Raw genomic sequence first — 72089 nt, 5'->3', positions numbered from 1 at the left:
GCAACTATGATCCTGGCAGGAAATCATGATAAAGTTCAATTAATCTGGTGAATTTATCAGCACTTTCCAGTATGGCATTCCAGCATTATTTATTGACTTACGCCCCAGTTCAGTATTGATAACTAAAGCTGCCTTTCTTTGAGTTACAAAAGAAATCTTCTTGTCACTTGCACAGTGAGGTGTCTGGCCATCCAAGGTGTCTCTATATACGATCCACTCTCTGCAAGCCTTTTGTATACTACTAAGTAGTGCATGAATTATTAATCTTATTTTATTGTTAAAGTTTTGTACAATGCTCCAATTTCCTGTTCATTCTATTTGACTAGTAAAACTTATTAGGAGACTGCAGGAAAGTAATTAAAAGGTAATTAAAAGGATGTATTGTACATTATTAATAGCATGCTGGGTGCCAATTCCAAGACGGAATTTAGAGCAAAAAAAAAAAATTAATTTAATTAACCCTTTTACAAAAAAGGGCTTTTCAAGCGTGTATACACTGTATATATATATATATATATATATAGAGAGAGAGAGAGGGTTTTTTTGTTTTTTTTAAAATTTCACATCACTGTTCCTGGCGTCGCTCCCATTTCCACCTCCCAATCACTTATTGCATCGGTGGCCAGTGATTGGCTCAGAAGACATTTCCTTCTCAGTCAGGACTAGGAATTATACACCAATGGGTGAGGCAATTTCTGAGGACTGGGGCATAAACCAAATGGAATCCAATGTGGAATAATTTAAGATTACATCACTTATTTAAAGGGATCCTATCATTCACACTCATTTTTTTATGGCTAACACTTCGGAATAGCCTTAAGAAAGGGTATTCTTCTCCTACCTTTCGTTGTCTTCTCTGCTCTGCTGTTCGCCCGAAATCCTGGTTTTTGTTGGTATGCAAATGAGTTATCTCGCAGCATTGGGGGCGGGTTCCAGCGCGCAAACAGCACTGGGGGCATCCCCAATGCTGCGAGAGAACTCTCTCCAGCACCGCCTCCATCTTCATCAGCAACGGCCTCTTCATATTCGTCTTCCGGCGCGTGGTGGTTCAAAAGTCAAAGCATGAGCAAGTCGCCTCTGCCCGCGGGCCGTGGGCAGAGCCGACTTCACATGCGGGCGGTTATTTTTTTGTGGCCGCTTAAGCGTGCAGGCGCAGTATGCTCCTGTAGCTCTATATATTTTTCATTGTCTTATGGGTCCCAACTAATATCCCAACAGGTTTCTGAATGGTCCACCAGTGGATGATCTTTGATCCTCACCTTCCACTATTTTTAAATGTTAACTTTTCAATATTTCTATTTTGAATAATAAAACCTATAAATGATCATAAAAAAATTAGAAAAAAGTATAAGCGATTACCATGGTTACTTATCAACATGGGGCAAAAGGATACAAGTTGGGACTGCTAGCCGTATCCTGATTACATGGCGGCATGGGGCAATATTGATAAGTCGGGACTAACTGTTAGCTGTACCCTGATTACATGGTTGCATATGACAAAGGGGACAATCATTGCTCTTACCTGAGAGTGAGAATAAGCCATTCCTCTATAGAAATGCACCGTTTCATTTTGGAGTCCTGAAAGGTGAGTCCAAGTTGCAGGTCTAGCAGTCTGCCCTCAATGAGGGTTCTTGGGTTTTCCTCTTTGAAAAACCAATAACAGGGTTTCAGATAGAGAAGAAGTCATGGCATTTCTATATTATGAAAATACCAACTAAGGGCTTGTTCACATCTGCGCCCGGGACTCCGTTCTGCAGGTTTCCATTTCTTGCCCAAAACTGGGCAGGAGACGGAAACCTGCCGGCATCTTTACAAACCCATTCATTTGAATGGGATTGAAAAGTGTCTGGCCATGAGTGAAACGGTGAAACCGTTTTTTTAAACCGAACACAGAGTCGGACATGCAGAAGACGGAAACCTGAGAACGGAGTGCCGAACGCTGGTGTGAACCCAGCGCAAGTTATTTCTTACCACTGACTTATAGCTGAAGATTTCCCTATAGTCCTACAGCCAGAAGAGACAGATCAGCAGATTGTTAGTGTGACCTCCAACTAATAAGAATGCTGGCGCAAGTCATGGTACAGGGTGTGAAAATGTCCTCCCAAGGGACATTAGGGTAAGACAATAGGGTGATCTCAATATCCCAATAACCCAAAAGGCGGCCAGCACTTCAAGCAATCCTTGTAAATAAGTAACAGTGATTAAACTGATTTCCCATTAAAGCGCTTTCTTTTCTTCATTTCTCCTTTCACATGGCGCAGTGAGGGATAGGAAACCGACATCTCGGTCTACCTGTATATATATATATATATATATATATATATATATATATATATACATATATATATATTTTTTTTTTTTCTTCATTTCAGATGTGTGCATGAGCCATTAACATCAACGAAGTGCACAGACTGAGTAGTAAACTGGGCCTCTCCCTCTCTCTCTGCTGCCTAAACAGCAATGAAGATATTTTTTTGACAAGAGGCTAAACTTGATAGAATTGTATGTAAAGTTACTATAGAAATATTCAAGTCTGTCTCTTGCTGTAATTGTAAATAGGGAAGGCTCCTAGCTTAACAGTTAAAACTGAATGTGAATATATGAAATTGGCTTTGTGTGAGATTGGAGGAGCGCCCCCGGCCGGCCCGCGGCCCTGCTAGAGCTAATTAGTGAGATATTGATGACAGCAGTTGTTCTCGTGGCTGGACATGCTGAATTGATGCCCTACTTCCCAACACAAGACGCACTCAGGTAACCAGCCTATCAATATCAACCACTTGTACTAACATTCTCTTTAAATAAATCATTATGGCTTTAAGAAAACTGCTATATTCTTAAATATATATATATATATATATATATATATATATATATATATATATATATATATATATATATTTATTTATTTATTTATTTTTTTTGCTAAAGGTGCTGCCTGACCATAAGCTTTAATAACTAATAAGGCTTCATATGCTGTATAACAATACATAGGTAACATTGCTGCAGACAGTTCTCAGGAAGTCATGGGGAAATTTTGTCTATAACCACAGTGATATGTTGCAAAACATATTTTTAAAAAAAACTAAATACATATTTGTAAATATAGTACTGTGCAAAAGTTTCAGGCATCTATGAAAAAAATGATGCAAAGTAAGAATGCTTTCAAAAATAGAAGTGTTAATAGTGTATTTTTTTTTGTCAATTAACATATTAAGAGAATAAAGAAGAGAGAAAAGTATATCATATTAATATTTGGTGTGTCCACCCTTTGCCTTGAAAACAGCATCAATTCTTCTAGATACACTTGGAGACAGTTGTTGAGGGAATTCAACAGCAAGCTTGTTCCAAACAACATGGGGACCTAACCACAGATCTTTTGTGTCTCTTCATGTAATTCCAGGCAGATTTGATGATGTTGAGGGCTCTATGGGAGCCATATCATTACTTCTGTTTTTTCTTTAACCAGACTACAGTTTTTAATAAGATTAGCTGTATGTTTGGGGTCTTTGACCTGCTGCAGAATAAATTTGGAGTGAATCAGAAGCCTCCCTGATGGTACAAACAGTCTTCTGTTACACTCAGATTTGAAGAGTTACCATGAAACGGGCAAAGTTGAGCACCATAGATGCATTGGTCAACCACAGAAACTTAGTGCAGCAGATGAAAAACACATCATGCTTACTTTTCTTTAAAACTGGAAGACCACCAGCAGTGCCTTCAGCTCAGAATTGAAAGAAACCAGTGGGACACCCATCTACTGTTTTACTGGAGAAATTCTTCATGGAAGTATTGCAGCCAAAAAGCCAAGCCTTCAACAAGACCAAGTTCCTTAACTTATTTTGAAAACATAGGAACAGGGGTGCAGAAAAATAGCAAATGCTTTGGATAAAAGAGTCAAAATTTGAAATATCTGGCTGTAATACAAGGCAGCTTATTCACTGAAGGGCTGGACACAATAATGAGTGTCTGCATGCAGCGCCGCTCCTCTAATGAGGCGAGGTGAGGCACCCGCCTCAAGAGGTGGACCAGAGGGGGGCGGCAGCCCGGTCGATTTTTCTTTTTTTTTTTTTTACTTTTCTTTTCTCTGAACCAGCGCGGCGTCATCACGCCCCCCTACGCTGCGACACAGCGTACTGCCGGGTGAAGAGGATGCGACGGCAGCGGGAGCAGCGCTGATGTCGGTAAGTATAATAACTTTTTTTTTGTTTTATAATAGGCCACTACCTGCTGGAGTATACCCCAGCAGGTCGCGGTCTATTTACCAACCTCCCCGGACCTGCTCACTGCCGCGCCCCGCTTCCCCTTGTACTATAGGCCGCAGCGGGCGGTAGTGAATAGGCATACCTCCCAACTTTTGAAGAACTGAAAGAGGGACAAAATGTGCGGCGCGCATAATTTAACCCCGCCCACTTTTGTGTTGACCCCGCCAACTCATTAATTTTTCATGTGCCCGCACACAGTATAATCCTCCTACAGTCACCCGTAAATTATATGTCCCCCCTCTATCTCTCCCCCAGTTTCATGTCCCTCTTCCATCTCTGCCCCCAGATTCATGTCCTCTCCATCTCTGCCCCCAGATTCATGTCCCCACATCTCTGCCCCCAGATTCATGTCCCTCCATCTCTGCCCCCAGATTCATGTCCCTCCATCTCTGCCCCCAGATTCATGTCCTCTCCATCTCTGCCCCCAGATTCATGTCCTCTCCATCTCTGCCCCCAGATTCATGTCTCCCATCTCTGCCCCCAGATTCATGTCCCCCATCTCTGCCCTCAGATTCATGTCCGCTCCATCTCTGCCCCCAGTTTCATGTCCACTCCATCTCTTCCCCCAGATTCATGTCCCTCCATATCTGCCCCCAGATTCATGTCCCACATCTCTGCCCCCAGATTCATGTCCCACATCTCTGCCCCCAGATTCCTGTCCCCCATCTCTGCCCCCAGATTCATGTCCCCACATCTCTTCCCCCAGTGTCATGCCGTCCTCTCCTTCATCTGCCCCCAGATTCACGTTCCACCTCCACATTAAACTTACCTTCTCCTCCGCTCCCTCGCCGCTCTCTGCCCGCCTCTCTCGCTGACACATGCGGCTGAAGCAAGGAGCTGACACAGGTCAGCTCCTCGCTTCGCTGCTGCCCGCCTCTCTCCTTGACACACGCGGCTGAAGCTGCTCACGTGCTCGCTTCGCCGCTGCGTCTCTCTCTCTCTTGCTGACACATGCGGCTGAAGCGAGGAGCTGACCTGTGTCAGAGGACGCAGATCTGAGTTGAAATCGGGACATACCTCCCTCCAACCGGGACCGCGGGACATGTCACCCAAATCGTGACTGTCCCGCGGAAATCGGGACGGTTGGGAGGTATGGAATAGGCCCGGGCCCAGGCCGCGATCCCAATTATTATTATTATACTTAGGGGTCTTTTCAGACCCCAGAGTATAATAATCGGAGCCCCATGGGAGGTGAGAGAACATAATAAACAATGTTACTTACCTCTCCGGGATCCGATGTTACTCCTAGGAGGCTTCGGGCCTATATGGTAATGTCCCAGACATCACGTAGTCTGGGATATTACCATATAGGCCCAAAGCCTGTGCTAACAGTACCATATAGGCCCGAAGCCTGTGCTAGTAGTAATAGACTGTTACTGCTAGCACAAGCTTTGGGCCTGTATGGCAACAAGCTATTATTGCTAGCACAGGCTTTGGGCCTGTATGGCAACAAGCTATTATTGCTAGCACAGGCTTTGGGCCTATATGGTAATATCTCAGAGCACGTTATGTCTGACACATTACCATATAGGCCCGAAGCCTGCTAGGATTAACATTGGATCCCGTAGAGGTGAGTAACAGTGTTTATTATGTTCCCTAATCTACCCTGGGGCTCCAATTATTATATTCGGGGGTCTGAAAAGTATAATAATAGTTCATGGTTGTGCAACTGTGGGGCATAATAGAGCTTGAAGGGTCCACTGTGGCCCCTGTAACCTCTATTATGCCCCACAGTCTATTGTGCCACTGTGGGGCATAATATAGGCTGCAGGGGCCGCTGTGTATATATATATATATATATATATATATATATATATATATATATACAGGGTGCGTGGAGAAGTGAGGAGTCAAAGATGTCTGTGTTTCAAACTTTACAGAGTCAAGTCACAGCTGGAAGAAGTGGTCATGGCGGTCCAAAGGGAAGAGATGGGAAATGTGGGAAGAAGTCTCCTGTGAGTATTACTGCACAAAATATTACTGCATTGTATTTATTGTAATGTTACCGCTAGCACCCCCAACAATCTCCCTCCCCCTCCGCTGTCTGAGGCGGACGATCAAAAGATGAACATCAACCCCTATCCCCCGGATTCAATATGAGGGGGGAGTGTCTTTTGATTGTCCGCCTCAGGCAGCAGAGAGGCTAGGTTCACCACTGTCTGCATACAACCATGAAGTATGGTGGAGGTTCCTTGAAAGTTTGGGGCTGCATTTCAGAAAATGTAGTAGATGATTTGGTAAGGTGTCCTCAAGGTTAAGAATTATAAGTAGATACTTTTCCACCATTCATTACCATCAGGGAGGCATGTGTTTAGCTCCATATTTATTCTGCAGCAGGACAACAATGACCAGGGCCGGGTGAGCCGGGCAACCGCCCGGGGCCCCACGCTTAGCGGGGCCCCGCGGCCCGGCCCTAACAAAATGGTCCCGGTCAGCTCGGCAGTCGGGCAAGTGCCGGGGCCCACAGATCCTCAGGGGGCCCCCCGGCACTTGCCTGTCACGATTTCAGCTCATCGGCGTCCGTTCGCCGATGAGCTGGAATGCATACGTGATTAAAGCAGGAGCTGTGACCTCAGCTCCTGCTTTAAAGCTCCGGCCTGGCTTGCGTGTGTAGGCGCGATGACGTCATCACATCGCGCCTACACACGCAAGCCGGGCCGTAGCTAAGCAGGAGCTGAGGTCACAGCTCCGGCTGCTTTAATCGCGTATATGACTGGAGTAGGAGAGAGGAGCGTCGGGGGAACGATGGAAGGTGAGTGATAGAAGGTGAGTGTGTTTGTTTTGTATTAAATATTAAGGTGGAACATAATGAAGGGGGCCCATGAAACTGGGGGGCAAATGAAGGGGAGGGGGGGGGGGACGGCATGACAATGGGGAAGATGAAGGGGGTGGGGAGAGAATGGCATGACAATGGGGAAGATGAAGGGGGGGGACGGCATGAAACTGGGGACAGAGATGGAGGGGGCCCAATGAAACTGGGGGGCAAATGAAGGGGAGGGGGGAACGGCATGACACTGGGGCAGAGACGGGGGACATTAAACTGTGGGCAGATGAAGGGGGAGAACGTGATGAAACTGGGGACAGAGATGGAGGGGGGGACATGAAACTGGGGACAGAGGAAGGGTGTATATGAAACTGGGGGAGAGATGGAGGGGTGGCTTATAATTTACGGCTGACTGTAGGAGGATTATACTGTGTGGGAGCACATGATAAATGAATGAGAATGGGTGGAATAAACATAAAAGTGGGTGGAGCCAATTTTGCCGCGGCACGCAGAGCGCGCCGCACATTTTACCCCTCTTTCTACTCATTAAAAATTAGGAGGTATGGCGTTGGTGACGCCACACTCCTGCATGACGTCACTCGCTTCATCTGCGACGCACAGTGTCTCAACTCCCCCGCCTCCTTTACAAGGGGGCCCACTGAGGCTCTGTCGCCCAAGGGCCCATAAAAACCTGGAGCCGGCCCTGGGTCAGCATGTCCCGATTTCAACTCATCGGCGTCCTACGGCTGAATACATAGGCGTTTAAAGCAGGAGCTGTCACAGCTCAGCTCCTGTTTTAACGCTGAGCTCCGGCATTTGTAGTCGCGATGTGATGATGTCACATCGCGCCTACAATATGTGTATGAGGGAGAGAGCTGCGGGGGAACGAGGGAAGGTGAGTGTGTGTGAGAACAGTATGACGCTGGGGCAGATGAACGGAGGGAGAACGGCATGACACTGGGGCAGATAGAGGGGGGGAGAACAGCATGACACTGGGGCAGATGAAGGGGGGAGAACGGCATGACACTGGGGCAGATGAAGGGGGGAGAACGGCATGACACTGGGGCAGAGACGGGGGGGCATGAAACTGTGGGCAGATAAAGGGGGAGAATGGCATGAAACTGGGGACAGAGATAGAGGGGGGGGACATGAAACTAGGGGTAGATGAAGGGTGTATATGAAAATGGGGAGAGATGGAGGGGGGGGACATATAATTTACGGGTGACTGTAGGAGGGTTATACTGTGGAATCACATGAAAAATGAATGAGAATGGGCGGAGTCAACATAAAAGTCAATTGCCCAGGGCCCCGCAAACCCTGGATCCGCCACTGACAATGACATTGTCATTAACAACTATCTTCAGTGTAAAGACAGAGCTCTGATCACAGCACAATTGAGTCTGTCTGGGATTACATGAAGAGTGATGAATTGTAAACTGCTGCGGAATATGTTGGCACTATATAAATAAAATTATTATTACTACTACTATCTGTTGTTAGTTCTCTAAGGCTGTGGTGGAATAGGGTGTGGCAGAATTTGGTCCGGAACAAAAAAAAACGCTTCCGGAATTAGGAAGCGGTTTTTGGATACTGAGGCATTTTTTGGAGCGTTTTTTGGTAGAAACCACCTCAAAAAACGCCAGGCGTTTTTTCCCTCCTGCACAGTGAATGGACCTTTAAAAACCGTGTCGCGGTTTTTTGGCACGGTTTTTACCAAAAACCGCCTCCCATTCACTTGTATTGATTTCCTGAGGCGGGATCCGACTCGAGAGGTCATGTTGCTTCTTTTTTCCGCTAGCGGCAAAAAGCCACTAGCGGAAAAACGAACGCTAGCGGTCTACATAGACCACTATTGTATGGAGGCGCATTTGGAGGCGGACTCCGCGTCCAAATTCCGACCCACTGGCCCTGTGTGAACAAGCCCTGAGATGTTTAGAACTACCTCCATGCTGAATATAATATAAGAGTCCAGAGATACTCCAGAATAGAGAATCCAGAATATAATACAGCTAAACAGATCCCTGACCCAGAAAAAGAAAAATAAGGAAAGCTGCACTGTGTGCTGTCTATGACTAACATTCCATTAGTAATAACACAAGCAGCTAGTCAGAAATAAATATACTCACTTTGACCTGTTAGAATCTTCTGTGCAATGTAGAAGCTTAGCACGCTGTATGTAATGATATCTATAGACAGACATTCGCTAATAACAGCAAATTAGCTAGATGGGAGACACCTAGTGGCAGAAAATTTTGAGATTTTTTTCAGGCAGAAAACAGCAACATTTTTAACCCCTTCCCGCCGATGGCACCTTTTGACTTCCTGACCAAGCTCAATTTTTCAAAACTGACATGTGTCACTTTATGTGGCAATAACTTTGGAATGCTTTAACTTACCAAAGTGATTTTGAGATTTTTTTTGTAACACATTGTACTTCATGCTAGTAGTAAATTTTGGTTGATATGTTTTGTGTTTAATTATGAAAAAATAGGAAATTTGGTGGAAATTTTGAAAACTATGCATTTTATAAAGTTTGAAATGATGTGCATTGCATACAGATAGTCAGACCGCCAAAATTATATCATAAATCTCATGTCACAGATCTCTGCTTTATATTGGCATCAAACTTTAGTCACCCTTTAATTTTTTACGGACATTATAAGGTTTACAAGTGAAACAACAATATTCAAAATTTTCAAGAAATTTCCAAAACCCATTTTTGGCCATATGAGGGCTTGGTGTTTGCGGTATTAGATGTCCTTTTCAATGCCACCATTTTTGGGTGCCTGTAACTTATTTGACTACATATTAACTCTTTCTGGGTGGGATGTAAAAGGAAACATCAATTCTGGCATTGCTTTTTAGCATTTTTTTTTTTTCCGTGCAGCGTACAGCATAAGTAACATGTTACCTTTATTCTGCGGGTCGGTACGGTTACGGCGATACCACATTTATATTATTTTTGAATGCGTTGCTATTTGTGCAGAATAGAATTCAATTCAGGGGAAAAAAATCAATTATTTTTGCCTCGCCATCTTCTGAAAGGCGTAAAATTTTTATTTTTCTGTTGACAGAGCTGGTTAAGGGATTATTTTTTTGCAGGATGACCTCTGCTTTTTATTGGTACCATTTTAGTTTTCATCTGATCATTTGATTACTTTTTATTAAACATTTTGTAAGGGAAAAGTGGTGAATAATCATTATTATGTGCGGTTTTCTACATTTTTTTTATGTCATTTGCCATTTGGGATCAATAATATTTTAATTTTATTGTTCATGTTTTTACGGATGCGGTGATACCAAATATGTAATTTTTTTCTATTTTTCTTTATTTTACATAGTAAAACATTTTATATGGGAAAAAGGGATTTTTGGGGCTTTATTTATTTTTAATTTATTTTAAACTTATTTCAACTTTTTTATCTTTACTTTTTTATAACTTTTTTTTTCTGTCCCCATGGGGATTGAAGCAGTGATCTGCTGATCACTGCTTAATTACATGTATACTGCAATACACGTGTATTGCAGTGTACAGAAAGCTATCAGCCCCGTGCAGACGCACGAGCTGACAGCCTCCATTTTGGCAGGATCAACCAGGTACGTGGAGGGGACGGCATGGGGCAGACCCGGGGTCACTGACCAGAGCCTGGGTTGCCCATTAGCAACACCGGCACCCCCAGAACCGCCGCGGGTACAAAGCATACCAAAACCCCTGAGATGCCGGCGGTCCTGTTTGTCTGCCGGCATCTCAGGTTTTAACACCTGCGATCGGACCCGGTTCCGACAGCGGGTGCTACAGGGCATTGTCAGCCGTATGTTACGGCTGACACCCGCAGGGCATGGTGTGCACACAGTTTCACATGCTGGGATTTTCAAAAAGTGTTTTTCCACCGCAGAATTTTTTTCTGCAATGTGTGGATGGGATTAGTCAGAATCTCATTTACTTTGCAGGTACTGTAAATGCAGCCTTAGGCTAAGGCCCCATGGTGCGGAAACGCAGCTTTTTTGTTGCAGATTTTGCTGTGTTTTTTTGAGCCAAAGCCAAGAATGGCTACAGAGGGAATGGGAAATATATAGGAAGTTCTTATACTTCTCCCTTCTGTTTAATCCGCTCCTGACTGCAACAAAATCTACAACAAAAGAAGCTGCGTTTCTGCCCCATGTTGCGGAAACGCAGCTTTTTTCTGTCGCAGATTTTGTTGCTTTTTTTTGAGCCAAAGCCAGGAGTGGATTGAGTAGAAGGCAGAAGTATAAGAACTTCCTATAAATTCCCCATTCCTTTTGTAGCCATTCTTGGCTTTGGCTCAAAAAAAAAGGAACAAAATCTGCAACAAAAAACTCTGCATTTCCGCAACGTGGGGCCGTAGCCTAAGGCTACGACCCCAACATTGCGGATAAGCTGCTTTTTTATCATTCAGATTTTGCTGTGGTTTTTGAGCCAAAGTCAAGAGAGCCTTGAAAAGAAATGGGAAATATAAAAGAAACACTTTTACTTTTCCCTTCTGTTAAATCCATTCTTGGCTTTGGCTCAAAAAAACGCAGCAAAATCTGCAACGATAAAAAAAGCAGCTTATCCGCAACGTTGGGGCCTTAACCTAAGCACAAGACCAATATAAAGCCTTTTCCTTCATTCTAAACACAATCCTCAATTTTTCAATTATCATACCAAAAATATAATGCAAAAAGATCTAAATAATATAAAATATATAACAATATAACTGCACATACATTGTAAACTGGTCATCCGCTGCATAAGACCAGCGTGTTTCCTTTGGGGGTCCAATTAACCCTTTCTTCCAAATTGAAATTCACTTTTGCTTTAATGAATGAGTACTTTAGTTTGTATGTGTGCTAATCCTGATCCAAAAATAGAAGCACTTACACAAAAGAACATTTATGCTGTGGATTTCTCCTTTTGCAGTTTGTAATTTACCTATACTGAAAGATTATCCGGAGATCCTAATTCACATCACAATGCTGCATCTCCGTCACACTGTGCCCACGACACCAAAATTAGATTGTGCGTTTTATTACGGGGAGAATTCTATGAAACATAAGACAAGTCATGCTGCTTATCTCAGGTAGTATTCAAGGGCAATGCATTTACTTCCATGTAAGGCCTGAGAACACCAGTAAATGTCCTTGACCATGAACCACAGTGATCCATATTTGCTGTGTATGTCTTATCTTAATATCTATTTTGCTTCAGCTGCAACGTTATTGGATTACTGCTCTTCCCCTATTCCTGCCTGTGTACTGGTAAATCTATTCCGTACAGGTCTGAATATATTAAACTCACTTTCCTTCCCCTAGGCCTGTGAGTGTCAAAACCAGAGCTTTATTTAGGGGGTGGAGAAGCAGCAAGCAGCTATTTTTAGATTGCTGAGCACAGGTTGGAGGCCCCAGTGTTTGTGTTCTCGTATAGTGTCTACACAGCACGGACATGTTTTCACACACCTGAATACACATTCACATGTGTCTGACACAAGCGTCAACGTGCTTCCACTGGTTCACATGGATGCACCCCAGTCTCTGATTCTGGCAAATGGGTCTGGCAAGCTGCCAGGCAGTCTGTGCTTTTATACTGATAATAACATGCTAAGGAATCAGTGATTATATACAGACAAATCACATAACTATACCCTGTGCATGTGTCTTCTCTCTAATCCAGCGCTTCTTAACCTTTTTCAGCCTGGATTATGTCTAGGGGTGAGCATCAGTAAACGGGGCTCAATTGTACATTAATAATGCATATAATATAATTATAAGACTGCCCAATGGCATGTAGCTACAGTATAAGTATTATATCAGCTGGGTAGAACACCACGTATGCCCACAATTTATTCTATATCTCGATAACTGCAATATATCTCATGGACAACATGAAGACCTTAGCCTTGTTGCACAGAGTTCTATGTATGAATTGTCCAAAAGATAAGATTCTACCCTCCAATATTTACTCTTGGGGAACAAAGTGCGTAAAGAAAAAGGAGACAAAATATGGGTAAATGATTTTTAATTTTAGGGTTACTGTATTGCTTTGAGAACACAAAGGGTATGGGATTGTGTAGAGGTCACGTAATCTATAAGGTATAAGCCCCATCCTACTATGTGCCATTTATAATAAAGGTGTTTTCTTAACCTTTGGCCTTTGGGTCTAAATGTGATTTATAATACTGCACTGCGACCTGAATATAACAGTCTCTATACAGAAGAGTCCTGCCAAGAGGCACTCATGCAGATTGCTTTTTGGAAGTTGAGTAAGGGTTTGTTCACACAGCCCCCTCACATTCTTCTTCAGCTTTTGGTAGACCTTCAGCTTCCCACTGTGACTTTCACCCACTGATAAGGCTCAGATGAATGACCCTAATAATTGGAGTGGCTTGTGCTGCGGGTTCTGTCACGGAATCTATCTCAAGATGAAACAGGACGCTTATTTTTTTTAGAGCCCTGCTCTTGAATACAATGGGAGGCAGAATCCAAGTGGAATTTACCACTGATTTTGAGGCAGAATCCACCTGAAAATCAACAACAATTTCCACTGTGTGAACACGGCCTAAGTGTCCAGGACTCCCCTCCATAGAGTAGTTGCATGGTTAAGCAATTAATGGAATGGCCCAAAGGGCATGTGGTGGGGACGATGATGACAGACCTTTCTGTTTTCTACAGGGTCCTTCTCTTCTATGCACGCAACTGCTATATAGTACACCCTATTATTTCTATATACCTTATGTTTACTATAACTAGTTATGGTTTATTTGGTTCAGCAGGAATGCCTATGTATTGTGTATTGATAAAGAAATACATCAATCTTAAGCCCCTACCGGTCAGGTCTTATCATCTGCCATACTCCTTAGCAGTTTGACTGGGGGGGGCAATAATATGAAATTGGGTTGTTTAAAGCAAACATCTTCTATAAATCTTTAATAACCATGTATTCATAGTGTGTAAGATATTAGAGACACTTACCATGAACATTCATACTAAAACCTATTCTTTAAGGAACTCACATTCTTTCCATTATTGCGTTTTCTTGAGATTCCCTGTATACTGTGTCATGTCACTACAGTTCTTTCTGCTTCTCATTGTTGCTACTTTCTATTTGATATAATCTTCACATCCTTCTTGTGCTCTTCCCTGTTTTATTCCTGCATAATTTCATTGTATTTCTGCTGTCACTCCGTGGAAATCTCCGGAGTTATTTTCTGTGGCAGTTTATATTCATAATCACAAGCTGGCAGAAAGTGCAAAGGTTTCTAAGTAATGTGAGCCGGCATCAAGTAGCTCAGAAGTGTCTCATATCTGCATGGTGTTGATAGATGAAAGCATACAGATGTAACATCTGTGCTATACTCATTATTCTCTCTATTTGTTACAGATAATCTTTGTGGCCCAGATAGTCCTGAACATGGGTCAACTTGAAATAAACTAGATTACTAATTTATTGCAATATACACATTAGCCCAGATTTATTGTGTTTGTGATTAGTTGCTGACATGGTAAATGTGGCTCATCTTTGATGCAATAAGGAAAATTTTTGTCAAATCTTAGTGCATTGAATTTGGGATAAAATTGTATTACTTGCTAGACATGCGAGTGTGGATTCTCATAAAACGGTTGAATGGCTTAAAAGAGCCATTGTTGAATTGTAATGTCCTGGCTCAAAGAAAGGTAACAAGAAGGTAGTATACAGTATATTTAGATTAGACAGTATAAATATACACCAGATTTATCATCCAGCATCAGCCAGTCACAAATCAGGTGCATTTTTTGACTGCCTAAGTTTACACCATCTAATTTTCAGTAAATCTAGGGTTTTAACCAAAACCCAGCGGTGTACTTGCAGCATTAGCAGTGGGGGCCCCTTACAGCCAATGTTCCCTAGAAGATCCCCTGCTTAATTCATACTAAAATCCAAATACTGCATGCACCATGTCAGTTTAATGCAGCTGCTCAATTCAATGTCCTTACACCAGGAAAGCAACCTCTATAGGTGTTCACCATTTGTATCATGTCCTACCACACAAATCCCGGTCTGTGTTTGCAGTAAAACAGAGAGGGATCGCCATGAGTAAGATGCAGTTGCATCGAAACGCGTAGGCTCCTCTTCTTCCAACTGGTACTTTACACAATCGCATACTATGAAAATCAAGTGAGTTTTGTTTTTTTCCTTGGCGGAATCTTTATTATTGCATCTGGTGAATTTTTTCTCTTTTTAATGGACATGAATTAAAAGCTATATTTTATTTAATCGGAGAGCTCCATTGTCCTGAAAATCTTTTGTGTTCTAGTCATAAGTTTGTATTGTATTCTATAATGAATAGGCCAATGTAGTGACTGGCACAGACCTGAGGCATCGCTGTAGCGTCTAGACTGATAGATAACCCTGGCCGCTGCATTCAGAATAGATTGTAGAGGGGAGAGTTTAGTAAGTGGAAGACCAATTAGAAGGAAATTGCAATAGTCAAGGTGAGAGCAACAATGAGTGTCTTTAATGTATCTCTGGTAAGGAAAGGGCGTATTCTGGAGATGTTTTTGAGGTGGAGGTGACATGACTGTATGAGTGATTGGGTATGGGGGTGAAAGAAACGTCTGAGTCAAACATGACCCTTAGGCAGCGGGCATGCTGTCTAGGAGTTATAGTAAGGCCTGAGACTACAATGGATATATCAGGGACAGATCTATTAGATGGTGGAAACAGTAGTAGTTCAGTCTTGGAGAGATTTAGTTTCAGATAGAGTGAGGACATGATATTAGAGACAGCAGAGAGACAGTCACTGGTGTTCTGTATGAGTGCAGGGGTGATGTCCCGGGAAGATGTGTATAATTGGGTGTCATCAGCATACAGATGGTACCAGAAGCCAAATCTGGCGATGGTTTGTCCAATGGGGGCTGTGTAGAGAGAAAAGAGCAGGGGGCCTAGGACCGAGCCCTGAGGAACCCCAACAGCAAGGGAAAGAGGGGAGGAAACAGAGCCCGCAAATGATACACTGAAAGTGCGGTCTGAGAGATGAGAGGAGAACCAGGAGAGCACAGTGTCCTTGAGGCCGACTGAGTGGAGGAGTGAGGAGGAGTTGATGGTCAATAGTGTCAAACGCTACTAAGAGATCTAGCAGATTAATAACAGAGAAGTCACCATTGGATTTAGCCATCAGGAGATCATTGGAGACTTTTGTGAGGACCGTTTCAGTAGAGTGTAGAGTGTGGAAACCAAACAGTCTTCCAAGATGCTTGACTGTGTGAGGAAGACAATTGAAGGGTTAATTGATCCAAAAACAGTAAGAGGGGCTCAGACACATAGGAAGAGTGCTACTATATTTAGTTTTATTTGCAGTAGAGTTATTCTCTACCCACACTTGTACAGGCATTGTTTCATGTTTACTATATAGATCTTACTGTATATATACAATAGTGTGCAATGCAAGAGTGTATATATATATATATACATATATATATATATATATATATATATATACACACACACAGTGAACCTATTGACCTCTCGATTTATATACTGGGGGAAATAGCTGTGGCTATGTTCACACAACCATTATTGGGGTCCGCTGCTGTCATCCGTCATAGGATGAGACAAATGGACCTACAGTCCTATGAAAAAGTTTGGGCACCCCTATTAATCTTAATCATTTTTAGTTCTAAATATTTTGGTGTTTGCAACAGCCATTTCAGTTTGATATATCTAATAACTGATGGACACAGTAATATTTCAGGATTGAAATGAGGTTTATTGTACTAACAGAAAATGCGCAATATGCATTAAACCAAAATTTGACCGGTGCAAAAATATGGGCACCTCAACAGAAAAGTGACATTAATATTTAGTACATCCTCCTTTTGCAAAGATAACAGCCTCTAGTCGCTTCCTGTAGCTTTTAATCAGTTCCTGGATCCTGGATGAAGGTATTTTGGACCATTTCTTTCTACAAAACAATTCAAGTTCAGTTAAGTTTGATGGTCGCCGAACATGGACAGCCCGCTCTCAAATGATCTGAAAACAAAGATTGTTCAACATAGTTGTTCAGGGGAAGGATACAAAATGTTGTCTCAGAGATTTAACCTGTCAGTTTCCACTGTGAGGAACATAGTAAGGAAATGGAAGACCACAGGGACAGTTCTTGTTAAGCCCAGAAGTGGCAGGCCAAGAAAAATATCAGAAAGGCAGAGAAGAAGAATGGTGAGAACAGTCAAGGACAATCCACAGACCACCTCCAAAGAGCTGCAGCATCATCTTGCTGCAGATGGTGTCACTGTGCATTGGTCAACTATACAGCGCACTTTGCACAAATAGAAGCTGTATGGGAGAGTGATGAGAAAGAAGCCGTTTCTGCACGTACGCCACAAATAGAGTTGCCTGAGGTATGAAAAAGCACATTTGGACAAGCCAGCTTCATTTTGGAAACAAAAATTGAGTTGTTTGGTTATAAAAAAAGGCGTTATGCATGGCGTCCAAAAAGAAACAGCATTCCAAGAAAAACACATGCTACCCACTGTAAAATTTGGTGGAGGTTCCATCATGCTTTGGGGCTGTGTGGCCAATGCCGGCATCGGGAATCTTGTTAAAGTTGAGGGTCGCATGGATTCCACTCAGTATCAGCAGATTCTTGAGAATAATGTTCAAGAATCAGTGACGAAGTTGAAGTTACGCCGGGGATGGATATTTCAGCAAGACAATGATCCAAAACACCGCTCCAAATCCTCAGGCATTCATGCAGAGGAACAATTACAATGTTCTGGAATGGCCATCCCAGTCCCCAGACCTGAATATCATTGAACATCTGTGGGATGATTTGAAGCGGGCTGTCCATGCTCGGCGACCATCTAACTTAACTGAACTTGAATTGTTTGTCCAAAATACCTTTATCCAGGATCCAGGAACTGATTAAAAGCTACAGGAAGCGACTAGAGGCTGTTATCTTTGCAAAAGGAGGATGTACTAAATATTAATGTCACTTTTCTGTTGAGGTGCCCATACTTTTGCACCGGTCAAATTTTGGTTTAATGCATATTGCACATTTTCTGTTAGTACAATAAACCTCATTTCAATCCTGAAATATTACTGTGTCCATCAGTTATTAGATATATCAAACTGAAATGGCTGTTATAAACACCAAAATATTTAGAACTAAAAATGATTAAGATTAATAGGGGTGCCCAAACTTTTTTATAGGACTGTATGTCCATTCTTATTGATGATAATATAAAAAACATGATGGGTGGGGCTCATTCTGTATCTGTCATTTAATGTGACAGGTGAGAGCAAAATGGACATTAGATAATGGTAGTGTGAACGCACACTGAATGTGTTACATGTGATGTGTCATTTGGGGGACATTTTAGGGTGCCTTCACACAGCGTCGCCTGCCGCTCCTTTAGACATGTATACACGTGTCTGAGCGCGGCGCTTCAAAACAGAGCCCATTGATTTCAATGGGTGCCGATATACGCGTTCTACCCATTGAAATCAATAGGTAAAAAAGCCTCCGATTGATTTCAATGGGTAGTGCGCATATATCGGCACCCATTGAAATCAATGGGCTCTGTTTTGAAACGCCGCGCTCGGACACGTGTATACGTGTCTAAAGGAGCGGCGCGCTACGCCGCATGAAGGCACCCTTAATGTGTGATGGGCATTGAGGGAGCTTTATATTGTGTGGGGGCCACTATGGAGGTGTAATATTAAGGGGCATTATAATGTGTGGTGAAGGCATCATCACTGTATGCTGTAAATTGCAGGGCTATTACTAGAGCATAAAAGATGATAGGAATGGACAGAGTCAAAGGAGACTCTACTATATATGCCACCACACTAATCTGTCTTTATGTTCTCTGAAAGTTATGAGGTATGTGTAAGTGGGTGTGATGGGGGCCCCACTTATTAGATCATTGGACTGGGCCCACCATGTGTTAAAACAGCCCTGATCTAGGCCATTATATATAACAGAAACACTGGTGGAATGTGCATTAGGCTAAGGCCCCATGTAGCGACACACAGATAAAAATGCTGCAGGAAATAATACAGGTTAAAAAAAAGCTGCATTTCTCCACAGCATTTTATATTGAGTTTTTGTGGTAATTTTATTTGCATTTTTTCTACTCATATTAAATATATAAGGAAAATGTTTGCATTTCTGCAGCTTCCATTAACATGCTTTGTTTTTCAAAAATGCCTGTGTTTTGGAAAATGAAACTTTTCCGCAGCTTTTTTTTTACTTCAGTATCTAGTTGAGATTAAACAAAATGTCATTTTTTATGGTACTATAAAATGCAGCATTTTTTTATTTTTTTTTTGCAGTTGCCAATATGGTGATTTAGTCTTATGTTACTTCTTTGATAGCTATCAGTTGCAAGTAGAAACTTGACATTTTTCTGTGGTGTTTTAGATTGTTAAATAGTGCTATAGCTCTTTTTTGTTTTGCTGAATATGAATTTCTACATACAATCTGAGTAAGACTATGTTCACACCTGCACAGTTTATCTAACATTACAGATGAAAAAGTCTTGCATGCAGGACTTTATCTCCTGGCAAAAAGACAATCACCATAATGAATTTCCAATAGACCTCATTACAGGCAGTGGGTCCCTAGAGATCCGTTTTTATTGTTCTTTCCCTTTTTCCTATGATGAACCAGAAGAGTGGAAACAATGAACACATATATGAAAGAAGCGGGGTCAGAGATGGGAAAGATACAGGTATATGGTTTTGTGTATAGGGGAACAGCAACTGTCTGGTCTGCAGGTGATGGTAATGCTACTACGTGTTCTGTGTCCTAGTGACTTCAATGCAGTGGGTGCTGCAACCTTGTTAGTTTTCCCCATTTCTTTTGCCATGCATATTTTCTTTTTTTTTTCAACATATATCTCGCAAAAATCATTTAGCAATTATACAGCACTTTCTATGAGCAAAACTAGGTTGTGGACCCAAAAAGAAATAAAAGTGTCAAAGAATGACTGATACCTTTTTTATTTTCTATAACAATTGCATGTGTGATTCCAGTCTTAGACTACATGCATATGACCATGGTGGTTTTCACTGTCTACAAAAATGTATCCGTATTCTGTAAATAAACATTTTTTATTTGGAACGGTAAGTCATCCGTCATCACAGATCTACTTACATGATCCCATCCACTTTAATGCACAAATCTGTGCTGCAAATACAGACAGCAATAGGACCTGCTCTATATATTGTAGATGGTTTATACGTTCCAGACATTGATCTATAAAAACTACACACGTGTATGAAAACATAGAGATGAATGGAATCATATACTATCTGTAATTATGGATCTGTAAATGTAGAAAATATACAGAAAACATCAATGGTTGTGTGCATGGAGCCTCAGGCCTAAATAACATACAATAACCTGCGCAGACTTACAAATCCTTTACGGTTCTGCGGGGGGAGGACACACAATGAATGATACTTTAGCCTGAGGTCCCACGTTGCAAAAATATTTATTTGTTGCAGCTTTTGCTTGTATTTTTTAACCAAACCCAGGAGTGTCTAGCAAAGGAATGAGAAACATATAGGAAGCATTTACTTCTTCCTTCTGCTCTATCAACTTTTGGCTTGGCTCAAAAAAACGCAGCAAAATCTGCTTTTCCATAATGTGTGGCTTTGCATTTATATTGTAAGTGAAGTATGAAGACAAGAAGGTGCATACAGAACACTTGTTCAAGATTTCCCATATAGACTTAAACCAAAAATTAACCAAATATAGTAAGCATAAACATATGTGTGTGTGTGTGTGTGTGTGTGTGTGTGTGTGTGTCCATGTTAAGTAACCATGAAGTGTTACATACAACTAGGACTTCTGTTACTCTTTTATACCTGTTACATGATTGACACAAGTGAACCTGAAGCAACACATTGTATACAGGAAGAGCCTATGAAGAGCTGCTGTCATCATTCACAAGTATGTATGTAAGAGTTTCTTGGGGGGATGTTCTCCTAAATGGGGAGATGTTTAAGGGTCCAGCATGTTTTGACACTACTCTTAGCAAGCCTATTAATCATCTTCTGTGCAGGCTGAAGTGGCTGCTCCCAGAGAACACTAGCTGCACCTCCTATGTGATCTCGTGTAGCATTAGAGGCGAGTCCCCCTGTTGCCGGTGTTCTGTGGCCTGCCACTCTCCCTCCAGCTCTCTCCCACCTTTCCTCTCTGCTCCGCTCCTCCCTTCCACTCCAGCTCCCTCCTCCCTCTCACTCCGCTGTGTGCTGGAGCTGTCCCTGGCTTGTGGTGCTGAACAGACGTGCTCCATGTAACCTGTCTCCCGCTCGGCTCTCTCTGCACTGAGGACCCTATGGCATATATCGATCCCTCTCCAGCGACATGAACGAGTCCAGCAGCTCCCTGCTCAGTGCTGGCGAATCCAGGAGACCCCATCCCAGATACCAACTGCCCCATGAGCCTGATCCCAGCTTCAGGAGGCCTCTATGTCACCCCCGGGATATTGGACTTACTGGGGGAAGGAGGCGACAGTCCCCACGGACCACAGAGAGCCCCCCAATAATGAGGAGACTACCCCAACAAGAGGTAGAAAGGAGGAGGAACAGGCAGCCCGGTAGCCCACATTACCAACAGTACCATGCTAGTCACCATCGCTACCCTGCCATATATCCCCAGTACCCAGCCAGTAAGTACCAGTCCAGCAGCCCACCTCCTGACCACCACAGTCACATCCAGCACCATCCCAATTATCAAAATCATCATCAACACACCCCCACTCACCAGCCTCATGTCAGTCAGACCCCCAACACCCATCATGTCCATCAGCACATGTCTCCATATAACCACAGGCAATCTCCAAGCCCTAAGCAGCAATCCCCTAGTTCCAGGCACCATACCCAAATCCCAAGACACCATCACCCCAGTCCCAGGGACTATCCACCCAGTCCGAGGGAGCATACACCTAGCCCCAAGCAAAGCTCTCCTATTCCAAGGGAACAGCAAGAAGGTAGCCAAGAGCAGAGGGCAAAGAAGAAGGACTCTGGAAGAGGATCTGAAGGCACCTCCACTCAGACCTCTAAAACCAACGACCTTGTCCCGACCAAGAACAGCGACAGTGACCCTGAGCCTGACACTGAGCCTCTCTTTGTGGAGCTGCACCCCATCCTAAGCTCTGTCTTTGGCCAGGTGAGAGTTTACTATCTCTTTACTAAATCCTGTTTTTGATGCTCTCTTTCCTTGTGCAACACTTTATGGACAATATGACCTCTTCCTCTAAGAAGTTCTAGTGGCTACTATATATCTTTAACCTATCTCTGACTAATATGTAAGTTCTCAGCAGGTCTACAGCCATAACCACATGGGCAAAGTCCAGCTTTCTAGTGGTTAGATCCAGAGGGTATCATAATATTTATTTGCATGTATTTTTTATTATGGAGACATTTATTGCAATAGAGAGAAATTCAGGTGCCTTGTCCAGTATCTTATTATTTCCCTAAATTGTGATATATGGGACATTATCTTGAGTGATGTTCTATTCTGTATGGTATATGACCCCAGAACTGCACTGGCATAGCTGATGTAATGATATATTCATGGTGTATATAAGTGTAAATCTATTATATACATTCATTTGCAAAAGTACAGAATGGTCACAAATATTCTTACACTTGTGACAAGCCTCTGTATAACTGTTAGCTAGCTGTGATTCTTAGGTGTGATAACCCTATATTTGCCATATATTATTGAGAAATGTGATTGATTTATGCTTCTGTTATACTAAGCTTACTGACAGTGATGTAATGTGCATACATTTTCCATTAACATATTCACAGCCCAAATAATATGCTTGGACCATCAGGTTCAATTGACGTATATTGACGCTGTACTTTGTTTTTCATTGTGAAACATTTAATAACAGGCTACTGTGACATATGGGATCCTCTACCTCACTGGTTTCTAACCTCATTAACTTTAGAAGGCTTCACTGCAAATGTCATAATATTTTATCCTATCATCAGTGAATGGCAGCGCACATTTATAGCCTGCAGTCATACACTTTCATATATCTCTTCTTGGTGTAAATTCTAGTGTTATATTATATGCAAACTAAGTTTATTTTGTGTTATTCCTATAAATATCATACATAGCATTCAGAAGAGAGGTCTGACCCTGTCTAGAACTTTCTATTGTCCCATGCTAAAAATGTCCTTACAGCAGAGAATTAACCTTGATACAAAATAGCAAGCGTATAAAGGTCAGGACATACCAACGTCACTGAACAATCGTTTTCTCATGTCCTGGTGGTTTGAATCGATTTCTATAGTCTATTATATTCTTAAAAACCATTTTCCCTATAGTCAGGCAATAGTAAGTATAAGACCTTAAATTGTTCAACAGTCAATTGATCTATTACACATTTTAATCTGGTTTTGGCAAATGGGTATGATCAATATTTATTTATTAATTTCTGTTGCTTATATAACGCTGACATATTCTGTGGTGCTGTACATACATTGGCACCACTGGAGCTTATAGTCTAATTTCCATATTACAGACATACACGTAAGGTCAATTTAATAGGAAATCAATGAACCTTTCATAAGAAGTCAATTAACCTTGTTCTCTGGAGTGTGGGAGGAAACCTAAACTACAGTTGTAACTCTTACAGGGATTGCCACCCACCTTTTCCAGATTCCTGAAAAACATACTTGCCTAGTGATGCAGCAATGCAGTAGAGGGACATGTTTCAGTGCAGATTTGCCATTCAGGTATCTGGGAAAGCTGAGTGAAAGCAGTAATGGCAGCCATACATCTTATTAACATTATGTGCCATCACCTCTGTCTGTACCAGCACCTCATCCCATACATCACCATATAGATCCTCTGTTATTAAATATCAGTACTAGTATGTTTTAGATCATCAAATAAATGACAGAATTCGTGTTAGCAATTGCAATTTTATTTATTATTATTATTACTGAAACTAAAAGGTTTTGCGTACCAAGTCCTTATTCACACAAATGTCAAAAACGCTCAGCGCTCAGATGACGTCCATTTGTGTCATTACACAGCCAATTTTAGAACATTGATTACAATGGAGCTATTCTCATATCCTTTTATTGCTGGTCTATTTTAACAAACTGCCAAAAAATAGGACACAGTGCTATTTTTGTCCGTTTTCACAGATCCATCAATGGACTCATGGTTACGAAAAATCTGTGAAAATCGGCTCCACACAGATGAAAAATGAATGTGAAAATATGGGTGTTTTGATCCACAGTAGTATGGATATAGCTTAAGAGAAATGTACTAATCTTAGCGGATTGTCATTAAACTCTATGTAGAAATAAAGTGCATTCACTTAATAAGAAGGTCAGATACATTTTTTGGAACTTATTTTGGATTATTTTGTGAACTTTCATTTAATGTAATGTAATGATTATTACTAATATGAGAGATCAGTATGGTAGAGTATGCCAGTGCTTTATAAACAATACAGGCAATGGAAAAGAAATCCATTAGTATGACTGTACATTATATAACCAATTTCTTCTTAAACAATGTACTATGCCTACATACTATCAGTGTATCCACACATTGGTAACTTTGGTTGCAAGGTTATAAGAGCAAGTTCTAAGATGGGAAATTGGACACTAAAGAGTAACTTTCACTATCTCCAAAACATTCATCTCTTTACAATATTTAATAGCTGCTGCTCCACTGATTCTGGTTGAATTTTTTTCTCTAGCCCCCACTGATCCTGAGCAATCTATGATGTTAGTTTTGGTGCCTGATATGCTATTTACAATGTAATGTTAGGAGGGCAGTGTCAGGCAGGAGCAGACAAGGGGTGTGATTGTGAGCTCTGACACTGGCTGCCTCTGATTGGAGCTCTGAAACACACCCCCTGACTGACACTGCACTTCTGATGTTACAGAGCTGAAATACCACATCAGGCACCAGAACTGACTGCGTTTGTTGCTTGGAAATAGTGGGGGCTATAGAAAAAAATTCCAAGTGTGCTGGAATCAATGAAGCAGCACCTATGCACAGATGCTAAGGGCTAGTTCACACGTGGGCAAAGGGGTGGATTTTGACAGCGGATTTTGCTTCAAAATCCGCCCCTTTACAATGGTGGTCTATGTAGCGGAGAAAAGAAGCGACCTGCCCTATCTTCAGGCGGAAGCCGCACAGGCTCAGCCGCGCGGCTTCCGCCCCCGGCAGCTCCCTCCTATGTCAGCTCATTCATTTGAGCCGACAGCGGAGGGGAAAGCCGCGACCGCGATGGTCACGACAGGCGGGTTTTGACAAGAGAGAGACGCGGCTCGCCGCGTCTCTCTCGGTGTCAAAACCCACGCGGGCAGTTCACGTGTTAACTGACCCTAAGAACTTGTATTGGTGGTTTTTGTTACAGTGTTCATTTTTATTGTATACCAATGCTGTTAAATATTATTAAAAAATTAGAAAAGAAACTCACATTCCCCATTTTATAATTTTCACCAGTTAACACTTAAAGTTATTGTTGATCCATTATTAATGTAGCAGTTCAGTCCAAATTTTTAATTAGAGAGGCTACCATCATGCTCAGTGGTATATAGAGAAAAGCTGAAAGACATTGTGACTCTAAGGCAGTGATGTATATAGTATATATATATATATATATATATATATATATATATATATATATATATATTAGTTATCAGTGTATGGTAATACATTTAGAGTTGTGTCATTAACATATTTTGAATGTCCATGAAAAACCTTTTTTTTTTTTTCTTTATTTTCTTTGTACTTTTTTTTATTAGACAGACTAAGGGCTGGTTCACATCTGCTTTTGTATTCCATCTGGTTAGAGTCTGCATGGAGACCCCCCGAACGGAATACAAATGCAATTGCAAGCGCTGTGCTGTAAAAGCACACAGACCCCATCGACTATAATGGGGTTTGTGTGCGTGCTGCGCACTGCCTGCATGAATGATTTGTGCGGGCAGTGCACGGCAAGCACACGGACCCCATTATAGTCTATGGGGTCTGTGAGCTTTTATAGCACAGTGCTTGCAATTGCGTTTGTATTCCGTTCAGGGGGGTCTCCATGCGGACTCTAACCGGATGGAATACAAAAGCAGATGTGAACAGGACATTAGATTTTTTTAAGGATGTGGCTATTTATAGGTACCGTACCTACAGTATAAACAACTGGCTATTTATAGGTACCGTACCTATAAACAACTGGCTATTTATAGGTACCGTACCTATAAACAACTGGCTATTTATAGGTACCGTACCTAAAAATAGCCAGTAGTTCATAGGTACGGTACCTATAAATAGCCAGTTGTTTGTAGGTATGGTACCTATGGGTACCTATAAATAGTTTAAAGGTGCGGACGGTACTTAAAAATAGCCAGTTGTTTATAGGTATGGTACCTATGGGTACCTATACATAGTTTAAAGGTATGGACGGTACCTAAAAATAGCCAGTTGTTTATAGGTACGGTACCTATGGGTAGCTAAAAATAGCCAGTAGTTCATAGGTACAACCTAAAAATAGCCAGTAGTTCATAGGTACGGTACCTATAAATAGCCAGTTGTTTATAGGTACGGTACCTATAAATAGCCACATCCTTTTTTTAAAACAAACCATTTTTAAAATACATAGTCATAACCCCATGATAGTGTCCTCTTATAAATCTTTAGAACACTAGTCACGTTCTTCACTACCAGGAAGTGTTTGCTTTCTTGCTTAGTACTGCTTGAATGACAATGCAGCCAGGCCCACCATATAAGGGAGCCAATTCTGTAAGAATGTGTATATGTTTTTATACATAGTGATGTACTACTGCCCATGACAAGTTGATCACCCCATTACACTGAAATGTAAGCACAGAGACGGTTGTCACTTTGTTACCACATGAACTGTTGCTGTGTAATAGCCCCCCAAAATTACATGTGATATGGAGTGACCTGCAAAAAGAAAATATTTCACAAGATTTTTATTTAAATCAGAATAATTTTCTCCATAACAAATCCCAATTACTAAAATTATTTTGATCACAAAAAAATGTATTTATAGTTAAATGATGAGCATTCTAGTAAGGGAAAATCTGGGTGACTGTGGACAAGCCTTTATGCCTGTGGGCAGCTATATCCTTATTAAAGCATAAACATGAAACCGTAGACCTTTATATCTAAGTGGGGCCTTATTGGCATGTAATGGACACTTGGAGGACATATTTAGTTATAATGGTGTTCAATAAAACAAGATAGAAAAAGATGGGCAACAATAAAGAATGACAAGTGGCTCCATATAGAAAACAAATCCTACATGCAGGCTTCTATGAAAAATTACTTGAAAATATATAACACATCAGTGGAAGGAACATGTATGACAAAAGCCTAGCAAGAGGATTATTAAAAAAGGGGATTGAAAAGTGGAAAAAAAAAAACAATAGAAAAGAAAAAAAGGAAGGGCATTCTCTTCTTCCCCTCCCCTGCAATAAACTGGGACTTGGGGAGGGGGATTCATTGTACTAATATTATTTTGTGCTCAGTGGATTCTTAAAACACTAGCCAGCGATGATAAGCCTTCAGAAAAGATTCATGACAATGATGGTGAAGTCAGGTCTCCATATGCCGCACTTTTTTAAGCCAATGGAGAAAGGGTCAAGATGCCTCCATAAAGCTAGCATGTAAAGTTTGTCTGCAGATACCAGATGTATAAGATAAAGACACTTTATTACTTCATGCACTGCCCTCCAAAATGAGGCCAAGATCTGAAAGATTTGTAGGATATCCCTCTAAGTCGTGCCTGCTATTGTCAATACTGTTATCTATGAAAATATCTAGGAGGTTAGTGATCTTTACATATATTGTGTGCATCGGTCTTCTGCTCATCACTAGAGATAGCGGAACCTCTCAAGATTCATTTTGGGTTTGGGTGGCTTCCAGATTTATTTTGCGTTGAAAAAATTTGGTATAAACCACAACTTAAATTAGCTTATAACATAGTGCATAACACTGTCAGGGCTCCTAGTAACCTATCCTAACCTAATCTATCCAGCACTTCTGAAGCAGAAAAGAACCTGGATTATCCTCCTGGTTATCCCTGTATGAGGGCACATGCCACATCCACATCATGTTGGCAGAGTGACAATTTGCAGAATTTCAAGAAAATTTGAGGTACGCTATCAACGTGCCTGGCCTGCCAGCTGAAAGAGCTAGAATATCTTCTGAAATGGAAAGAATTCTATGACCTTGAGAACAGCAATAGGGAGATGAAAGAGAACCTGACATAGACCTAGTTCCTACGTGTATGCTTGCTAATTATTTGCTTGCAAATCCTGCATCTTCCCATCAATTTGGTTTTTGATAGTGTATAATAAAAATTCCCATATAGGAGATGACCTCACATAGATACTGCTGCCCAAACCAGCAGCAGTTGAAATGTATCTGCCAGCGCCACCACCACCGAGCTTGCCTTAGATGTACCCCAGGCAGGTTTTTTTGGATGTTGGAGCTGCACATTTGGTGGAATTCTTACTATTGCAGCTACCACCACACTCTTCTTCTGATGATACCCTAGAATCATCATTGGATCCAATAATGTTCAGTAATCTTCCCAGCTTTTTTGTGACCTATCATGGCAATGGGATTCCTCTTTGTCTAGATTTCTACATTCCTCCTAGTGCCCCTACCAGCAATACTACCAATGTGGTATCCACCTACCACTGTCTTTTAGCTGAGAGGCTGTCAGCTGATGTCTGGTGGTGCTAGAATGTCACACTTACTGAAAAGACATGTGTCTCTTTTGTATATTTCCTGCAGATTAGATGTCACGGCGGCCATTTTAGTTAATCTGGGATGAATCAGCAATTGTTCAGTTTCTTTACAAAATGAACAATTTGTAGTATTCAGTTTGAACCCAGTTCGTAACTAATCGGTTTCCTCATCTCTACTCATCACAATCCTGCACAAGGAAATAAAGCTTTACTACCACTTCCAGTAAGTGAGTGTCATTGGGTAACATGTGAGTGGCCATTATGGGACACACTATTATTATTATTTATTTATATAGCACCATTAATTCCATGGTGCTTTACAACCAAAGTCTGAAAAACTATTAAATCCGGTCCATTCACGAAGAATAAACAACCCAACAATGTTTTCTAATGAAGTTAATGTGAAAAAGTTTCCAGAGTAATAAATGAAACACCAATTCAGTAACTATGATTGAGAGGAAGACCAGAGAGACTTACAGTAATCAATGTGACAAGAAATAAGGGAGACAATATAGGTTTTTATTGTTTTTAGGTAAAGAAAGTGCGGATTCTGAAAATGTTGAGGTACAGGTGACATCAATGTGCAAGTGATTGAATAAGGGGGTGAAGGAAAGGACTGAATGAAACATAATGCCAATACATGCTAAGAGGTAAAGTATGACCAAAGAGTCAAATGGAAATGTCAGACCTAGGACTGAGCCCTGAGGACCCCCTACAGCAAGGGGAAGGGGAAAGAGGTAGAGCCTGCGAAGGATTCTTTGAATCTGCAGTCCGATAAACAGAAGAGAACTAAATAGGATGAAAGAAAGATACCAGATGACTGAGATGAAACTGGACTGGACTAGGACTGAGGGATTATGGTCAATAATGCAGGTAGTGGGGCAAGAAGAAGAAAGGTGTTGGGAGAAGTCTTCTGTAGATTAAAGGATGAGAAAGAACAAAAGAACGTGCGAGAGAGAATTGTTGCTGCTTAGTGACTATGTGATTATGTCCTGACATTGACCATTTTGTCTTTGATCTAAGTGGTCTGGCCCTCATTGCAGGGGTCTGTGATAGGTGCCTGCACAGTGACAAGGATCACAGACCAAGATTGTTTCTGTATGAGTGCCCCACTGCACAAACATGCTTCCCCCATACACTAGTACTACGTTTATCAAAGAATTTGAGCTATTTTACATTGTTAAACAGGAAAATGAGGAAAAACTATGTAGAGAGAGAAAAATGTTCCTGGCCTGCAAGTACCATAAATTTACTGAGGATCCAACCGCTGCTTAGTAAGATATAACTTTTAGCTAATAAAATATAAAAAACAAAAAAAACTTTGCAAGTCTTCAGTAGGTGATACCTTTTTTAATGGCTAACTCATAATGATGACAGAATATGACGTTTCGAAGCTTTCCTCTGAGCTTCTTCTTCAGATATAACTAAAAAACACTTTCTAGAGGCTGCATATTTATGTACAACAGGACACAGGGCTAGGATTACAGGAGGGAGGGGGGAAGAGGCTTATTACTATATACTTATAACAACAAACAATCAATTGCCAGATCCCCCAGTTCTTATCTTAATGGCTGTCTTAATGATGTGTATAAAAAGACATAAACCCACGTGAGATGTTCATCCCATTGTCCAACGTCTGGAATAGGGTCATGGCCTTGTACTCATAAATCAGTCGCTGTTTCCTTGATTTAAAGTTCCCTTTTAGCTGTAATTCACAATATTACAAATAAAACACATGAAATGACTAAAGGGTACCAATAATGGACAGTCATATCAAATCAGCCTGACTCACAGGGGAAGAAGAGATAAAAACCTGCAGAGATAAAAAACACAAGAATTAGGGTAAGTAGACATCTAGGTCTGAGGCTACAATAGGATCCTATGTTGTGAAATAGTTCTCCATGCAGGACTTATTTAAATATTGGACATTGGAATAGAACCCCAATAGACCCATGCTGCCCACTTGCATTAAGACTGAGTATTGGTACTGTAGCGCCGTCTTAGTATAGCTGATCTATGGGGCTCCTAGGTATTGGACCCTTGCAGATCTAATATTAATGGTCCATCCTGAGTACAATGCATATGTGAACATACTACAAGAATGTACAATTGGAAGGGCTGGTAGTAGTGTCAGGCTAGGATGCCTAGGGTCCACCAGTAAAACTCAATCTGATTGGCCACTGTACAGCTACATACAAAGTCTTACAACCATAATAATTATTAAACCTGCACCGACACACATATTCTTTCAGTAGCAGCTTGCTTTCTAGCCCTTGCCTTGGATGGTTTCTGTCCTAGGGGGACTTGTTAGTAGCATTGCCTTGAGCTAGGGCCTCTTAGCCATGTGAGCCATAGCAGAAGGTATCAGGCAACGGCAAAACACTGCAAGATGTTTGGTATTTGGTTCTTGCAACAACATTAAGAAGGGAGTTCCAGGGAGAAGGAATAATGGTTGTCCTGCCCCTGCATTGAGATGTCGTTTCAGCCACTCAATGCATTTATATGTATAATAATAACCTGGGACGTTGGGTTTTAAATCTCTCCATTTTATTATGTGGACACATAGACTAGTTGAGATGCTTCAGGCAGCCAATCTGAATGTAATATAGTAAGAGTGCTGTAGATCATTGTGCTGGTGGCCCACCCTGGCTCAGAGACCCTCCAGATAATTCATCCATTCTGGGCCTGAGTAGTAGCATCTTCACTTCTGAGCTCTGTGTTGAGTCACTTAAAGATGAATACTTTGAAATGTCTTCTATGACATCATTTCATAGCAATATCCAGGCACGACACAGAACACATCTTTAAAGAACTTGCTATTTCCAGCCGTCACTTTGCAGCAAGTTTGTGTTCTGGCCATAATTCAGAGCTTTATGTACTGAATAGTTCTAGCCACAGAAGTCAGTGTAATAAAGTTTGCATCATAAATAAAACAGAATTTCAGATATGTTGAAAGCTTTCCAATAGTAACACTTAAAAAACTTATGGAGCTGAAATGACAGAGAACAGAAACGTTCTATCATGCTCTTGGAATTTGACACGGTTATGTTCCTGAGATTCGGATTGCTTATTCTATTACGCTCAGCCCTTTCAGAAAGCAGTCTCTCATCATGGCTTTAATTCATTCTGTGCCCTGTGCGGAGATTACAGGTGACTTTGGTTTGAGTCTGTAGGAGCTGTCGAGCACTGTCTAAGTGATATATGAAATGTACTTTGATGTATCATCTCCAGAGAAATCCTGAGTGTCCTCATTTTTTTTTCTAGTGTACATTCAGTCTCTGCGCATTTTCATCTGTCAGCTTGGTAGAGCTTTGTAGTGTCACCCCTAAGACAAATAGAAAGTATGTGACATGTCCTAGACATGCCCTCTGCTGTTGTAATATGGAACAACACAGGAACCATTTACAGTTCAGTGCAGAATGGTCGTTCTGTTTGTCTTTATACTGGTATGTAAATGATTCCTTACAATATACGATATAGGAATATATCCAATATATGCATGTATTATCAGATCTTGGTGTTATCTGTCTTTACTGCACTGATCACAGAAATAAATGCAGGAAGGGAGACTGTAGTTGCTGTGAATGATTTGACCATGATAATCTGTTATATAATGATAATATTACTACGTACAAGTACCAAGTCTAATGAATCCCATAAATTATTCATCTTATAACCAAAATGCACCAGAGGAAGCCTGGCAATTCATCTTTAATGGGAGACGCTTAATGCTGGGGGTCTCATTGTGCCAGAGGGATCCAGGACATGGATATAGTAGTTGAATACCATGGTGCGGTCTCTTTCACACATTTCACTCTTGTAGGCTACTTCTAACCTATGGCACCTCGTAGGTGCAGGGTGGTGCCATGCAGTATTTGCGTAGTGCCACTGACAGCAAAGGCCACAGACAGCACAGGCCACTAGCCAGAGGAGGCCACTGACAGCACAGGCCACTAGCTAGAAGAGGCCTGTAGCTTACGCTGCACCATCCATTGACGGAACAGCCTTAGGCTATATTTACATCTGCTTCTGAGTCTCCATTCAGAGACTGTGTCGCAGTCATTGCAGGATGAAAAAGTCCTTCACAAGCCACTTTATAATGCAGCACTTTTACTCAATGTGGTCCATCTGTGTCCATATATGTCCACTATTTTAGTGTCTGTGGCCACTGTTGTTCTGGCCCCCCGACGCACCAGAACAACCAGCCCCCTGGGACAAATATGAACATAGCCTTAGGTGAGTATTCATTTTAAACACAAAGGTTCTCATGCATAAAAAATATTTTGATTTTAGTTAGATCCCATAATGCATCACTTCTAACAGGCTGTTATGTGTGTATCTGCCAATGCTAAATGATGCCTGTTTAGCGGAAGGCAAATGACATAAGAAATGGAGTATGATACTCATTTTTCCACTCATGGAAAATAAATATTTCTCTGTCCATAAGCACTGCTCGCATAGGAAAATGTTCCGCTGTAGGCCTGCCTTTGATGACTTGCTTGCCCTGCTACATACAGATACAAACCGTGCCATCCAGGATGCCTCCATAGATAATACCGCGATCCAGAGCGCCCTTGTTAGTCATTATTCCCATACAGAGTACCTCTACTTATTATAGTCTACTATGCCCTCAGTAAGAACTCTGGAGCAAGGGAGAAAAAGAGAGAGAAGGCACTACAATAGAGTAATACAGTATTAATACAGGCTGTTTCTTTCTAAGGTGAGGACTTCCTTGGTATGGTTGTGCTATCAAATAGGCAAAACAGTAAGGCAAACACTTGAAGGAAATAATCCTGGCAGTTTTTTGATCCAATAGTCCTGGAATGATCCTACCAGGAAGTTGAATCTGGAACATAATAGAAGTCCAGTCCTTAAACATGTGACCATGAAAAAAGTGGACTTGATGAAGATTGTTCATTCAAACTTGTAATACTTCAATATCTAACACATTTCAAGAGTTTTCCATTCAATAAAAAAATCTAACAAAAGGAATGGTACAGCCGCCCTGAAAACACCTAATCTCAATAAAATGTTACAGGTTGTATTACTGTCAATCATTGTCTCTTCACCTTCATACTTTCACTACCCCTTGCACATCTGAGGACTGGACCTCTACTCATTAAGAGTTGTATGCTCATTAATTATAGTGCCCCCCTTCCTAAAGAACCCTACTAATGATAATAAGTATCAAGTATTAATTATAATATGCATACAGAGCTCTATAATGCACTCCAGTATGTTACCATACCTAGTGGGACACAGCCCGTCTATAACACACTAGTAGAAAGTTGATACATTCTAAAAATAATAATGGTAACTTTTATTTATATAGTGTCAACATATTCCATGCACTTCATAGAGTATACTGTTAATATGTCAGCTAGCGTGTTCCTATTGATTATAATTTGTGTCCCAAGTGTTCCCATCATTGATCTAGAGTGTTTACATCAATTATAATGTCGTCCAAAGTGCTCGCATTATTACACTTGTGCTTATCAATTATAATACTATCCCAAATTCCCATCAAAAATTGTAAATGAATGAGCTTATGCTTATCCAATTGCTCCAGTGTTTCTAAAGGATGTTACACTCAGTAGCCAACATGATTTTTTTTACAGTCACTTTCTCTCTCCTGTTTGACTGATTTATTTTGGCAATTAATAGTGTTGCACTGACTGATATTTCATATCAACTATATGACTGTATTATTTAGAGGTAATTTAGGGGCAGGTCTACTATGGATCAAGGTATCAGGTCCCAAAGAACTGATTTTCTATCATTAATGTAGTGACAGTTTACTACCGAGCTGCTGTCATGTGTCGTAGAAGTTGTCTTTATTAGATAAATTGGTTGGAGGGGAAGGTCGTGCAGGACATATGGGACTTGAGACGTGTGCCCTTAATCCTTGTGACCCACGCAGGACCCCAGAAACACACAGTTTATTTATTTATTAAACTATTACTGATCACCCTGTACCTTATTGAGACAAGGTATTTGGAACACATGATATGTGATAACTATTAGGGGTCATTCATATTGAAGTGGAGTACTAGCTTGATCCTGGGATGAATAGACTGAAAACAAAAGTTTTCATCAGCATGTTAATAATAAACATTTTTGCTGTCAGCACCACAATTTTTGTAATCTTTTTTGTGAATATAAAATTTAGAAATACCTCAGTTCCTATTTGCATATTTACACCATTTATTTGCATAACCACACCCTCACCCAGACAGTTCTACAGCTGAGGCTAGGTTCACATCTGTGCTGGAGTCTCTGCCGCATATGAATAATCTCAATTTATTGACTACTGGGTTATAGAGGTTTGACCTCATACATATGTTATATGTGCTGTTGACTGTGGCCTAGAAGAGTAAATGGTTCTTATTCCAAAAATGTAACTTTACCTTATATCATAATAGTTGAATTATAATGGAGTCAGCATTCCTTCCTCATCCCTGCACATTTCACCAACACGATTTGACCTTTAATATTGTTCATATGTGATTTGTCTGACTTAAATAGTAATTGGAAACACAAAGCCATCTTCATGTTTCATCAGCATCACAAGAAAGCCGCAGAATGTGTCAGCGATAGACTGGGGTAAGGTGTAGACTGAATGTCTGTAAACTCATTTCTATTCTGTGAACATCTTTATAGAATACCAGTAACAACACATTTGTGTCCCTACAATATAGTCGTATTGATCCTATGAGATGTGCTCAGATTAAATCGCCAAGTGTATTCAGCTCATAGATGTTGGATGTTTAACCATTGACTTTAAATTTGTATATGTATACATATTTGTATATGTATCCTGTATATATATATATATATATATATATATATATATATATATATATATATATATATCTGTATTGGTCATGCTTGCCGTAGTAAGCATGCACTATCATTCACCTCTGGTTTCAGCGAGAGGTTGTTTTTCAGCTTGATCTTCAGGTTTAGTTATTTTGCACCCGCATTTCCACCACAGTACGATTTGTGAGTCTCCTTTTATTGTTTCCATACAGAAATGTGTGTGATCCAATAGGCAATTTTATCTGGTGTAACATTTTCTCTTGCTCTGAAATGTCTTGGGGTTGCAGTCATTGTAATGTGGCAAGTCCTATGATATATACTTGATGCAGATATGAAGCGTTAGCATAGCCATGAGTGGTACATGCTCAGTCTGCGTCTTTTATGAAACACACAATAGTACATTGTCCTTTCCTTGACAGCTCATGTCGCTCTACATTGTGCCTGCTGGAGATCATGCATCCCTGAACAGGCAACCACAGTAAAATATAAGGAATCCAATGATGTTAACCCTTCTATGGTTAGATGACGGTACGATTGTGCTTTAGAAAAAAATGGAGCTAACATTAAAAAGGCATAATGTTTCCAACCAAATCCCAAAATCAGATGGTTCCTGGCGCTGTTCAGAGCCGACGTCAGTGTCATGAATCCTGTGTCCGCCTCCAGCTGATCTGTCCCACATCATGTCATTGAAAAGCTGTAAGGCTCATGGGGGGAAGGGGGACCAGCTCCAAATTAGCCGGATTCTCTGAGCTCATCAGGGAATAGTTTCTGCTGCAGTTTATCTGCTGTAATCAGAGGCTCTATCAGAGAAACAATCTGCGGCTCAAAGGGTCTAATCTGTGGGACGCTGCTGACTGCCCCCAAGGCTCAGTGGCGCTCACTGTGCGGGATGCCTCGCTGGCTGCTGCCCTCTCAATCTCTCTCCCCTCGGGAAAGCTCATCCTCTGCTTTGTACTGTGTGTTATGGGGAATTGTGTGAAGTCTCCTCTTCGAAACCTCTCACAGAAGGTATGTTTCCCAATAGAGTAACACCTGCAGCAAACGGTGAGATTGGGATTGTGGGTTAGACAGAAACACAAAGGGAAGAAAGCTGTTAGGACAGGAACGTAAAGAAAAATGTAGTAATCTATCTGCAATAAGCCTTCCGTACATCGCCAAAGAGCAAGCATTGATGCTCAGCCAGTCGCTTCCTTTATTTCATTATAGACCCTTTCAGCGGAGCCATAATGCCCACATTGCTCGCTTTATGTATCTGTAAATAGGACTCACATGTAGTTCTCTCTTATTTTTAAACTTGAGATGCTGTCCTATATTTGCAACATGTCCTTCCAAGCTGGCTGTATGTTCCCAAAGGACCCACGGAAACAAGCAAAGCAAATATGTCTTATAAAGGCGTGGGAATGGAAGGTCCGACAGGACCAGACTAAAACAGTTCCTTATATAGAGAGGGGATACAAGGGAGGGAGGGAAAAGAGGTGGCAAGGAAAACAGAGACTGAGAATTGTTCATATACTGAGCCATAACCTCATAGAGAAACTATTACAGAATAGAAGGGAGAAGTGGTGTTGTTATATGCTGGTAACAGGGATTGTATGGTATAGAAGACCACCACAGACCCTGCAGAAGTAAAGAAGGAATGAGGGGGCTTCATTTAAAAATATACTAGATTTCAAGTGGCAGGTTTTTTTTTAGATCCCAGAAGAGTTTAGTACAAGTAAAGGATCAGGTAGATCCAGGTTTTTGTATTGACCCCTTAGTGTGCTGGTAACACTCTGTATGTTGTAAGATGCACCAGGAGGAAAGAAGCTGCCTCAGACCGGCGCAGACAGGGGAAGAGGGTGCTCAGGGACCTCTTATGCTTTTGGCTCAGAACTGCGCAGTGATGCACAACCTGCTGGGCCCAGCCTGTATTTTTCTCCGGAAGGGATTCGCTGAAAGTCGGCAGCCTGTACGTGAGTTCTGACCCTTCCATCATCCCCATTATTGTGTGACTGGAAGCCCCTTTCACACTGGAATGCTATCATAAATCATGTGACCCCTTCACTCATTTATCATCATATCCCTTGAGGAAATGGTTAAGTGCTGCTATCCGTCATCTGTGGAAGTATATGCTTGTTTAATAATGGACAGAGAAGTCTATTATTGTGCAAGAGCTTGGTACAAAATTAAACCTAGATTTTACCAGGTCAGATTTCATATGATATTGCCTCTTCCATCTATAGTCTGAAGACTTATGTTTCTTATAGCCTTATAATCAAATCAACCACAGTCTCCAATGGCATGGACAGTAGTCTTCCGCAAGTTGAATCTAGTTTTATTGCATTTGTATAGGGCTGCTTTCAGTAAATAGAAAAATAATGGCTATTAAACATTCTCAGTTCCAATCTGTAAAGTTCCAGTGATCAATATGAAACTGATCTAGTGCTGGTTAGTAATAGTACCTTTAACAAAAGTTATTGCTCATTGTATCCTATGTGTCATAATATACTGTATATGACATATTCCAACTCAGGTCTGCAACTTTCTGTTGATATAGGTAAATTATAAAAATGCCAATGTATCAGTGACACATTTCTAGTTTTTATGGGTGACAATATTTCTTATTGCCTGTCTTCTGAAATAAATTTTATCATCATCATTGGTGCTTTTAGAAAATGTTAATATCCTGTAAGCAAGCAAATCTTCTTACTGCGATGTCTTATTTGTTGACTTTGAAAGAAAAACATACTGTGGCATATGAAAGCCTGGCAGATGACACTTGGGCAGGGAATCAGTGATAGAAGTGCTAGAAAACATGCTTTCAACCTTTCACTAGAATACTGTTGTAATCTCTATGCTTATTAATTGGCGATGAAGGAAGAGAACAAGATCTTGTGTACAAATGTCTATGAGCGGCATTGTCAGACGGCTGAGCATTCATGGTCCTTCCCTTTTACCCACTGGCTTCTGTGTAATTATTGTCCAGATTATTGTACTTCAGCCATTTAATCCTTGTCATTTGCTGACTTCACTGTTCCCTTCTTTAAATCTAATCTTTGATTCAATATGTTCTATTTTAGGACAGAGAACTACGTCCAGAAGAGATAGAAGGTAAACAAAATGTAGTATTTGTTAGGCTCCAAGTTAGGAGGAATATGTGATGCTTGCTGTGTTTGAGATGCGTGCAAGTATATATGTGAGATATCCCGGATAACAAGACACTGATTGTGAATATGACACATGGTATGGGATATAACAAAGCAGTTGTAGTGTAATGTAATAAAATTAAATGAGAGAGACTAGTAATACTTAAAGGGGTTTTCCCATCTCAGTGTTTCAGCAACTTTGTCTGCAGTCTCTTCTTCTCACTTCCTGCATTTCTCTCCCCCTGCTCCCTCCTGCTGAACAGGACATAGAACACTTTTACAGGTCAGATAATATACAGATGCTTGTAGAGAACGGACTCCGTGTTATCTGTGTGTTTACCTAGAAAGATAACACACTCTGCTTTATCAACAAACTGCAATTAGCTGAATGATTGTCCTGCGAGCACTTGAGTGAGTGATATCACTTGTCCTATAGGTCAGTGGTTATAGCAACGCTGTGTAAACGATGGCAGGAATAAGGTCACAGAGCAGGCAAACAAAGCAGAATTTCTAAAGCAATATATTTAGGAAAAGTCTTCATTTTATATAAACTACCAGTATAGATAGGATCCTTGAGATGGGACAACCCCTTTAAGGGTGTCTGCTGACACCAAAATTGTTTCTAAACCACTTATATCCTGCTGTATGTTGTAGGACTGGTTACTTCTGTAGCATTCATACCTTTTTTGTTGGAAAGCGCAATCTTGCTGCTGAGAAAATCAACTTTTAATATAGATGTATTATGCAAGTGAGCTGCCAAGGTGTGGCAGTACTTGACAGAGCAAGGGTACTTGCCTGTAAGTGTATGTTGACACAGGAGAATCTTGAGGTGGATTCCACATCAAAATCAACACCATCTTCCACCCAGATTAAGTCTCCCATTGTTTTCAATGGGAGGCGTCCTGCTTCATGCTGCCATGGATTCCATGGCTGATTCAGTGAGAGAGTCTGTAGAGTAAGACAACCTGCTCTCTAGGCCCATTCATCTGCCCCTAGTGCTGCCCCTAACATAAAGATTGACAGGTCCCTATGTGCTGCCCCGAAAACTGAATGTACAGACACATCCATGGCCTGGGTGCACTGAGCAGCTCCTTTGCATATGGATTAAAAATTGATTTTCTGGGCAGGATGACTGCATTTTCATACTAAATAGGTATGTTCACTATGCCAATAACTAACCCTACCAAAGCATACATGGGATTCAGAAGTGATTTTGGAGGTGGTATACTCCCTGTAACTCTGTGATTTTAATGTAAGGTTTCTGGATGTAGTGAGTGTGGTAGGTGTTATCGAAATTTGGAGGCCTACATATTGTGATTACAATACAGGAATGTTGTATTAGAACAAAGACTTTACACATTCATTTTTAGAAGATGTAAAACAGAATGACATTCTCCTAAATGAATCTTAAGACTGTTCATCCCCTTTTTCGGAGGCAGGCATAGTGTAAGGCATGTTGTTGTAAGCTGTGGAACTGTAGTGGAAATTGTGGTAGGTAATTTATGTATTAAAAAACAATAGTAAAAAAGCTTGTAAATCCAGCACTATTCTGATTCTTGAATAAAACTTGACTTTTATTGAAACATGATAGAGCATTACACTTACTGTATAATGATGGGTCTCAGACTCATGTAGAGATCAAATCATAAAGCAGGCGTGATTATATTTAGATTGATAGCAGGAATTGGCAATTGCACCTTAATTTGATGGCGTGACCTGCCATCTATGTCAACACTGTAAGAAGACATAGGAGCTAATAAGTCACACCATGCAAGTATTAGATGCTTCTGTTAGATATGCTGTGTTAAAATGTTGGATATACTCAATAAGAATGTTACAGTATTGAGTATGTGTTAATGAAGAGTCACATGTGTTAAAAGACTGATGTATGAATGACAAGAAGTGTTCATTATATAACATTGCATTCACTATAATGATTAAAGTTAAAGGATTTTGTATGTAAGATATAAGAATGACAATACGTTGTGAATTTATTTGCACATACAGTACAGACCAAAAGTTTGGACACACCTTCTCATTCAAAGAGTTTTCTGTATTTTTATGACTATGAAAATTGTAGATTCACAATGAAGGCATCAAAACTATGAAGTAACACATGTGGAATTATATACTTAACAAAAAAGTGTGAAACAACTGAAAATATGTGTTCTATTCTAGGTTCTTCAAAGTAGCCACCTTTTGCTTTGATTACTGCTTTGCACACTCTTGGCATTCTCTTGATGAGCTTCAAGAGGTAGTCACCGGAAATGGTTTTCACTTCACAGGTGTGCCCTATCAGGTTTAATAAGTGGGTTTTCTTGCCTTATAAATGGGTTTGGGACCATCAGTTGTGTTGTGCAGATGTCAGGTGGATACACAGCTGATAGTCCTACTGAATAGACTGTTAGAATTTGTATTATGGCAAGAAAAAAGCAGCTAAGTAAAAAAAAAAAATGAGTGGCCATCATCACTTTAAGAAAGGAAGGTCAGTCAGTCCGAAAAATTGGGAAAACTTTGAAAGTGTCACCAAGTGCAGTTGCAAAAACCATCAAGTTCTACAAAGAAACTGGCTCATATGAGGACCGCCTCAGGAAAGGAAGACCAAGAGTCACCTCTGCTGCGGAGGATAAGTTCATCTGAGTCACCAGCCTCAGAAATCACAGGTTAGCAGCTCAGATTAGAGACCAGGTCAATACCACACAGAGTTCTAGCAACAGACACATCTCTACAACAACTGTTAAGAGGAGACTTTGTGCAGCAGGCCTTCATGGTAAAATAGCTGCTAGAAAACCACTGCTAAGGGCAGGCAACAAGCAGAAGAGACTTGTTTGGGCTAAAGAACACAAGGAATGGACATTAGACCAGTGGAAATCCGTGCTTTGGTCTGATGGGTTCAAATTTGAGATCTTTGGTTCCAACCGCTGTGTCTTTGTGCGATGCAGAAAAGGTGAACAGATGGACTCTGCATGCCTGGTTCCCACTGTGAAGCATGGAGGAGGAGGTGTGATGTGTGGGGGTGCTTTGCTGGTGACACTGTTGGGTATTTATTAAAAATTGAAGACATACTGAACCAGCATGGCTACCACAGCATCTTGCAGCGCCATGCTATTCCATCCGGTTTGCGTTTAGTTGGACCATCATTTATTTTTCAACAGGACAACGACCCCAAACACACCTCCAGGCTGTGTAAGGGCTATTTTACCAAGAAGGAGAGTGATGGGGTGCTACGCCAGAAGACCTGGCCTCCACAGTCACCAGACCTGAACCCAATCGAGATGGTTTGGGGTGAGCTGGACTGGAGAGTGAAGGCAAAAGGGCCAACAAGTGCTCAGCATCTCTGGGAACTCCTTCAAGACCGTTGGAAGACCATTTCAGATGACTACCTCTTGAAGCTCATTAAGAGAATGCCAAGAGTGTGCAAAGCAGTAATCGAAGCAAAAGGTGGCTACTTTGAAGAACCTAGAATATAAGACAGATTTTCAGTTGTTTCACACTTTTTGGTTAAGTATATAATTCCACATGTGTTAATTCATAGTTTTGTTGCCTTTAGTGTGAATCTACAATTTTCATAGTCATGAAAATACAGAAAACTCTTTTAATGAGAAGGTGTGTCCAAATTTTTGGTCTGTACTGTATGTGCACACAAGACTTTAGTTACACAACTGGTGAAAAGTGTCGTTTAATATACGGATTTCTGATGTATGACTCATATAAACAATAAAGAGGCCCTTCAAACAGGGTCACCTATGTTTAAGCCATCAATATTGTTATCTCAGAAAACCCTTTTAAGATTTATAATCTGATAAAATTGGCCAATGGGTGTTTTCATCCAAAATGGTGTCATTTTAATCCTCCTGATTTACAGGCACCACCAGATTCTAGATTCTAGTCAATAATTTCAGGCTGTCATGGTTTAGTCGACCACATTTAGGATTTCTGATTAGAATTCTTGTTTGAAAGATCTTTATCTTTAGAAGTTCTACACTAATGTATTTTCTATAGAACTAAGAGAAGCCTTCAAAGAGTTTGACAAAGACAAGGATGGATACATCAGCTGTAAGGATCTAGGAGATTGTATGAGGACCATGGGATACATGCCAACAGAGATGGAACTAATAGAACTGTCTCAGCAGATCAATATGAACCGTAAGTTATGTTCATTATAATTTCTACTGCATACTATACCTCCTATATCAGTAATATCTCATTAAACAATAATTTGCACATTTATTCCTGTATGTCCTATATATGTAAAAATCATATTTTATTCAGCTCATAACTTAAGGTTTTCTGTTGTTTTGTTTTTTTTAACATTAGTTGGTGGTCATGTGGATTTTGATGATTTTGTGGAGCTAATGGGTCCTAAGCTACTTGCAGAGACCGCTGATATGATTGGAGTAAAGGAGCTTAGGGATGCTTTTAAAGAGGTAAGAAATGGTTTGACCACACACAAACCTATCCCTCCTGCAACGTCATCTTCATTGTCAGGAATTTCTCTTTAGGTTGTGTTATAAGTGTCTATAAGATTTCTTTAATGAATTAGTCAGCAAGTTAATATGGATCTTATTCATCTTCCTTCAGTTTGATACTAATGGAGATGGAGAAATTAGTACAAGTGAACTACGGGAAGCCATGAAAAAGCTCCTGGGACAACAGGTTGGTCACAGGGACATAGAAGATATCATACGGGATGTTGATCTGAATGGAGATGGACAGGTGGACTTTGAAGGTTAGTATTGTCATGTTAGCTTAACAACTGGTTAAATGTAGTGATGTTGTAAAGGTGGTCGCACACATCAGACTTGTGTCAAACCTGCTAATCCAGGCAACCATCTAATGTAATATTCAATAAATGTTTATTGAACATATGTCAGTGTAATAAAGGAGTGGATATGTTTAAAGGGAGTCTATCAGCAGTAAACTAGTTATAAATCTAAAGCCAGTACCTTGTAGAGGTCATCCTTCGGTTTCCATATATTTCTCTGTTATTCAGCTTTGGAGCTCCATTCTCATGTAACTCATAGTTCTATTTATATGTAAATGAGGAGCCCAGGCAACTGTATATATATATATATATATATATATATATATATATATATATATGAAAACGGGACTCCAAAGGCATATTTGTAAACTGTACAATGACCTATCGTTATATTACAAGGTAATGTGATAATGTTTATAACCATATTACCACTGACAAACTCCCTTTCAAATATCTTTTGGCCAAGTGAGGATTTGAGTCACAGCTTTTGAAAGTATATGATAAACTTTGGGGGTATAAGAAAGGCTAAAGATGTGTTTGGGAATATTTTGTTAGAAATTACTGTGTTGTATGGGACTGAATGAAGGAATCAGCATTTCTAAAGTTATTCAAAGCCAAGGTTTGCAACTTTGCACTTACTTTAATTTGTTTTTCATTTTGTTCAGAGTTTGTTCGCATGATGTCTCGCTGACTTACAGCAAAGTGATGACCATCGACTCCATCTGACTGCGCTGCATTAGCAAAGCTGTGCCTGAACTAACCCACTAATGTCCTGGACTTGAAAGGGCAGTGCCCACATCAGCCATAATATCCCTATCTTGGAAGTGGTCCCACCATGTTCCAGTATTCTTGTTATGGGATACAGCACAGGCCATTCTTCCACCTAACCCTGCTGCTTTGACTCCTTGTGTGCCATCCCAAACTATAAATGTGATATTCTACATATGGGGAACCCTGAGAGGCTTCTTTCTGACTGTTGTGCAACATGAAGAAGTCTCCAGACCAATGGGAAAGGCAAACCTATGTGTGCATGAGCCAGCACCCTTCATGTGACTTTACTCCTAGAGGATTTGTGCAATAATAGAATAGATTCTGCTTCCTGGATTTTCCAACTAGTACATAATAATACTTCTGGGTTTATAATGAAAGGAAACGTTGTATAGAATATTTGTACGGACGCAAAGACTACAGACAGCCCTAGCACTTACTTAGTAAAAAACCTAATGATTTATTCTATATATGAAAATCCAAGGAAATTGATAGTGCAATATTTTAGCCACACATGGCAGAATAATTTAGAACCTAAACGCTTACTAATTCCATTCCTACATTCATTATTTACATATATCCCATTTTGTTTTTTGGTGTCCCTCCATCCTAACTTCAGTTTTCTAACTGAATAACATTGCATGTGGCCTATACAAAAACCCACTTTGTTACCTTCCAAACAGAAAAATAAAGAATGATAGCATTAACTTGGTAGTGTTCTGCAATAAAGGTTTGTCAACACCACCTTTGGATCCTTGGAAACCAGTGCATGTTACAAGGGTTTTCAGGCATTACAATTTTGATGGCCTATGATATTTTCCAAGCGTTCCTAACTGTATGCCACTTATTTAGTAGCGGCAGTGTAGGGTATTGCAACTTTGTGTAACAGTGTATACAATGAAGAACCAGAGCACCTGGTTGAACGCTGCTACCTCTTCAAAAAGCTAATACATTGGGGGAACGCCAAGAGTCCGATCCCAACTCTAATGATAGGCTAACAATATTGTGAACCAGGAAAACCTTTAATGCTTAAGAACTGTCACTATGTCGTATCTGCAATATAATATGGGTACCCTGTTATTACAGCCACTGTACTAAATTCAGATAAAATTTCATATTCATTCATTCCCTTTTTTATTTGTATTGAGTATTACATAGCTGCGCACTTTATCATCATTTTATGTCTGTACTTACTTTGAAGAAACATTTTCCACATTTCCAATACTTTCCTTGATATGGCCGTAGACATTCCTACTTATGTAATCTCTACGACTAGATTAGAGTTCTCAATAAATGATAACACAAGGCATAAACAGCTGCGGCAACATTATGTCAGGACAGACGTGTTCCTGTAGCTGAGCAAAGGGACCAACACCTTAAAGATCCTTTTCTGCAACCACAAGATTACTGTCCCTCCAGCTGTATCCCTATAAAGCAAATCAATGTCACTTGCCTTCATAGCCTGTAACATCAGAAAGATATCTTGTCTGATGGAATGAGACAGTGTAAAAATGTTACCTTCAGGCTTAGACTGGCCATTCACGTTACCAGCATTTCCACCACGACCCCCACAGGGTATAGGTCCCTCCAGCATATGAAAGACAGATGAATCTTGGGAACACTCATCCTTGTGTTTGAACAACAGTTTCCTAACATCTATATTAGAGAATGAAATGCATGTTCGATATTATATATTACTTCTGGGTCCTTGTGAACATCTAGAACTTGTTTTCCTGTTGGCTCCCCTCCTGCATCTCCCATCATATTTTGCTGGTATGTTACATAATGTGTATTTATTTATGTGTTTACTCTTCTACATGTAATCTATGAATACATTTTCTAAAGATCTGGTTTTAACGGAAACCAACAGTGCCAACTCCATTAATATAGGAACACCATTATCATAGTATGTGTATTCTGTGTATGATTACTTTACTTTGCACTCACTTAATGACTACAAATCACATTTTTGGCTGTGAACAAACACATGATGTAGCAAAAGCTATTATCCCAAAAAATTATTTCAGTTTATTTCTGATTTCTCTTCAAGTTATTTCTGATACATCCCCAAATGGCTTCTTTTGTTGTACTTGGTTTTGAAACTATCAAGACTAGCCTTTGTGTATTTAAACTTTTTATTTCATTGTATAAATGACCCTTAAATCCTTTATTAAAACAATTGATGACTTATGTTGTTATTAATGTAACATTGCAGTTATATAATTGACCTTCATCGAGAAGTTGACCTTATTTTGAAATAGATATTGCTGATGCAGGCAACGCTACGTCACGGATTTTCTTATTTAATTCTTTGAACGTTATTAGGACAACAAATAGGTAAAAGGAAAACCGGCAGCTCTCCGAAGATAATTAAAACATAACTTTTAATTTATATAAGTAAAAATATTACATAGCAAAAAAGTGCCAAAAAGAAAAAAATATAACGAACCCCCCCCCACCTAAAAATCTGTCAGATTATTTTTCCCTGCCATACAATTCCCACACTAGAGCACAATATATGGTACTTTTGTTGCCATTTACCTAATATTTATGAATGTGAAGATAAATGTCCTATATACAGCAAATTAGGTGGCAAATGTAAGAAGGATGGTTCAATTTGCAGCAAGTGCTACTGGTCTTGCTTTCTAGTCCTATCACTTCTCCCTGTGTCCTGATAGACAGCATAATCCTTCCCAACATTATGGTACTTGTACTTGCATTTGGCCTGGCAGATATATTGTTGACTCCCTGCAGTGGGGAATGGCCTCATTGTCCTATTAATATTATATGAGTTTGTGGGTTTGTGGGTTTGTGTGTTTGGATGTTTGGATGTTTGTTCCTCAATCACGGAAAAACCGCTCCACCGATTTGGCCGAAATTTTCCACAAACATAGTCTCTACACTCGATTGCGCAATAGGCTACTTTTCGTCACAATAGCGCAGATACGTTTGTGCCAGGACCCCCACAAAACCCAAACTCACACCACCATCTCTGCAATCTCACACACTTTGGACCATAGCAAGCCACAAAATTCATATTGCTCTCTACAGCCTAGCCCCTAACCCCACACAATCTCATATACATATACTTTACCACTTTGCCCCTCACCTTAACGATACTCCAGGAGGCTCTCTTTAACGCTCCGGAGCAGCCATGTTTGCCGACCCCCACCGCTCTGACAATCCGCGACACTGCCCACCCATGTCAATACCCCTAGGTGGTCTAATAAATGCAAAAAAAAAAAAAGTTTAAAAAAAGTAAAAAAAATATATAAAAAAAAAAGGATTAAAAATTCAAATCACTCCCCTTTCCCTAGAACACATATAAAAGTAGTTAAAAACTGTGAAACACATACATGTTAGGTATCCCCACGTCCGAAATCGCACGCTCTACAAAGCTATACAAATATTTTTCCTGTTCGGTACACGCTGTAGCGGGAAAAATGGTCAAAAGTGCCAAACCGCCATTTTTTCACTGTTTTGATTCTGATAAAAATTTGAATAAAAAGTGATCAAAGCAATAACATTTCCCGAAAATGGTAGAACTACAAAGTACACCCGGTCCCGCAAAAAAAGACGCCCTATACATCCCCGTACACGCACGTATAAAAAAGTTACGGCTGTCGGAATATGGTGACTTTTCAAAAAATAATTTTTTAACAGTTTTGGATTTTTTTTAAGGGGTCAAAATGTAAATAAAACCATATAAATTTGGTATCCCCGGAATCGTAACGAAACACAGAATACAGGAGACATCTCATTTTGGTTGCACAGTGAACGCCGTAAAACCAAAGCCCGTAAGAAAGTCACAGAAATGCATTTTTTCTTCAAATGCACCCCATTCTGAATTTTTTCCCTGCTTCCCAGTACATTATATAGAATAAATAATGGTGGCATCATGAAGAAAAATTTGTCCCAGGAAAAATTAAGACCTCATATGGCTCGGGGAGCGGAGAAATAAAAAAGTTATGGGGTTTAGAAGGAGGGGAGTCAAAAACAAAAATCAAAAAATGCCATCGGCGGGAAAGTGTTAACTTCAAATACTTCTGTCCTAAAGTCACTATGTAAAGTTTCTCACAACACCGTATAGCAGCTCAAATACAAATTAACTTCAACACAAAAGTCTCACGTATTCTCTGAATTACAGAAAAAACAAGATACAAAGTTACATTTCATATCCCATACCTTATACACACTACGAAAACCTTACCCATGTCTGTATATACCCACTTCTACAATCACTGCAGACGAAGTCGCGGGTACCAGCTAGTGTATTATAAATGAGTGGTGCATGTACAAGATTTCAATGGGTACTCCATGATTTTGGAAAGGCTCAAGCAGTCAATGAGAGCACAAGGGCAGGCTAGTAGTCAAGACCCAGAGCACTTGCCGGGATTGAACCTATCATTGTGATACTCACAACCTTATTTGCACAATGGATTATACAATAAAGCAATTAAAAATGAAAATGCGGTGAAAGACCACCCTGGTATTGTTTGGTAAGGCAAATTCATTTACAGACTCCCATAAAGCCATTCTCTAATTATGTTCAATAAAGTAAGTGGAAAGGAGGAGCTCCTTTAATATAATGCCGGATTTTTAGATTAAGCCCCCATGGATTATTATGACAAATAACAAAATTGTACAATTATGGTGATGGGCTATATATAGATGTTTTATTACAACACACAATACAATACACATAACATAACAAATGAAACATTTAGATATTTCTTATAAAAGGTTATTGAATTTCTGAAGCCTTATATATGCTCATAAACATGTACAGTTGGATATGGGTTGTGTGTTTGCAGAAGGTCAGCATTTCCCTTTGACATCATTATCCAATTTGTTTGCTAATCTCAATGTGTTTATCCGTGAGCTGCTCTAGGAAAGCAGCCATGCACACTGAGATTACACTGTCTAACAACACAGCTTGCATGGGCCGTAGACCTTTGCCTGGGATAAGCTTCACTCATTTAGTGCCTTTCCTTGCTTTCTATAGGTGGTCACATAGGTTACTGCAAGGACATACACAGGGAAACTTTTGCAATGAATCAATTTACTTATATTGGAAGTTGTATATTTCAATTTAAGAAATCGATTCTAACTTAATCCACATTGATATAGCTCTATGGATGGAAGATGGCTTCAGAATACATCCCCTATATCAAATGGTTCAATAGGGACATTTATAGTTTACTGCAAAGAAGAAAAGAAAAAACCCCCGGCACCGAGCCGTTCCTTGTGTAATACCTTTGGTATATAGTTAATGAAAAGGAAAAAAAGGGTATGGAGAAATCAATACAGGTGTCCGCTCACCTGGCTAGGTTGTGTTGGACACAACAACCTATAATCGTAGCAATCAGAGAACCAGTGTGTTACTGGCAGGCAGCCGCTGATGGCAGTCACGTAGACGTCAGGACAACAACCAAAATACAGGACCAGCCTCGCGGAGAAAGGCAGAAAATCAGCGCTCACCCGGTTTGGAATAGGAAAGGCAACTTTATTTGGCACCACGCGTTCCGGGCAACAAGCCCTTTTTCAAGTGCAATACAAATCTTTTAAAACAAATATTCATAATTACATTCAGCTTAAACACCCCATAATCTTAAAAAATATCAGCAAGTAAAAAATAATAATATATATATAAATAAATATATGTATAAGTGTGTATTCCATTATGGAACTCCATCTTAATAAATAGTTTACAATGTATTCACTAAAATATTCACCAGAGAGTATACAATGTATATACACAAAAGTCCCAGGTTCCAACACCAAACAGACAAACAGGCATGTATGTCCATCTGCTTCAGACCATATTAGAATCTGCTCGTCAATAGGACTTATTGTAGTCCGGTTTATAACCTCACTTTGTTGCAATTTGTTACAATTACCATGACTTGTGCCAAGCATAATTAACATATAAAATAAAATAAAAAAACACATAGAGAGCACACTTACCCCACCACTGTGGACAGGTTGCTTAAAGTGCTCAGGCTTACCACCGTTTATAAAGGAATCAGCTATGTGTATGGCAGGAAAGGACGTCACGCGCCAAACCTCCGATACACATGCTGTCGGGCGCCGCGTGTTCGCGGCGTCCGGAAGATACTACGGTGCGCATGTGCAAGGTATCTTCCAAACGCATGCGCACTGCCTGTCTGGAGCGCATGTCAATAGAAATGACATGCGGCTATAGAATTTGGATTGCTCCGTGCACGGAGCGCTTCTTTGGTTAGTGGAGATGTTACCAAGGATTGAATAAGAACATTGTACCTGTCTTATGTTACTACCATGGCCATTAATAAGCCCAGGAGGGGTAACAACATACAGATGGAGAAAAATGATTGATGAACTTTTTAAATGATAATAAGTAAATAAATAAATAAATATAAAAATAAGTAATAAATAAATGAATAATAAATAATAAAACTATATGAAAAAATGAAAACAAGAACCATATTAGATGAATTAATGTATGATAGAAAAATAAATAAATAGTTGGAAAATTACTTAAATAAATAGAGGAATATATAAATAAATGAATAAAAAATGAATAAATGATAGGATAACAAAAAATAGTTAAATATACATATCCTTTTGGTGTAACAATACCTAGGATTATACCTAAATCATGGTGGCATTCTTATATCCACACATATATATACACACATATATACCTATCCCCTGTATACACACAACCCATGAATTGATATATATGGGTCTATATTAAAACTACAATTAGAATAAATTAGTTATCTAAAAGGGACATAATATTTAAAAATGGTTTAGTATCTACCCAGATGGTCCCAAAGGGCCGAAACTATACCAGGATGCCACTAAATGTCATTGGGTGATGTCCTCCAAGGTCTCATTAAGACCCTTCGGAAATAAACAATCATATTTGTAAATCCAATAGATTTCTCTCCGTTTCAGGGTCTCAAACCTATTGTGTATATGTGACGAAATTTGATCTATCGGAGTGACCCTAAAACCTTCAAAGGAGCTATTATGTTTGATGGCTGCATGTCTTGAAACGCTGTGCTTAAGGAAACCATTGACTACATTGGACCTATGTTTATTTAGTCTGACTCTTAAGGGCATAATCGTCCTGCCTATATATTGCAAGCCGCATGGGCATTCCAGTAAATAAATGATGTATGATGATGAACAGTCCAGATAACTAGTAATTGGAAAAGATTCTTTCGTCACATTGCTTGTGACTTTAGTGATTTTATCCGAAATACATGTACAACATTTACATCTTTTCTTGTTGCAACGATGACTCCCTCTGGAGTTAGAACAACTAGGCCTTGATTGTTTTAATTGCCTTAATCTACTAGGAGCGACCAGGCTTTTCAGGGTCTTTGCCCTCCTAAAGATAAAACCCGGGTTTGAAGGTAAGGTGTCGCAAAGATGAGGATCATTAAGAAGGATGTTCCAGTGTTTTCTCACAATATTTCTTATGGATTGGTGTGCCCCATTGTAGGTGGTAAGGAACCTGCACTGGTAATCCATTTCAGTATTACGTGACCGGGAAACCAAGCATGCTTGTTGGGTCAAAGATGCTGCTTTTGCATTTGCAGTTGAGATTATAGCCTTAGGGTATCCTTTTGTTTGAAACCTCCGTGTTAAAATGGCACTTTGGTTTTCATAGTCACTCGCATCTGTGCAGTTCCTCCTTATTCTTTTAAATTGGCCAAATGGCACATTCTGTTTCCACCTGCGAAGATGGCAACTTTGATAGTCCAAGAAGGCATTACAATCAACTTTTTTGAAAAAAGTCTTGGTACATATGACACCTTCCTTATACATCAATTGTAAGTCCAGGTATTCAATCTGATTACAGTTAGACTGGCCAACAAATTTCAGCCCCCAGTCGTTCAAATTAAGATGCCCAGTGAAGTTCTCAAAATCTTCCTCTGTGCCATCCCATATAAACAACAGATCGTCAATATACCTACAGTAATAGATGATATTTGATGACCAGTTATGAGCTCCATATATATACGCTTTTTCAAATTGACCGACATACAAATTTGCGTAGCTCGGCGCAAATTTTGAGCCCATTGCGGTCCCACATTTCTGGAGATAGATCTTGTCTTGAAACTCGAAGGTGTTATGATTGAGAATATACTCAATTGAGTTCACTATGAATTTCTGTTGTTTGGCTGGCAAGGTGGAATCTACTGCCAGGCTTGTACTAATAGCTTCCAAACCTTTGTTATGCGGTATATTCGTGTACAATGAGGCCACATCTAAAGTGGCCCATCTGTAAGTAGGTTTCCATGATTTCCCCACAATGTTGGATATCAAGTGTGTAGTGTCCTTTAAATAGGAAGGTAGACGTACCACTAAGGGTTGCAATTGTCTATCAACGTACTCTGATAGATTCCGTGTTAGTGATTTAAGGCCCGAAATTATGGGTCTCCCTGGAGGTTCGGTCAAATTCTTGTGTATCTTTGGTATATGGTAGTATAATGATAGAGTTGGGTTGTCAATGGTAAGATACTCTCTCTCTTTCTTGTTAAGGATACCTTCATCAAAACCTGCTTTGATCAATTGATGATATGACTGTAAATCTATGGATGTAGGGTCTGCTGGTAGAACCGTATAGAACTCTTCATCAGATAAAAGGCGTGCTGCTTCCTTAAGGTAGTCTTGTCTAGATTGAATGACTATACCCCCCCCTTTATCCGCATTGCGTATTACTATATTCTGATTCTCACCGAGTGACTTGATAGCTCGTAGTTCTTCTTTACTCAGATTTTTTCGGGGGCCATGGGTACCTACACCAAGGCCCAGGTCTCTGAATTCTGAGGCCACCATAGCGAAAAAAGTTTCTATATGGCAACCCCTATGGTATACCGGATAGAACTTAGATCTTGGTTTCAGGTCAGTATGTGCAATTTGAACTCCATCTATACTCCAATCATTTTTCTCCATCTGTATGTTGTTACCCCTCCTGGGCTTATTAATGGCCATGGTAGTAACATAAGACAGGTACAATGTTCTTATTCAATCCTTGGTAACATCTCCACTAACCAAAGAAGCGCTCCGTGCACGGAGCAATCCAAATTCTATAGCCGCATGTCATTTCTATTGACATGCGCTCCAGACAGGCAGTGCGCATGCGTTTGGAAGATACCTTGCACATGCGCACCGTAGTATCTTCCGGACGCCGCGAACACGCGGCGCCCGACAGCATGTGTATCGGAGGTTTGGCGCGTGACGTCCTTTCCTGCCATACACATAGCTGATTCCTTTATAAACGGTGGTAAGCCTGAGCACTTTAAGCAACCTGTCCACAGTGGTGGGGTAAGTGTGCTCTCTATGTGTTTTTTTATTTTATTTTATATGTTAATTATGCTTGGCACAAGTCATGGTAATTGTAACAAATTGCAACAAAGTGAGGTTATAAACCGGACTACAATAAGTCCTATTGACGAGCAGATTCTAATATGGTCTGAAGCAGATGGACATACATGCCTGTTTGTCTGTTTGGTGTTGGAACCTGGGACTTTTGTGTATATACATTGTATACTCTCTGGTGAATATTTTAGTGAATACATTGTAAACTATTTATTAAGATGGAGTTCCATAATGGAATACACACTTATACATATATTTATTTATATATATATTATTATTTTTTACTTGCTGATATTTTTTAAGATTATGGGGTGTTTAAGCTGAATGTAATTATGAATATTTGTTTTAAAAGATTTGTATTGCACTTGAAAAAGGGCTTGTTGCCCGGAACGCGTGGTGCCAAATAAAGTTGCCTTTCCTATTCCAAACCGGGTGAGCGCTGATTTTCTGCCTTTCTCCGCGAGGCTGGTCCTGTATTTTGGTTATTTATAGTTTACTGGATGACATCAGCTTTTTCATGCAAGTATATACTATGAAATAGTTCTTCATAGATGCCAAAAAAAAAACCCTTAAGGCAATTTTCATACACTGCAGATTCTTTCCACAGCAGAACTAGCAAAATCTTGTAGTAGAGCCAGAAGCTGGTCCTTATTTCCCTGGATAATACACACAAGACAGGACATGCTGTAGATTTTAACATCTCCAACCTACCCAGATATGCAAAATGTGTTAGAAAACAGAATGTGAAACCACAGTGATATATATTCCTCTTATGCATAGAAAAGCAGTGAAGAATAAAAATCAACCCTTGAGAAAATAAGCAGCTTGGCCTGGAAAAATACAGTATCTAAAGGCAGAATGGATGAGATATGTAGACCCTCCCCTAGTTAGGGCATGATGGATGAGTTATGTAGACCCTCCCCTACTTAAGGCAGGATGGATGAGTTATGTAGACCCTCCCCTACTTAAGGCAGGATGGATGAGTTATGTAGACCCTCCCCTACTTAAGGCAGAATGGATGAGATATGTAGACCCTCCCCTACTTAAGGCATGATGGATGAGTTATGTAGACCCTCCCCTACTTAAGGCAGGATGGATGAGTTATGTAGACCCTCCCCTACTTAAGGCAGAATGGATGAGTTATGTAGACCCTCCCCTACTTAAGGCAGAATGGATGAGTTATGTAGACCCTCCCCTACTTAAGGCATGATGGATGAGTTATGTAGACCCTCCCCTACTTAAGGCAGGATGGATGAGTTATGTAGACCCTCCCCTACTTAAGGCAGAATGGATGAGTTATGTAGACCCTCCCCTACTTAAGGCAGGATCGATGCTGCCACACAGTTTTCATATTGCAGTCATAGTCACTAGGGTCTAGGGACCACTAGCTACTAGGGACCACCACTAGGGACCACTGAGACCACCAATGCTTTCGCTTGTGAAACTCTGATCAAGTCTAAGCTATTTTGCTTTACTGGTTGTGCAGTTTTACTGTTACCACATAGTCAGTAAAGTGAAATACCCCATAATTCATCAGTTCGCACCTGAAACATCGGTCAGTTCATGTTATCAGGAGGTCAGTTTTAAACTCCTGTCCCAGTGGTATTAAGTCCCCTCAAGATTGAGTGTTCTTCTCAAGAGGTCCAATCAATATGTTGGAGGTGTGGGGTGGAGGAGGGCACCATGTTACACATTTTTGGTCTTTAGCACTTTATCCCCCTTCTGGGATGGCGTTAAGAGGATTATTTCTCAAGTTACTGAGACTTCTCACCATTTGGGCCCTGCTTTGTTCCTCCTCCATCATTGCAAGTCTCCAGCGCATATCTATAAGCACTCTTTGCTTCAATTTTTAATCCTTGTGGCATGTATCCCTCAGATATGGAAGTGAAATGAACCCCCCTTCTCTCCCTCTGGATTTTGAAGGTCAATGAGATTATGCATATGGAGAACCTTACCTCTTTCCTGTATGACACTGTTGAAACTTTTAACAAAACCTGGTTCTACTGGATGGAATTTCAACGTACCAGTGAATATCAGGTGCTTCTGCGGCCTATGCCTTAGTGGGATTCTCTGGCTTTTATATCTAACTGATGTGTCTCCTATCTAGGATTATTCTTGACCATCTGGCCTTGCACCTTGTGGAGAACTATTGCTCTTTCTGGTGAAGAATTTTCGATTGTTTACATCCATGGGGTCCACCCTAGACCCAGAACTGCTGCAGTATAGCCAGGGCCGGCGTTAGGGGGGGAAAACTGGGCAAATGCCCAGGTCCCCCGTCTCTAAAGGGGCCCCAGGATCCACAGTACCAAATGTTTAGTCAAGCGTATTGGCGTGCTATGCACGCCGATACTATGGATATCTATGCTGGAGTAGGATACCATAAAGTCCCTGCTCTGACTATGTAGAAGATGGGACAGTGCGTGATGACATCACTACATCGTGCCCCTTGTCCTTCAGCATAGGACTAAGTCTCTGTTTCTGCTGCTATCTCTCTTTACCCTCTGCTAACTCCCCCACCACCACCACCACATTCTTCTCTACAAATGTGTAATCTGAGTCATGTGACCTGCATTCTATATTGTGATGGATATAGCAGAGACTTTCTGCAGGAAAGTTAATTTAGCAGAGGGAGTTGCAGCAGATAAACAGCCTGATAAAAGGGGAAAAAAGCATTATCTCTCATAAAGTATATCACAATCACCTGTACTATTCAATTATGCAAAGTCTGTTGAAAGTTAGAAACTATGTAACTGCTGTCAGCTCATAAAAAGTGCACATACACATTAGATAAATGCCGGTGCAAAACCATCTATCTCATCAGGATAAACCAACTAGCTGATGTGTGTTTGTTTGTTCTTTACCCTAAAAACAGATGTTGGGGAACAAAAAAACAGGCCATTAGATTTCAACATTCCAGAGGTTTCTAGAAGCAATTTATTTTACCTTTGCCGATTCAGAACACATACACTCACCGGCCACTTTATTAAGTACACCTGTCCAACTGCTCATTAACACTTAATTTCTAATCAGCCAATCACATGGCGGCAACTCAGTGCATTTAGGCATGTAGACATGGTCAAGACAATCTCCTGCAGTTCAAACCGAGCATCAGTATGGGGAAGAAAGGTGATTTGAGTGCCTTTGAACGTGGCATGGTTGTTGGTGCCAGAAGGGCTGGTCTGAGTATTTCAGAAACTGCTGATCTACTGGGATTTTCACGCACAACCATCTCTAGGGTTTACAGAGAATGGTCCGAAAAAGAAAAAACATCCAGTGAGCGGCAGTTCTGTGGGCGGAAATGCGTTGTTGATGCCAGAGGTCAGAGGAGAATGGCCAGACTGGTTCGAGCTGATAGAAAGGCAACAGTGACTCAAATAACCACCCGTTACAACCAAGGTAGCCAGAAGAGCATCTCTGAACGCACAGTACGTCGAACTTTGAGGCAGATGGGCTACAGCAGCAGAAGACCACACCGGGTGCCACTCCTTTCAGCTAAGAACAGGAAACTGAGGCTACAATTTGCACAAGCTCATCGAAATTGGACAATTGAAGATTGGAAAAACGTTGCCTGGTCTGATGAGTCTCGATTTCTGCTGCGACATTCGGATGGTAGGGTCAGAATGTGGCGTCAACAACATGAAAGCATGGATCCATCCTGCCTTGTATCAACGGTTCAGGCTGGTGGTGGTGGTGTCATGGTGTGGGGAATATTTTCTTGGCACTCTTTGGGCCCCTTGGTACCAATTGAGCATCGTTGCAACGCCAAAGCCTACCTGAGTATTGTTGCTGACCATGTCCATCCCTTTATGACCACAATGTACCCAACATCTGATGGCTACTTTCAGCAGGATAATGCGCCATGTCATAAAGCTGGAATCATCTCAGACTGGTTTCTTGAACATGACAATGAGTTCACTGTACTCCAATGGCCTCCACAGTCACCAGATCTCAATCCAATAGAGCATCTTTGGGATGTGGTGGAACGGGAGATTCGCATCATGGATGTGCAGCCGACAAATCTGCGGCAACTGTGTGATGCCATCATGTCAATATGGACCAAAATCTCTGAGGAATGTTTCCAGCACCTTGTTGAATCTATGCCACGAAGAATTGAGGCAGTTCTGAAGGCAAAAGGGGGTCCAACCCGTTACTAGCATGGTGTACCTAATAAAGTGGCTGGTGAGTGTATATGCTTGGTCAAGCGTACAAGTGTAGAGGGAAGTTAGAAGGAATGGCTACATTAAACAGGACCTTTTATGTCCTCATTAATGTGTGGGATTATATACTGCTAGAAAGTCTGATTTCAGAGCACTTTCGGCTTTCCCAGTATGTGCTCTGGTGCTGGAGATATTGGTGCCGTTAATTTCAGCACCAATATCTCCCCACTGTCAGAAGTGCCTTACAGCCTAGTGTCATGACTGCACTGTGAGGAAAGCCTCCCCTCCCCCAACTGTACTCTTTACATAACCTTGTACTGTCAGAAGGTGTGTTCCTTACCAGCCTGCAATGACACTGAGCTATAAGGAACGCCCCTTTTGACAGTACAAGGTTATGTCCAAGTACACTCAGGCCCCGTTCACACGGGGCGCGGATGGCGGATTTTGGTCCTGATTCTGACGCGGGAATCCACGTCAGAATATGGCCAAAATCCACCTGCCGTGACTTCCGACAGTTGCGGCACTCCAGTCCGGCGTAGGCCTAAATGAATGGGCCTAGTCCGGAGCATGCTGCCGTAAGGCGGACACCGCAGCTAAATCAGCCATGGAATCCGCCTGAAGAAAGGGTAGCTCATTTCTTTTTTCGTCATGTTGTCGCTCACGGAAAAAAGAGCGCTAGGGGCCACACGGTAGCTCAGTGGTTAGCACTGCAGCCTTGCAGCGCTGGAGTCCTGGTGTTCAAATTCTGCCAAGGGCAAAAAACCATCTGCAAGGAGTTTGTATGTTCTCCCCGTGTTTGCATGGATTTCCATCCCATATTCCAAAAAAAGACATACTGATAGGGAAAAATGTACATTGTGAGCTCTGTGTGGGGCTCACAATCTACATTAAAAAAAAAAAAAAAAAAAAAAAAAAAAGAGCGCTAGCAGTCTATATAGACCGCTATTGTGAGGGGGCGGATTATGACGTGGATTCCATGCCAAAATCCGCCCCCTCTTGCCCTGTGTGAACAGGGCCTGAGAAATATGTTAGACATACTGGGAGTTATTGATGCTGAATTTAATGGCACCAGTATCTCCTGAACCCGGGTCACGTACTGGGAAAGCCAACAGTGTGCTGAAATCAGCATACTGTCGGCTTTCTAGCGGTATATAATACGATACATGATTGATGAGGACATGAAAGGTCTTCTTTAACTGTATGAAAAGGTGAGGTCAGTAAGTCCTTATTGATTTTTCCTCACATACAGAAGAATTTACAGCTCTCCCAGTGTACATTGCAGGATAATACTACAATACACTGCCATGTGTGACCCTAGCCTGATATTTTATAGGTTCCTTTTTATATCAGTGGCATTAAAACCTATACTTCTCTAGTGATACATCTGTTAAACTTGTATGTACCAGACAAGTTCCAGATGAGTACTGAAATAGCAAAATTACATTATTTGAACATTAAGATATGTTCCATTTACCAGCCGCACTTTTTAAAAAAAGCCATGTTTTCTTAGGGTAAATATAAATGTCATAAATGTATCTTCTGATCTTGAGCACAGAATGAACAGTAGAGAGAGAGAAAGGTGCTTACAGATTATAGGATACTAATCAGACAAGTGTCATCTGGGAGCGAGATAAGTGTGGATTATGCACCCCATTCTACCAAGATTTTCTCCCTCTGTTAATCCTCGACTACACCATGATATTGCCCTCTCTGCAATAATCTTTACTTTCCAGAGCTTTATACTCTTGTATGGATTTCCCCTAGAGGATGCCATCTAAATCCTTGTTTTAAACTCATTTCATACATGATTGAAGACCGGACTGTAAAGTGAGCAAAATGCTTAGGTTGTTCTAGAGGACGACACATTGGTGTTTTCTTACTGCAAGATTTTAAGAGCTGATTTTTAAAGGGGTTATCCCATCTCAAGGATCCTATATATACTGGTAGCTTATGTAAATTGAAGCCTTTTTCTAAATATATTGCTTTAGAAATTATGCTTTGTTTGCCTGCTAAATGACCTTATCCCCCCCCCCCCATTGTTCATACTGTATTGCTATAACCATGGACCTGGGAGATAGGGCAAGTGACGTCACTTACTCAGTGCGGACAGGACAATCCGTTCAGCTAATTACAGTTTGCTGATAAAGCCAAGTCTGTTATTTCTCTATGTAAACACACAGATAACATTGAGTCTGTTCAACACAAGCATGTGCATATTATCTGATCTGCTTAAGTGTCCTGTATCCTGTTTAGAAGGGGATGGGAGGGAGAGAAATACAGGAAGTGAGAAGCAGACACTGCATACAGCCTGGAGAAACACTGAGATGGGAGGACCCCTTTAATAGGATGTGTAGGGGACATTAAATTGTCCTCGTAAGAGTATGTTGCAGAGCTCCAAATTAAATAATTAATTAACAGGCCTAGATGGGCTACCACCCATTGGGCCTGGAGAAGCCACACAGACACGCAGGTGATTGTGTATCAAGTGAGTTCTGATTTATTATAAGAAAAAGGTAGTTTAAATACATTACAGACAAAGAGCTGTCTTGGCTATTCTAATCAGGTACAACACGATTGGTTATAGAGATATATGACAAGCCTGGCACATGACTATTGGCTGAGGTCTGCATATCATTATTACACTCCAACCTGGGATGACCTTTCTCATGACATGAAAAAGAATCTAAGATATTTATGTGTAAGCCAACATCATACACTAGTTCTAGATGTATATCACAGAAAGAGAGATAATGATCACGTACTGGTCCGCTCCGGCCTTGGGGCTAACGACCAAACAGGTTATTTGAACCGGTTTCTACACCCACCCTCAAAGATGACCACAAATAGATAAGGAGTTATAACCCAACCATTAACATTCCACACGCCTTATCCCCTAAAGGGGTCTCTTAGACTCTAAACAGACATCCTTATGAAGCTTAGAACAGAAAATGCTTACAAAATGGCTGACAGAATACAAGATGGAAGATGTGATCCTAACAGGATGTAATTGAATGCTTAGTAATTCTGATAGTCAATGGACCCCCCCAAAAGAGATGGCAACTTTTTAAAGTCAGGGGTCAAACCTTTTGGCGTGTCTGGGCTACATTGGAAGAAGAATACACTAACAAAAGCTGAAGTGCAAAAAAAGAAAGTCTGTGCATAATGTTCATAATATCGGTCACCATAGATGTGTGAGCGGTGGAGGTGAAGGTTGTACCCGTAATAATCAACTAAGGTTTACCTGACTTCTAAATGTCATTAAGTGCTTAACATTGCATTGGTAGGTTGAAATATTATTGATAATAGCTACCTCATTAAATGTCTACAAGCACATATAACTGATATAAATCTGATGGTGTCAATTCAAGTCTATGCTAGGAAGATAACACACCAGGAGCCACACACAATAATAATATAAAATAATTATATATTATATATAAATATGTTATAGAATTCTACAGCCAGGCATGTGTATACACGTGTAGGCATGCATACAAATAGTGAGAGCACACATACGTCTTACGTCTATCTTATGTGACCTTGTGACATGGTATCGCAAACAACTCATTTGCTTTAAAGGGGCTCTATCAGCAAAACCATGCTTATAGAGCCCCACATATGCGTGAATAGCCTTTAAAAAGGCTATTCAGGCACCGTAAATGTTATATTAAACTACCCCCCAGTTTTAAAATAAAACCCTAAAAAAGAATGTGATCTACTTACACATCGTGCACGCTGGGCAGGTATTCAGTGTGCGCCGTCTTCTTCATCCACGCCTCCTCTTCCTCCGATGTCCTCGGGTCCCGTCCTCCTCTGGCGCTCGTGAACTGACACTGATATAAAAAAATGGCCAGGGCGCATGTGCAGTAGCCGAAGTAGAAGCCGCATGCTACTGCACATGCGCCCTGGCCATTTTTTTATATCAATGTCAGTTCGCGAGCGCCGGAGGAGGACAGGACCCGAGGACATCGGAGGAAGAGGAGGCGTGGATGAAGAAGAAGGCGCACCCTGAATGCCCGCCCACCGTGCACGATGCGTAAGTAGATAACATTCTTTTTTAGGGTTTTATTTTAAAACTGGGGGGTAGTTTAATATAACTTTAGCGGTACCTGAATAGCCTTTTTAAAGGCTATTCACGCATATGTGGGGCTCTATCAGCATGATTTTGCTGATAGAGCCCCTTTATGTAAGGTTAGCCTAGTAAGACTGCATGGTTCACAATTTTAATATCAGCTTAGCAGTGTTACATACTACTTCAAAGAAGATAAAGCCTGGGTTGACTTTTTTTTTTTTTTTTTTTATGTAGATTGTGAGCCCCATATAGTGATCACAATGTACATTTTTTTCCCCTATCAGTATGTCTTTGTAGAATGTGAGGAAATCAACACAAACACGGGGAGAACATACAAACTCCTTGCAGATGTTGCAAGCCTGGGTTGACTTTGGCTACAGTTAATAGGTTATCTGTATCCTTTCTGATACAATATAGTGTTGGTAGTACTGACCATACACATATTCCAATGTTCTAACACAATTTTTTATTTGAAATTTTATTAGAATGTTTGTAAATTTACATTAAAAAAACACATATTAAGCCTCAATGCACATGATCATGCACATGTCAATTTGCTACTCGTGTTTTTAACATGCTAACACACTGACACATTAGTTTATTTGGCCCATGCACCCACCCATGTATTAACATTGAATATAGCTTCCTGTCCATACACTGCGGTGTTGATGCAGGACACTCCAGCTCTGAATAGGTGCAGAGCTGCCTCAAGGACATATACCTTGTATATGACATTTGGTGGCCAAAACAGCTGTTGGACAAGGGGGTTCGGGTGTTGGACTCCAATTGATCTGATAATGATGACCTATCCTGTGCATAGGTCATCAGTACTCAACTTTGCTGGGCCACAGATAATCCTTTAATGAAGTTTTCCAGGCTAAAAATATGGATAGGCAATCATTACCAAGTCGGTGCGGAATCTGACACCTGGAACCACCACCTATCAGCTGTTCCTAGCAGCCGATACACAGAGAATGGAGCAGGAAGTAGATAGCACTGCCCTCTGTATAGAGGCCAGGTCAGGTACTGCATAGCAACCTCCATTAATTTGAATAGGACATAAAACTGCACTGACTCAGTTCTACCACTGCACATGGCTGCACAGTGGGTATCCAAAACCCAAGACCCCTGCTGATCCTCTGTTTGAAGGTGCCATGGTGTTTGTATGAGCGCTGTAACCTCTTCATTGTTTACATAACAAGCTGCCTGTTTCACAGTGGTCTTACAATACAATGTACAGCCACGTACCATAGAAGTGAATGAAACAGGCAGAATGTGATGTAAATTGTGAAAAAGTCACTGTGCTTGTACAAATATTGCAGCCCCTTCAAAAAGAAAATGCTACATATCTCAAGCCTTGCCCTATGACAGTATTGATAAATCTGCCATTGGGAATCCATATTTTCCGTGCAATTTATTCTGCCTGCATATGTTTCTTGTTTGGCTATTCCCTCAGTCTCTAGAGACTGAGGATATTGAGATATCCATTTAGCTCCTGCTGTTAGCTCTGCTATGTGGAAGATGTGTAAATTGAGCTTCGATGAGACTACTGCCATCACTGCAGAACTCAACCTCAGACTCCATACAGTACTGAAGTGCAAACAACTATCACACAGAGACATGCCAGTGCTTCGCTCTATAACGGTATCATGACCACAGGAAAATCCGGATGTACATTGCATTACTGCATATCTGCTCACTTGTTGTAAAATAAAAGATTACATTTAAGTTACTTTATACATTCTGGATTTCTTATAAGGTACAATGAAAATTTGATAAGATATAATAATTTATGTAGCACAACCCAATGTATAAATGCTTTAGTATATACATTGTAAAAGATAAATCTATAAGAACCATCTGCCCAAGGCAACCAATCAAATCACTTCTATTCATGTTAATGTATTAAGAAAATAAATTAGATTTTATACATGGTCAGGGGACAATCCCACCACCAAAATTAAAAGTAAAATTTTTCAGTAGCAAGATTGTACTTTGATACAAAAAAGGTGTGTTCTCTATGTCACTAACCAGCCGTACAACAGCATATAAGTGGTTTAAAGAGGCTCTATCATTAGGAAATCATGATTTTAGATAGTGACATGCCTGAACAGCTTTTAAAAAGGCTATTGAGGTGTTTCTACAAGATTTTGAAAAGACCCCCCCCCTGTTTTTTTATATATGCAAATGAACCTCTCTGTGCACCCTGCGCGTTCCCCAAGCCATCGTGCACCCCTCTGCATCATACCTTTGTTTGTACTCTGTGATGCCCTCCTCCTCCATAGGTGTAACTGCCTCCATTCTCTGTAGTCTCGATCCTGCACTTTGAAATCTTGAGCATGCTCAGTAACACTTCCTTCTGAGCGCTGCTGCACATGCATGAGCGCCATTTTTTTGTGCGCTTTCTTCCACTGTCCACAAGAAAATGGCGCTTACGAATGTGTAGCAGCGCTCAGAAGGGAGTGTTACTGTGCATGCTCAAGATTTCAAAGCGCAGGATCTAGACTACTGAGAATGGAGGTGGTTATACCTACGGAAGAGGAGGGCATCACAGGAGCACAAGCAAAGGAGGGGGCGTTAAAAAGGAATGACACAGGGGGTGCACGATGGTTTGGGGAAGCCCAGGGTGCACGGAGATATGTAAAAAACAAACAAGGGGTCTTTTCAAAATCTAGTAGCAGCACCTGAATAGCCTTTTTAAAGACTATTCAGACATATCACTATCTGAAATCATGATTTCCCAATGAGAGCGCCCTTTAAAGCTAAGGCTTCACATGGCGTCCCACAGCAATAAAGCGCTGTGGGAAAAACCGTGGTAGCAACGGTTCCTCCTGCAATGCTTTTGCCAGAAAGTTCACAGAGTTTTTCTCTGCTGACTTTCTGCTTCAATTATACCTATAGGGTATAATTGACATGCTGTGTGTCCGCAGGATGTATTTTAATGTAAAGTGGGGATGTGATTTGCTAGAATCCCATCCACTTTGCTGTGACTGTAAAATGCTGCAGTGTTTATGCCACGGGTGAACTTTGGCATTTATGCCACGTGGGGCCCAGTCCTAAAAATGGTTTTGGTGGTAAAAGTATCCATTTTCAACAAGAATTACCGGTACGCTCATTCAAACAGTCTAGGCTCTGTTCACATCTGCAACATGCTTTTAGTAAGTAAAACACAACACAGTACCCATGGATAACTTAGCGGACTCCCCAAATGGAATATCGAACGCAGATGTGAACCAGGCCTAAAACTCTTCAGTATGCATTAGTGATCGGTCATGCAGTGACCAAAAATGTGCAATACAAATAATTGTATTTATATTCTTCAAGACCTTTCATCCTATAAAATGCAACTGCCTGAAGGAGTATCATTGTCATGAAGACTCTATGGCCTGGTTCACATCTGTATTCGGAATTCCGTTCGGGGAGTCTGCTTGGGGACCCCCCTCATGGAAACCTATACACATTAAAAAGCGGTTTCCAAAGAAACCACACACACTTTTCTCTCCACGTTTCGTGTGGAAACTGAACGGAAACTACACGGACCCCATTATAGACTATGGGGTCCGCGTGGTTTCTCAGGTAACCACTTTTCTATACGTATAGGTTTTTGTTTGGGGGACCCCAAGCGGATTCCCCGAATGGAATCCTGAATGCAGATGTAAATCAGGCCATAGAGTCTTCATTCCTGTTGCCTTACAGTTGGCTATGCAAAAGGGGTCGAGGAGAATGCTGTTTACAGAGCAGTGGGATGCTTCTACTATGGATAGGAGAAAAGCAGATCATATACATAAGAAATGCTGCATCTGACAAAGCTCAGGAGAGGAGATCTGGTAGTGTTTAACTGAGGTTTTTGTTGTTTCACCAAAATATGCATTTAATAATGACATTATGGAAACGTGCATTTAAAGGGGTTATCCCGGCTATGATACTGAACTTCATGTCCTCTTCTCAGGCCAGTGACGTCACATCCATTTGTCACATGGCCATGATGCATTTCAGCCCAATTAAAATGAATGGTGCTGAGCTGCAATATCAATCACAGCTCCATACAAAATATGAAACTGTGCTTGCTGAGTAGTAAAGAAACCACAGCAATAAATATCATAGTTCTGGATAACTCCTTTAATAATTTTAGTATAGAAAGCATGTTGTGCAGCTACATCTCAAGTATTCTTTAGTGAGTACTTGAGATTCTTTAGTGAGTACTTGAGATTGGTAAGTACTGTCTGTCACACTGCCATAAATATTATGTAACCAGAACGGGTGGTGATGTCACAAGTGGGGTGAGGGAGTTGGTGATATCAAACATGAAGCACTAGAAATTGATTATTAGGATCTGCAACTGCCAGTCAGGCAAGGGAGCTAGTGTGGAGTATAGAGGCTGGGGGCTTCCCTTTCCAAACTGCTGATGTCACCAAGGATGTGACATCACAGAGTCCAGCTTTGGCTAATGTTTGCATTATATCTGTTACATGAGTGCTGACATTATATGGTGCTAAAGTCTTAAAAGGGACTGTCAACTGTTAGCCATCACAGGTAAAGGTCAGGACAAAGCTCTGGAGTCTGAATCTTCACTTCTCCTTATATGTAGTGCAGTGCTGTAAGGGGTTAACAGACTATGTTTTCTGCACCACAGAAAGATTTTTATATATGGATCACTCCCACTTGTAAAATGAGTTCACTGAAAAATTCCAGCTTTTGTTATTAGTAACATTGGCTTATGTGTTAAGGATGCATCAGTCTGTTTTTTTACGCATAGCGTGCTTTATACACAGCATTATAAATAGCATGTGAACTAAAGCGTCACGCGGTTATAAAAGGCAAAAAATATATCTAAAAATAATATATTCTAACATATCTAAAGTTAGATATTCCCTACCAAAATAAAAAAGTTTCCATTGCATTGAAACTTTCCATTGCATAACAAAATCCTATAGTATTCTATAATTCTGTATTGTTCCTTTGTGACGGATATACAAGTATGACACAGGCAAGGTTGTAATATAGGTTATACATGTTCCAAAAGATAAAAAAGCCAAAAAAGCAGACCAGCCGTATTCAACCACTGGGATTTTCTCTCTATATTCTGAATAATTATGAGAATGCGGACCTGTATACCGAGAATGCATATCAAGAGCGAGCAGCCACTGTAAGCATACAGAGATTACTGGGAGCTAAAGATTTTTTTAAAAAAAAGCCCTTCTATCGGTTTGAGCAGTATGAGCTTGATGAGAAAGCCAGCACATGCAAATTTGTAAGAGAATTAATGGAATATTAATATGCTCTTTTTAATTCCTCTTGCCGCTGCTAATGTTGTCAGCTGCTACAAAGTACATCTGGCTAGAGTCAATGCTATGCTGGGCCTGCAGCATTATGACACCATCACGACTATCTGAAGCTGAATATATAAGCATGGCTAGCAGCAGATGGGTCTATCTGGGTTACAGCGTTTTGTATATTATTTTAGCTTTTTAACACAGTATACAGTAATATTTCAATCTTTTCTAATATGTAGCTTTCACGTACAAAAATGGGAAGAATTGATTCTGGAAGCTGAAACATGTTCATATGGTCTCCGCCTGAAATATTCATATCTTGATGTGAATTTTTAAGATGAATCTGATAAAACAAATGGAAATCTACAACAAATGAGCAACACTAAACACACAGTATATCCAGAGGTTCCTGTTATTGCATAATGGCTAATTTGAAGCTTATTACAGCCTAACATAAAAAAAAGTAAAATAAACACCACCATTTATTATTAACCAGTGGGTAGGAAAGAAAATGACAAAGTGAATCATGCTCAAGACATTTAGGATAATCTATGGACACATGGAGATGAGTGTTGGCACTTACTTAGCATAAAGTGAATACTAGGTTCACCCTAGTGTTCAGGTGGCCATTCTTTGATGACCCGAAAAACAGAAACCCTATCCACTTAAAAAATGGTTACCCGTGGAGACCCACCAATGCCATTGTCTATAACGGGGTTCACCAGGTTTCCGCCCAGTGACTGCCCGAAATATTTTAAGGGGAATGGAGGATGTAGTCCCTAAACAGTCACCCAATGCTACAGAAACGCAGCTTTTTTGTTGTTGCAGATTTTGCTGCATTTATTTGAGCTAAAGCCAAGAATGCTAACAAAAGGAATGGGAAATATATTGGAAGTTCTTAAACGTCTACCTTTTCCTTAATCAAAGGAAATCAAAAAAATAAGAACATCTGTAACAATAAAAGCTGCGTTTCTGTAGCATTGGGTGACTGTTTAGGGACTCCATCCTCCATTTCAGCAATGTGGGGCTTTACCCACAAGGGTTATTCCATTCTTGGCCAAACATGGCCAGGTTGGGAATATACAGCTCATTCTCCCAACCACCAGGTCAGGAGTTACTGACACTTCTGGATGGGACTTTTTTCTGTATAGGTAAACAGGTATTATAGATGGCACATTGCATGGCACACTGAGCTACACAATTCTATATCTACTATTTACCTCTAAAGGAGATAAAACAGTAATGCTTGGATGTTTCTTTAACCTCCAACTGCCTCAGAGAGTCCATGAAAGGCTGAGATGGGAATATACCTTCAAAAAACCTGTCTAAGGTAGAGGCTCAGAGGCCCCATGAGTAATCCCATCCACAAATTGCAGAAAAAAATCTATAGCGGAAATGCTGTGAAGTGTTGTGGTAAAAATTACAATGTGTTTCTGCTGCGTTCATTTCCACAGCACTTTTTGTCTCGTTCTATGGGGCCTTAGCCTGAGAGAGGAATATCTCTGTTTTCCTAAGCTATGTATCTGTTGGGCAATAACGGCCGATCTCATCTAATTGAAAGTAAACTTGAACAAGTCCTAAAGTCTCCTTTTCCACGTTCTACCTTGCTTAACAAGCTTTCACATGACTTCAGAAGCTTACTTTCGATACAGTGCTCATCCAGATGGATTGCTTCTCTATATCTAGTAATTGCAATTGGTTATATTTCCCACCAAGCAACAAGAAAAGGCACACGGGATTAAATAGTTAACTGGGAGAAGCATTTACTAGATGAGGCACCCTACGTGTTTGGAAGAAACCAGGCCTCTGGTAAGGACCCAGTGCACATAACATTATTATCAGATATACTGCCGCTTTCAGCCAACCATCTATAGTGTATGGAGTATTCCCAATTCTCCATCAACATGGATCAGGAATGCTGAATTTCATGCAGCCGAATATAACACTGATGCTCCACCTTACATGTAAGAATGCGCTCATCGTTCCTTAGCACAGATGGACTATAACAGCAGAACACCGCTACTAGTGCCATCGCTGTCTAAAAGTAACGGAAAGGCAAGACTATAGTGGGCAAAAGAGCTCAACAGATGAATAAATGAGCAGTGGAAGAACATCACTTGGTTGGATGAATTCAGATTTCAGCAAGCTGATTGGATGTCAGAACTTGGCACAAGCAGTATGAATTAATGAACTCTACTTTTCCGGTCTCAATGGCTCAGACTGGTAGAAATGGAGTAATGGTGTTAGATGGAAGGTTTGGTTCACTTTGGGTGTTCTGATATCTGTGGTTTTTACACTGATTTTTTAAGTTCTGAAACCCAAAGAATGTGCAACACTATTAGGCGGCGGTATCTGTACCGTAGTAAGAAGATGAATACAGGGCAAATAAACGGAACTTCATAGTCTGATATCTCCATTTGAATTGATCCTATTAAGTGATATCTATAAGACGTATGTACTATTCTTTGTGTCTGTTACCTATTTAGGTCAGCTGAAGCGTTACAAACAAATCATTTCAGATGTTAAATCACTTTGTCTTAAATGTCACTTATATTTCTCTGAACACAAATTTGGATGATTCCCGCAGTGAACTGCTGAATTTTTCTCATTATGTAATAGTCGTAGGGAACAGAACGTCACTAATCTTTTCTCTATTTTTACCTCGTTTCTCGCACAGTCTCGTTTTTTTTTTTTTTTTTTGTATCTTCTCTCCGAGCATTTCCTGTCATTGGAATGAGGCCAGACTATACATGTTGATCTAAGCCCTTTTGAAGTGTACTAGATTAATGGGGATTAGTAATCAGAATATGTAAATGAAGCCTGCACGGTTATAAGGCAGATGGGATATTGTTAGGAGCCGGTGAGATTCATTCTCTAGCTGTTTAAACAAAGCTCTTCTAAAAGACATGACATAATGATTGAGTGGTACGAAAAGTCGAAAACAAGAGCTCACTATGTATACTTAAAATAACCAGGACACAGGTATAACATAATATCATACACTTCCTAAAAACAGCATGAAGATAATAGCAATGTTTCTTCCATGTTGAAACTAGCTTGACATTACTAAAGCCTGACGAGAATAGGGACCCCATTGCATAATAGGATTGAGGTGAGCTGTACTTACTCTAGTGCCCTCTACTGGTTGAAACTGTTTGTATTAACAAAGATGTAAAGGCTCATATTTTAGTATAACTCTAAAAGAACGCACTAGCAATACTAAGCGACATTATTTTTGAGGTTACTGTGTAGTGTACATCAACACATGCTGGATAATAACAATGATTTATTCCATGAATGTCTATATCCTGTAAAAAAGCATTATGTCAGATAGTATTCTTTATTTTGCTGACTGCGAAGCAGCATTTAGACTAAAGCCCCAGGTTGCAGCAACACAATTTTTTTTTCACATTTTGCTGCAGTTTTTGAGCCAAAGCCAAGGATGGCTACAAAAGGAATGGGAAATATAAAACGTCATGGCTACACACATTACTGTCAGGAGGGGCGTTCCCAGCTAAACTGTCAGGAACGCCCTTATGACAGTAAAGAGCTATTGGTAACAGCGTCAATAGTTCTTCGTCCGGGGCACATAATGGGAAAGCCAACAGTGTGCTTTAGGAAAAGTCATTTTTAACTAATCACATCCTTGCATAGCTTTTAGAAAGTCTATTCCACACCTACCTTTAGTATGTAAATTACCTCAGTGTTTCTGAATAAGTCCATTTTTATTCATATGCTAATTAGACTGGTGCACGATGCATCGTGCACCCCCTTTGCTATTGTTTCCTATGCACAGGCTGATGCTGCTGATGATGACTCAGCTTCCTGTTTGCACACACATAGGAGATAATAGCAGAGACGAGTGCTGCTGGGAACTTCCTGTGCTGGCTGGAAGCTCTTTAGCATATGAATAAAAACAGACTTATTCAGAAACCACTGACACTGGGTTCACACCAGCGTTTGGCACTCCGTATTAGGTTTCCGTCTTCTGCCGGCAGAAGACGGAAACCTGTCATGCCGAGTCCAGCCGTGAGCGCTTTGAGCTCTCCACGGCGAAACCATTTTTTTAAAACCAGACACAGAGCACTGCATGTCCGACTCTGTGTCCAGCATGTTCGACTCTGCAGCCTGTACATAGGAAACAATAGCAAAGGGGGTGCATGGTGCATCGTGCACCAGTCTAATTAGCATATGAATAAAAATAGAAAAAATGAATGGGTTTGAAAGATGCCGGCAGGTTTCCATATCCTGCCTTGTTTTGTGCAGGAAACGGAAACCTGCAGAACGGAGTCCCGGGCACAGATGTGAATGAGCTCTAAGACAATCTACATACTTAAGGTAGGTGTGGAATAACATTTCTAAAGGCTATGCAAGGATGTGATTAGTTAAAAATTACTTTTCAGATTGATAGAGCCCCTTTAACGACTTTAAGGATTAAGACCCCATGTAGTGAAACACATTTAAAAAGAAAGACATCAGAAGAATCTGTAGCGGAAACGCATCAAATTTTTTTCAGTAGTTTTTCATTGCATTTTCTCTGGGTTTTTCTCTGTGGACTTTATGCCCTTCTTGTACCTATATTAAAAAACACCATCATTTGCACAGCTATAATTGACATGCTGTAATTTTCTCAAAAATGCAAGGGATTTTTTTTCTGCAATGTGTTGTTGGGTTCAGCCAGAATCTCATTCATTTTGCAGGTACTGTAAAACGCAATTTTTTTTGACTCATTGTTTCCGCCGTGGCAAAAATGCAGCATTTTTGCAAGATGGGGCTTCAGCCAAGATGTTTCAGACAATTCCTTTAATGCAGAACCAATGAAATGAATATGACTGACGCTAGGTTCACACTTGCATTCGATCTCCGTTCTCAGCTTTCTGTCTTCTGCATGCAGAAGACGGAAAGCTGTCAGACCGGGTCCGGCCGTGAGCGGCGGTGAGCGTTTTATGCTCTCCGCCGCA

At 40.6% G+C, this 72089-nt stretch overlaps 1 protein-coding gene across 2 annotated transcripts; it reads left to right on the top strand.

The window, feature by feature from the left end:
• Positions 1 to 21247: 21247 nt before the first annotated feature.
• CABP1 (calcium binding protein 1) lies at positions 21248 to 46438 on the top strand. 2 transcript variants are annotated; one of them, XM_075276436.1, is made up of 7 exons: positions 36134 to 36598; positions 37377 to 37538; positions 38650 to 38680; positions 42718 to 42861; positions 43033 to 43142; positions 43297 to 43444; positions 44146 to 46438. In XM_075276436.1, the coding sequence occupies exons 1-7, from the start codon at positions 36554 to 36556 to the stop codon at positions 44169 to 44171; spliced, it is 666 nt and encodes a 221-aa protein (XP_075132537.1). In that variant the 5' UTR covers positions 36134 to 36553; the 3' UTR covers positions 44172 to 46438. The 2 variants fall into 2 exon arrangements, with proteins under 2 accessions (XP_075132529.1, XP_075132537.1); XM_075276428.1 differs by lacking the exons at positions 36134 to 36598; positions 37377 to 37538 and adding an exon at positions 21248 to 22181.
• The last annotated feature ends 25651 nt before the right edge of the window (positions 46439 to 72089 follow it).

The sequence above is a fragment of the Leptodactylus fuscus genome, chromosome 1, assembly GCF_031893055.1.
Source record: "Leptodactylus fuscus isolate aLepFus1 chromosome 1, aLepFus1.hap2, whole genome shotgun sequence".
In the NCBI taxonomy this organism is placed as follows: Eukaryota; Metazoa; Chordata; class Amphibia; order Anura; family Leptodactylidae; genus Leptodactylus; species Leptodactylus fuscus.
The sequence above is the reverse complement of the archived record's forward strand: the minus strand, read 5'-3'. Positions and strand labels throughout refer to the sequence as shown.

What these genes read in the sequence shown, in the direction of transcription:
- CABP1 (XM_075276428.1), top strand. Translation starts at nt 21,378, where the DNA reads ATGAACGAGTCCAGCAGCTCCCTGCTCAGTGCTGGCGAATCCAGGAGA. An exon ending in TAAGCTCTGTCTTTGGCCAG is followed by an intron (nt 22,182 to 38,649) that starts GTGAGAGTTTAC and finishes GTTCTATTTTAG; the next exon opens with GACAGAGAACTACGTCCAGA. An exon ending in TCAGCAGATCAATATGAACC is followed by an intron (nt 42,862 to 43,032) that starts GTAAGTTATGTT and finishes TTTTAACATTAG; the next exon opens with TTGGTGGTCATGTGGATTTT.